The sequence below is a fragment of the Pyrus communis genome, chromosome 1 (assembly GCF_963583255.1).
Source record: "Pyrus communis chromosome 1, drPyrComm1.1, whole genome shotgun sequence".
Classification (NCBI taxonomy): Eukaryota; Viridiplantae; Streptophyta; class Magnoliopsida; order Rosales; family Rosaceae; genus Pyrus; species Pyrus communis.
The window spans coordinates 42,390,766-42,446,682 of NC_084803.1; the positions used below are offsets into that span (position 1 = coordinate 42,390,766).

Genomic DNA, 55,917 nt, shown 5'->3' on the forward strand with positions numbered 1-55,917 from the left:
ACTTTTACATCATGAATTATACTCGGAATTCTGCGGTTTCAAGCGACCACAGGTTTTTGTCGTTTGCGGCCTCAGATTACGGATTGACATGAGCACATGTGGCCTTGGTTCACCAGATCACGAAAAGAATGCAACAGAATGACTTCACAAGGACAAGAGATTTAAATGACTTCACAGGCTCTTGACCTCTTCATGCATATGGTGGTTATGCATAATTGTTCAGAAAGGTAAAATAGATAAGAAAAAAAATAAAAAATAACTGAAACTATCATCTGACTAATCACCGCTAAAATGGAAAGTCTGCTTATGTGGAAGAATGGCCAAAGTTTTAAATTTCTGTTCAGGATTTTTCCTAGAACATGCCGATGCCTTGTGTGTGTGTCGCCTAATTATAACTGTAGGAAGAATGGTCAAAGTTTTAATTTCCTTGACTTATCGTCAGCGTGGAAGATGGCAAGGAAACTGCTTCGCATATTGTGAAGTCGAGAAAAGAGGCCTTATCATAAGTTCATAACACGAGATGGATCAGAATTTGACATTTAATCTCTCAGCATCTCATCCTTTTTAGTAATCGAACGATCATGGATTCAACGACCAATGAAGGAGCCTCTTCCTCTTCGCCTTCTTGCACCCATTCATGGACATATGATGTCTTCCTCAGTTTTAGAGGAGAGGATACCCGCTTCAATTTTGTAGGTCATCTGTACAACAATTTGGTTCAGAAGGGAATCAAAACATTCATAGACGACGAGGCGCTTAAAAGAGGAGAGGAAATATCGTTGGGGCTTCTCAAAGCAATCGAGCAGTCGAGGATTTCTGTTGTTGTCTTCTCCGAAAACTACGCTTCCTCGCAGTGGTGCTTAGATGAACTCGTTCACATCTTTCACTGTAAAGAACAACAGCAGCAGATGGTTTTTCCAGTTTTTTACAAAGTGGATCCATCGGATGTGAGGAACCAAAGAAAGAGTTTCGGTAAGGCACTTGCCCACCATGAAGGCAAACTCAAGGATAACATGGACAAGGTGTTGAGATGGAGAGAAACTCTTACAAAAGCAGCAAATTTGTCTGGCTGGTCATTCCTGGCCAACGGGTATTTTTCTGACCTCTATGTACTAATAAGCTTCAATTCATAAGCATACTATGAAGGCTTTTTAGCCAAAATGGTTTTTCTGAGATGAGCATAACTCTTTACTTTGTTATTTAAGATTTAAAATCAATAGAAGTGGTTTTTGAGATTGTCCATCGTCAATCATTTTTTTGTTATTCCGTGAAAAAAAATCTCTGTTAAATTGAGTGTATTTTTTTGTCAAATCAATCACTCCACTTGAACTAGTGGTTTCTCTAGTTTAGCTGAGATTTCTTATAGAATAACCAAAGTGATTAACGGTGGATACTCTCAAGAACCGATTTTAAATTTCACCAAAATGAAGAGTTATAATAATTTCAACAACTATTTTATTTACAAAGACTAACATAAATATATAATATTTGAGAAATGTTAAGGAAACCCTCTCAAAGTGGAACTCTCTTCATGAACTCTCTCACGCCTCATAGTTTAATTTTAGTTCCCTTGCCAACATTATAAAATATTGTGGCAAAAAATAAGGTGGCAAAAAGTTCATAGAAAGTATCACTTTTGAGAAATTATCCTTAGCATTTTTCATAATATTTTGATATTATTCCCTCACAATATTATAGGAAAACTTGTTTAAGTTATTCATTATTGGTATGTGAAGCAAACACATATTGGAGAATATAATCCCACATCGGTCATATTATAAAATAATATACAACAAATATATGAGAGTTTGCACTCCTAATAGAGAATTTTTGTAGTAAAATCTAATACCGAGTAGTAGGAGATTAAATTAAGACACTGTTGGTAATCCTGATGGTAAATCATGTTTGGCCTATAAAATTTATCAACACATAGCTAAACGTCATTCATCTATACTTAATATATAATGCCAACAACCCATTTGGGGTCACGGACTTCACCAAAAAGAATGGAACACAAATGCACACCCCCCCCCCCCCCCCTCTTCCAAACAAAAAAGTTCAAAACCAGCCAAAACAAATGCATAAAATAGTGCAGAGGCAATTTTGTCATAAAAAGAATTTTTTTATTGTTTTTTTATGATTAGTATCTTATTATTACGTGGAATATCCAGGGGTTTCTTCTAGCATAGTCTAATATTAATCATTTAGTCCAAATGTTTGACCTTCTTTTTCTTAAGTAGAGTTATCTATCTGCACTTGAAATATTTATTACATGGAACATCCACGGATTTCTTCTGGTTTAATTATAATAATGTTCTTTTTTATGCTTTTAAACTTGTAGGCCTGAATATAAATTTATTCAAAAAATTGTTGAAGATATTTCGGTCCAAGTTTTTGATAGTGCCCATTTGAATGTGGCAAAGTATCCGTTTGGAATAGAGGCACAAGATTTCGGGCAGAAGGAACCTCAGATAAGCAGGAAGACGGGTTTCCAGAAGAAGTTTGAAATAGTTTGCAAATTCCTAGTCGCTTCGTATTCCATCATCTTCGTAGTATGTTGGGTCCGTATTGCCGTACGCCACGGTTTTTTTGACGTTTTATTTGAATAAATTGTAAGAGACTTCTTGTTGCATACTTAAATTAACACACATTATATCCTTGTTTTTTATGTTTTCAATATATTTCAATATTTCATCATATATATATCATTCTATATTATAGTTTATGATGAAATAATATATATTTTAAGTATAACCAGACATTTATTTAACGAAATATAATAGATTTACTTAAATCCGTCTAGTCTACCTAGGTGCCCCCTAGCCGCCTAGGCACTAGGTTCTAATTCACCGCCCGACTAGCGTCCATCGTTTTTTAGAACCTTGGTTGTAGTAGTAGTGGGTGTTAAAGAGGCGAATGCCTGCCCTATGGAGCTTGCAAAAAAAAAAAAAAAAAAAAAAAAAAAAAAAGATAATTTTTATTTTGTATTTCATTTTTTTAATAAAATGGAAGGGACTTTTGAATACTTCGATGAACATTTATTATATGGTTGCTCACTATGTTTTCAGTATGTTCTAATACTTTATAATTTATGTTATTTTAATTTGCAATGTATATATCTCAATACAATTATGTATTTTAAAACAAACCCCGTTATGCACTATTGGCTTGGCAATTTGAATCAAATCCACACCATCTCAATAAAATTCCAATCCATCCCATTACATTTGGGTCAAAAGTTGGAGTTGCAAAGCTACGAAAACTACGTAGCTTCTCGACTAAATCAATACTCAACTAAATCAAGTGATTCAAAAACGAAAATTATATTTCTTGATGAGATGAAGAGAATGGTACCTTTTTAAAAGGCTAACTCTCCGTGGTTTAGCCGGAAAACGGCTCGAAAGTGGCTAACTCGAGACCAAGACTGCCACTTTCGAGCCGTTTTCCGGCTAACCCACAGCGATTTAGCCATTTAAAAAGGTACCATTCTCTTCATCCCGTCGAGAAGTATGATTTTTGTTTTTTAATCACTTGATTTTGTTAAGTATTGAAAAAGTTATGAACGTTTAAATCTACGATCTCCAACGAGGAGGAATTGTACCGATACTTGTGGATGCAGTCCAGCTGTAGTGACTTGAAGTTCTATCTTAACTTCACATCTTGTTTGTTCCCTTGGCTTATGCATATGAGATTTTTTGCAATAGGTTCTTGAAACAAGGAAATATAACCGAAAACAGAAGTTTCAATCTTTTTCTGTCAACATAACTAGTTAAAGGAAATCGATTTGCCTCTATGTTAGGTGGTCTTAGAAATAGTGGCTTAAGAGGTATAAGATTTGTCTCTGTATTTCTCTCCACATCAAATCATTCTTTATATTTAAGATCCATTAAGTGTGGAATTATATCTTTTGAGGTGAAAATGTGGATGCCAATTAAGGTAGCTTATGCATACGAGATTCGTTAAACAAGGAAACATGACCGAAAGCAGAAATTGCCGTCTTTTTCTTTAAACACAGGTAATGAAAGGAAATTTTGACACTTTCCAGCTATCTTAGGTGGTCTTTACAAACACTTGCTTAGGAGGTATATGATTCATCTCTGTCTTTCTTTCTTTCCTTACAAAACCGTTCTTTGTATTAAAATCGATTACCATGATTCCATCTTGTGTCTCTACTTGGTACAAATTACATCTACTTCTTTTGAACAGTTTCAAAGACTTGCCAGTTATATCTACTTCTTTTGAATTGAAACTGTGGATGATGATAAAGGAGGCTGAATGTTAGTTTTCAGTTTGTGGATTTTTCAATGAATTGCTCCTGGTGCTTATTTACCAGTTCCCAATCAAGCTTTCAATTGTTCTTTTGTTATCAGAGGCTTGCCATGTTACCATAAATTTTTTTGGGCTGGGTTACCTACCATCTATGATAATTTTTTTGGCCGGCGGAGGCGCGTGCGCTGCATGCGCACCCATGCACGGCTGCGCACCGGCCGTGGAACTGGGTTTGTGGATTGGATCGGTTCTCAGTTTGGGTTTTGGGCTTTGGTTTAGGCCCAATGTATTAGGCCTGGGCTAATAGGTGAATGGGCCGGTTTTAGAATTAGGTTTGGGCCTGGATCTGTTTTGGGCTTGGCTATATAGGCCCAAGGTTTTGGGCTGTGTTTATAGTTGGGCCGAAGGGTCACGGGTCGGGTCGACCCGGTTCCAGGCCGTGGGTTCGGCCGCAATCTGGGCAGCCCTTCTCGAGCTCCGATCGAGCTCAATTTCAGACCATTTTCAATGATTCAACAACCAAAATAAAGATATGAAGATAAGGAACATGAATATACCAAGATGAGATCGAGTTCAGGTCGGGGTCGGCCGGAAAATAGCCAGGACGGTCGCCGGATCTACTTTTTGCTCAGTGAATGTACTGTGCAACGAGGGAGAGAGTCAGAGGGAGGTGAGGGAAGGAAGAAGAAGGTCCAGATGATGGTGTGATCGTGGTTGTAGTCTGTGTATGTGAGTGTGTGTGTTCGTCAGATGGGAGAGGGGAGGGTAGAGTGTGAGTGAGAGTTATAGAAAGGGAGAGGTCACGGGAGAGAAGAAGAAGAGATAGGGGGAGTGCCACGTCTCAGCCATGTAGAGGCTCAAAGTGGGGAGAAATTCTCCATATGCGAAATTACCAATTTGCCCTTGTAGTTTAAAAATTATGGAAGCTTCGTTTTAACTTTAAATTTGATTCCAATCGTGCCTACGTATTCGTATTGATAAGAATTGTGGGAATAAAATAAACAAGAAATTATAACGTATCCAAGGACCAAAGTCAACCTTCTCGTCAATAGGGGTATTTTCGAAATGGGTCGTTACATGCAAGGTTCTAAAGACGTTAGATGCTACTTAGGCAATGTATTGGAGCCTAGCGCCTAGATAGGGGCCTAAGTGGATTTAAGTAAACTTATTATATGTTTTTTATGTAAGTGTTTTTTTTTAACAAATGAGATTATCTACAGTAATTAAGGGAGTGGCTAAGCCTTACAATGGGCTAACAATAATATGGTTCAAATTCCTCTTTGGTAAGAATCGAACCTAAGACTCTTCACCAAAGGAGAATTTGAACCACATTATTGCTAGCTCATTGTAAAGCTAAACTCACCTCCCTCCCCTTAGTGTAATAATATCGTTTGTTAAAAAAAAAAAAATCAATAAATAAAAAATACATATTGTATAGGAATACATAAACTGAAAAATAGAATGATATATAGAGTCAAAAATATTACAACATATTGAAAACACAGAGAAGTAGAGTATAATGAGTGTTCATCCAAGTATTCAACAAGTGCCTTATAAAATAAAATGGAAAACAAAAACTATCTATTTTCTATCTAAGTAAGAGTCGCGATCTAAATGCGTGGTTATGCGGGTTTAGTCGGACTAAGTGGACGCCTAAGCATATATAAGCACCATTTCGTAATTTACAAACGCTTAGGGATTAATAGGAGTGGTGGCCAACCGTCTAGCGCCTAGACGGGTCCTAGGCGGGCCCTAGGCAGGTCCTAGACGACGCTAGGCTAGGATTTTCAAAATAATAATTTTCTAAAATAAAAATTGAGGTTTTAACCCCTTGGAGTTGGTTTAAAGAAATCTAATTGATGAATACATTGAATACCAATTGGCCAAGTCTCCCACAATCTAAACAAACAAGTGCTGTCCGCCCACGGGGACGCTTTTCATTCACTTGCAGAACCCCAATAACCCACGTCTCCGCTCTCTCTCTCTGTCCCTCCTCCCATCGAATATCCCTAAATTTATATCCTGTGTGCGACCGTATATCCAACGGCCATGGCACACACTGATTTTTCTTCCAAACCGGAGGAAGGCCACAATTTCTTCTTCTTCTATATAAACCCTAGAGGCATATAGCCAGCTCTCCTCGTTAGCTTTGATAAACCAGAAAACCAGTACAGAAAAGTAGGCCGCATATTTCAAGCATTCAAGTAGTTCCAAATTATGGCTGCAGTGGTAGAGTCGTGGATGAGCGAGCTGAATAAGCTGAAAGAGAAGTTAGGGGCTAAGAAGCGATTGGTGTTGTCATCGAAAGCTGAACAACAACAGCAAGAACAACGAGAGTTTAAGGAAGCAAGAAAGGAGAGGAGCTACAGGATGGTTCAGATCCAGAGGGACTTGGACTCTTCTTCGCTTTCAGAAGACACTGTGTGTTTGTTTATGGATCGCTTTGTGCCTTGGTGATACCTGATGATATGCGCGCGCGCACACACATATATGTATTCCTTAACATAGTTTTGTGTACTCTTGCATATAATAGTTCTTAATGACATGATAAAAACCAAATTGCGATAAGCCACACAATTGAATGCATAATGATGAGGAATCAAACTCGCCATCTATGGAAACTAAACTTGAGACTTCTCACTTACAAATAAAAAAGAATACTACTAGATCCTAATACTACATATTAGGACTACGTCAAAGTTTGTCTTTTTGAAAAACTAGCCAAATCAAAAATGAACTAGCCACCTATTTATAATTTCCTTGACTTTAGATCAACATGGAAGATGGCAAGGAAACTGCTTCCCCTATGTCAAGTCAAGAAAAGAGGCCTTAATATAACACGAGATAGATGATCGGTCTTTGACATGGATTCAACGACCAATGGAGAAGCCTCTTCCTAGCTCTTCGTCGTCTTCTGGCACCCATTCATGGACATATGATGTCTTCCTCAGTTTTAGAGGCGAGGATACTCGCAACAACTTTGTAGGTCATCTGTACAACAATTTGGTTCAGAAGGGAATCAAAACCTTCATAGACAACGAGGCGCTTAAAAGAGGAGAGGAAATATCATCAGCGCTTCTCAAAGCAATTGAGGAATCGAGGATTTCTGTTGTTGTCTTCTCCGAAAACTACGCTTCCTCAAAGTGGTGCTTAGATGAACTCGTTCACATCTTTCACTGTAAAGAACAACTGCAGCAGATGGTTTTTCCAGTTTTTTACAAGGTGGATCCATCGGATGTGAGGAACCAAAGAGAGAGTTTCGGTAAGGCACTTGCTGACCATGAACGCAAGTTCAAAGATAACATGGACAAGGTGTTGAGATGGAGAGAAACTCTTACAAAAGCAGCAAATTTGTCTGGGTGGTCATTCCTGGTGGACGGGTATTTTTCTGATTCCATATGCTTGAATAAGCTTAATATTTGCTTCAATTCACAAGCATATCAGGGTTTTTAGCCAAAATGATTTCTTCTGAGACTGACATAACTATTTACTTGTTCCTTGAGATTTAAAATCAATAGAAGTAATCTCTAATATTCTCTACTGTCAATCACTTTTTGTTCTTTTGTGAAAAATCTCTATTGAATTGATGGTATTTTTATCAAATCAATCCCTCCACTTGAACTGGTGGTTTTTTCAATTTAACGGATATTTCTCACGGAAGAACCAAATGATTCACGGTGGACAATCTCAATGACCACTTTTATCGATTTTAATTTTCAGTGACCAAAATGAAGAGTTATGACGATTTAAGGGACTATCTTGGTTAAAAATCTTAACATGAATATATAATATATGTGAAATGCTAAAGACTCTTTCAAAGTGGGACTCTCCACGAGCTCTCTGACACCTCACGGTAAATCGTTAATTCTTATACTAACATTTTAAAATATTATGTAAAAAATATGAGATGACAGATAGTCTATCGAGAATCCCACTTTTAAAAGATTGTCCTTAACATTTATAATATTTCAACATTATTCCCTCACATTTATTACAGGAACACTTGTTTCAGTTGTATTCATTATTAGAATGTGAATCAAACACATGTTGGAGAATAGGATTTCAAATCCATCGTAATCATATGACAAAATAATGTGCTATTAATATATGGAAGTTTCAACACCTAATATCAACGAGATTTTTGTAATAAAATCTAACACCTAGTAATATGAGATAAAATTGAGACAATATCATAATGTTGATGGTGGACTATGTTCGACCTATGAAGTTTATCAACACATAGCTAAATGTCATTTATCTAATTATAATAATTTTCTTTTTTATGCCTTTAAACTTGTAGGCATGAATCTAAATTTATTCAAAAGATTGTTGAAGAGATTTCGTTCCAAGTTTTAGATAGCTCCTGCCCGAATGTGGCGAAGTACCCGGTTGGAATAGAGTTACGTGTCAATCAATCCGGTTCGGTTTGTTTCGATTTTCGATCTGCTCGTGTCCTCACTTGCCCGCAATTAGCCCTCCAACGCCATCAAGAACAAACCGAGGATCAAACGGGCCACCAGCACCTTCCCCTCTTCAGTCTCTCCCACCCGTGTCGTTCCTCTGACGCCGCACCACCCGCAACCACCACCAATCCTGACCGAGACCGAGATAGAGACCGAGACCGAGACCGAGACCGAGATAGAGATAGAGACAGAGATCGAGATCGCAGTCCTTAATGGTGCTGCTTCCGCCCTCGCTTACTTAGCTGGAAGATTTGGTAGGAGTGGCTTCGATCACTGTCGCAGTCCTTCAATGGTTGCCATTGTGGCTGCCTTGATCCTTAAAAATTGTATTTTGATTTGAGTTTTGACTGTGGTTTCTGTGCACACATCTATTTATTTTAGGTGATGATAAAATTACAAAATGCATGTAATTTTATGTTAAAAGATTTTTTAAGGGTTTTAATTCCTCAGCACTAGATCAATTAAAAAAAACCGAACCAAAAAAAATCGAATCAAAGTCAAACCGAATAGAGAAAAGAAAACCGAAACAAACTGAACTAAATCGAAATGAATAGTAATATATCGGTTTGATTTTCATCTTGACAAAAAAACTGAATTGATTGAAATTGAGCTCATCACTAATGATTGGTTTAGTTCTGAAATTATAATTATCATAACAACAAGAGAGAAACATTTGTTAAATGCTAATTAAGTTAAGCTAATATAGAAGGTCAAGCAGTTAGATTGCCACGAATATCTTGACCTCTTTATCGTTTAGAATGACTTCACAAGGATTAGAGATTTAAATGACTTCATAAGCTCTTGACCTCTTTATGCATATGGTGGTTATGCATAATTTTTTTTTTTTTTTTTTAAGGAAGACAATTGGTGGCAAGTCACGGTTATCCATTTCTTTTGGGGGCTGGGGAGACTCACAGAAGCATTTCAGCCTCCCCTAACCACAAGTCTTCGAGTTTCGAACTTGAAACCTCCAGCTTTTAGTTTTTAAAAAAACCTTGTAATTCGTCATTTATCATTAAATCACCAGTTCGTGTTTGATTATGCATAATTGTTGAGAAAGGTGAAATCGATAAGAAAAATATAGAAAATAACTGAAACTATCATCTGACTAATCACCACTAAAATGAAAAGTCTGCTTATGTGGAAGAATGGTCAAAGTTTTAAATTTGAATTCAGGATTTTTCCTAATATATGCCAATGCCTTGTGTGTGTATCGCCTAATTATGATGGGCCTTCATTTTCAACTGTCTATTTTGTCTTGGGTTTAAATTTTTTCCCTTCCCGGTCCTTCCGGGTGCTAGTGTAATTAAGTTAAAATTGGTAATTCGCTTGTATTATTATCTTTCTATTTTTTTCTTTGAAAAAGAAGAAGAAAAAAAAGTACGATATTCATTGAGTAAATTAGAAAACATATAAACTGAAGATAGTGTGTACTATGGGCCTCAATAAAACTTTGCCGGGACTTTCAACCCGGTCAAAGGAAAAAGAGTGTCCCGCACAACAAGAAAACCTATCATCAAATGACAATACATAGCATCTTCGAACAAAATATCTCTAAGCAAATCAGGAGGTTCTTCAAGCCACATAAACTGTTGATTACTACCGATTCCCACTCAAGCAAGGCGATGTGCTGCCGAGTTACTTTCCCGCTGAACGAGGTTTAACAACGGTTGAGGCAAGGTTTTGAGCAAATAGCAAAGGTCGTTGATAATAGGACCAAAAGGTGAACAATCTTCATCCTGACCCTTCATGGCAGCGAATACCATAATTGAGTCTCCTTCGAATACTACACTCTTACCAACTGGGCAATAAGCCTGGGCCAACAAAACAGCTTGACGGGCAGCAAAGGGCTCAGCGTGGAAAGCAGAGCTTGTCCTTCCAATGGTACCACCACCAGCAGCAATGAACTCCCCCATGTGATCCCGAAGAACAACACCAAAGCCACCCGGTAAACCTTGTTGAATCCACGCCCCATCAAAGTTACATTTAACCCAATCTACATCAGGTTTTCTCCACTTCTGGTGGGTACGGTTTGACTTCCTCGCAACAGATTATGCCATTTTTGAAACTCCTGCAGTCAACGCTCTGATCGAAACACCACCTCCTACGACGACAAAAAAGACTCATTCCAAAGTGCATCATTTATATTCTTCCACAGCATCCATAAGGTCATCAAACAAAAGTCAAAGACGGAGGATGGAAAGTGCATAGCAATTTGTAATAACCATTGCATAAGTTGTTGAGTGTTGCCATTCTCAAGCTTGAGTCCCAAACCACCAAACCACCTTCGCCATTCTGTCGATTCGCCATGTGAACCACAAAAACCACATAAATTATCTACAGCCACTCACCTCTTTGTAAGGTTCGATTTTGTGGAAAGAGAGTCCAAACATGCACGCCAAACACGTATCTTGAACTTCCCGGAAACACATGCATTCCATAATTTCTTCTATAACATTTCCCTTCCATCATCAGAAGAAGAATAAAAAGAAGAAGCATTTGCGCCATCCCCGGCTGAGGGAATGACTCTACGTTCCACATGGTAGGCACTTCGGTCTGAGAACTTCCCATTGCGTTCATAATGCCAAATTCGACAATCCACAACCGAACACATATTGAATGGAAGGCTGACAATTAGTTCCATTTCCTCCTGAGAAAATAAATCATGCAGCAGCTCAAAATCCCATTGTCACGAGTCAGCAAGGAAGAGATTATCCACCGTTATTGCAACATCCCAGTACACCAACGGTGGACTCAAAATTCAAAAGTAGGAGTCTCTCGGCAACCAATTATCTTGCCAAATTCTGATATTCTTCCCATCACCTAGCTGCCATCGATGCCCTTTATGTATCACCGGCCGTGCAGCCGCAATACTCTTCTAAACATACGATCCATTAGTAATTTATGTTATCTTAATATGTAATACATGTATTTCAATACAATTATATATTTTTAAACATGCCTCGTTATGTACTATTTGCTTGATAATTTGAATCAAATCCACACCATCTCAAAAAAAATTCCAATCCATCTCAATAGATTTGGGTCAAAAGTTGGAGTTGCAAAGCACAGCAGACTACGATTTGAAAATTACTTTTCAGGTTTTATCTAAAAAAAAAAAAAAAAAGCACTTTTCAATTCTATAAAAAAAAAGCACCTAAACCGAATAAAAAAAAATTGAACCAAAATCAAACTTAACCTGAGAAAATTGAAATGAATACTACTTTCGGTTCGATTTTCCTTTTGATAAAAAACTGAACCGATTGAAACGGACCCACCCTTTACAAAAGGTTTGGTTATGGAAATAGAATTATCATAACAACAAGGTTAAGCTAATATACAAGGTCAAGGAGTTAAATTGTCATGAAGCTCTTGATCTCTTTATCAGTTGGAATGACTTTTCACGCGAACTAAAGACTTAAATGATGATTATGTATAATTAGCAAAATCGGTGGTACCCTATGCTCTAGGCCTTACATTAGCTTTGGTTATTTAGGTTCACATCTTTGAGAGATTTTTTAGTGTGACCAGCACACGGAATGATACATCACGTGTTACTATACAAATTGTGAGATATATATGTTAAAAAGTTAATAATTTAAAATATAAAATTTTTCAACATTTACATAAAAACACGTGGTGTACCCACCCATATTCTTATCACAATGAAAATTTTCTCCACATCTTTATGACTTTTAAGTGAAAAGGATTTGAAAATGATTCAATTTTGTCAGTGACCCTTTACCCTATACAAAAGTTTACTTTACTTCTACATGCTGTTATATCTTACCTTATCTCATATACTCGTTTCATTCGTGAAATCGATCGAAGGAGGATACTTTAGTTTTGCTGATGCAGCAGAGACTCTCTCTTTTCTTTTCTTTTTCGGCTCATTTTCAGATTTGGGACTCTAAAATAGCAAAAAAATCACATTGGCAAGAAAAACACACCAAAACCAACAGCTGCTAAAATTACCCAAAACTGCCTCTATTGTCATTAAACGCTAAAAAGACCAAAGAGTTCTTGTGACATCAACGAAACTAATATATCTCTCAACCCAGCTGACATAATAAAGTAAGTTGGGATATAAATAATACAAAAAGTAAAGTGAGACGTAATATAAGTAAGGATGACAACGGTTCGATTTGGGAACGAAAATGCTATATCCATCCTATAATCACGAAAATTAACCATATCCATAATTGCCAGTTAACCATTGGATATTATCCATAACCATACCCATTGGGTAACGGGTGTTAACTACATTGTAATGTTTTGGAATTGAAGAGAAAATCAAGAAGGAAGATGAAGAAGAATGAACACAGAGATCTTAGAGAGAGAGAGAGAGTTTAGAGAGAAAAATATGATTTGTATTAACTAACTAAATGAAGATTACACCAATGATTTTTATAAAAGAAATCCTAACTACTTTAACCAAATCCTAACAACCTTCTAACTATATTGCTAACTGTACTGTATTACATTTGTACCCTTATATTAACCAAATCGCTCTCTGAGATGAACTTTTAGTTAGTAATATAGTACATTTGTATCCTTATATTAACTGTATTGTATTACATTTGTACCCTTACAAATGTAATACAGTACAGTTAGTAATATAGTTAGAAGGTTGTTAGGATTTGGTTAAAATAGTTAGGATTTCTCTTATAAAAACTGTGGGTGTAATCTTCAAGTTATTTTTAAAGGTATAGTGAATAGTATAAAAAAATATAAATGTAATTTTTCGTTAACTTTTAACAGTAACGAAAGTTTTGTTAAATCTCCCTAAAAAAAAGTCCCCAAAATCGAATCGGTTCGGGTCCGACCGAGTGTTCCCAAAGAAAACGAATAAGCCGGTCCACGACAGAAGCGGCACACCTGGGAAGGTCGCTCGCTCACTCGCTGAGACTTCTATAAATATTAGAAACCGGAGGAGCTGCCATTTCGGACGATCGAATGCTTTAAAGAGAGAGAGAGATGGGGCGGCAAGAAAGCAAAGAGCCGTGCAAGAAAGAAGCCTGCAACATTCAAGCATGCCTCTCCAAGAACAACTTCCTTCCTCAAAAGTACGTCCGTCCGTCCATCCTCCCTTTCCTCCTCTCCTCTTTATTATTATGTATCACTTGTTTGGTTTCCGAGAAAATATTGTTTGGTTGCTAAGAAAATAGAGGAACATTTCTACCGTCTCCATTCTCTTTCCCAAGAGTGAAGCTTTAAAATTCATGGGTCGAATCGAATATCTTTCCATTCAAGAACAATTTTTGTTTATTTCTCCATCGTATTGTAATTTATATAAAATCCACTGTGATTTGATTTCTGGCTGGTGATTGGCTGCTTGCTTTACTCTTCCCTGAGCTTTTCAAAAAATATATAATCCGGCTCTTTTCAAAAACTATATAAGACGGTAAGGGTGTGTTTGTTTGGGGTGATTGGGGTGATTGGGTTGTATAGGGTAATTCCTAGATTCAAGGCATATCCAAGTTGAAGGTAGAGGATGGGTTGCTCATGAAGGAAAGTTGTCCGTTCATTAGAAGGGATAACTTTCCTTTGTGATTAACTTGGACAAATTTGGAAGTTATGATCCATTTTTTCCTTCAGTATGCCTTGATCTAGTGAGTTATGCTACCCAAGCTAATCCTCCCTAAAAATGCACCCTAACGGTTTCCACAAGCGGTTTTTTTTACAATACGTTCTTTTAGCACCGTGAAGGTAAATCTGTGATCTCCGGCGAGGGGGAATTGTACTGATACTTGTAGATACAATCCAGCTATAGTGATTAGGAGTTCTATCTTAACTTCACATTTTGTTTGTTTCCTTAGCTTATGGATATAAGATTGTTTGCGTTAGGTTCTTGAAACAAGGAAATATGACCGAAAACAGAAGTTTCCGTCTTTTTCTGTCACAAAACTAATTAAAGGAAATCGATTTGTCTCTATATTAGGTCATCTTAGAAACAGTGGCCTAAGAGGTATAATATTTCTCTCTGTATTTTTCTCCACATAAAATCATTCTTTATATTTAAAATCAAACTATAAGTCGCGAATTATATCTTTTGAGGTGAAACTGTGGATGACAATCAAGGAGTTGCGTCCCTATCTTAGCTTCACATCTTGGTGTTCCATTAGCTTACACATATGAGATTCGTTAAACAAGGAAACATGACCGAAAACAGAAATTGCCATCTTTTTTTTTCTTTTTAAACACAGGTAATGAAAAAAGATCTTAACACTTTCAGCTATCTTAGGTGGTCTTTAGAAACGTTGCATAGGAGGTATATTATTCATCTCTGTCTTTATTTCTCTCCTTACAAAACCATTCTTTGTATTAAAATCGATTACCATGATTCCATTTTGTGTCTCTACTTGGCACAAATTACATCCACTTCTTTTGATTAGTTTCAAAGACTTGCCCGTTATATCTACTTCTTTTGAAGTGAAACTGTGGATGATGATCAAGGAGGTTGAATGTTATTTTCAGTTTGTGGATTTTTCAATGAATTGCTCCTGGTGCTTATTTACCAGTTCCCGATCAAGCCTTCAATTGTACTTTTGTTATCAGAGGCTTGCCATGTTACTATAAATTTGAATTTGGGCTATGATGATGTGCTTCGTAATAGCTAGGTGATGAACCTGACCGGTATATTGAATCCACTTTTGAATTGCTGTCATGGGAACTGGGTGTGGTACGATGCATAATCTGAGGTCACATTCACTAGTTATGACCTTACTCAGAGCATTCTCTTCCAGCTGTCCTTTTTTGTTCTTCAGACATATTTCCTCCCATATGCATTATCTATAAAAGCGAACACCTCTGGTTGTTTATAGCCAAAGGTTCTGTAATTGATGCAACACCTGTCACTATTTCAGTGTCGAACCGACACAGAAGATTACATGGTTTTAAGGCCTCCCAGTTATATGTTATGCATTTCTGATGCTTCTAATGCACTATGTTCTTATATATGTTAATGTTTACTTTGTAACTAGTGCTTATACTTGGCAGGTGCTGGAAAGTCATTGAACAGCTGCAGGCGTGCTGCGAGAAATGCACTTACAACTCAACACACTGTGCTTCAGTCTCTGGTCTTTTGAAGCAAAAGCCCAAGTAACAACCACCGTCAAATTCACACCCAAATTGATCAAGTGTAGCTCTCCCTGCATCATCTTCATCTTCCAGGAAGATACCGCTGAGGCCAAATGCTTGATGTGGGTATGACTTACAACAAGATGCTAAAGCTTACGGTACATTAACTGCAATAAAAGGTGGGAGAGGGAAAGCAAAATGATTTACACAATAATGTTACCTGATAAACAATGCTAGAAATGTTCTATGTTGATGTCTTGATTCAGAAATAGTAATGTGCATGTAGTTTTATACGCATGCATATGATGTGGATCGAAAAGTCTCGATACAGGACTACCAATGTGCATACACACTATACATGGTATACTTTTACATCATGATTTATACTCGGAATTCTGCGGTTTCAAGCGACCACAGGTTACCGATTGACATGAACACTCGTGGTTTTGGTTCGCCACATCACGAAAAGAATGCAAAAGCAATGTTTTCACTTCTCCTAATGATTTGTCATGGACCAACTTTTTTACTTGTGTCAAAATGTGGATTTGTTTGTATGTGATTTAGTACTCCTTTGGGTTGCTCATTTAAATCTGCTTCTGCTTTTTCTAAAGGTTTTGACTTGCTAGGGCGTTTGGTAGATGTGCTTTTTTGAAAAAAACTGGTGCGTGAGAAGGCAATTCTAGGGTTTAGGCGTGCAAAGTAAACCCTAATAAGTTCACATCCAACCCCAAAACCTTAATGCACGAAAAGCAGGTCGCAAGTTGGAGTTGTCTACGACATGCAACTCGGTATTTTCATTTCCCGTGTTCCACTTTTTCTCAGAAAGTTTTCGTTTAGCAATACCATTACAAAGGACAAGGATCCTCTCCGGATCCTCTTTCTCTCTTTGTGGGGATTTGGAAATCAATCAATCGTGTTCATTTATCGTAAATCGAACGGTTAGAAATCATTTTAAATTTTAAATTTTAAATTGAATATAAATAATACCTAACTAAAACTGACTGCACGATATACGATGAACAGACATAATTAATTGATCCTCCGGATCCCCACAAAGAGAATCCGGAGAGGATCCTATGCCCATTACAAATTCATTTCGGAAGCATTACATTTCTGCCTGGTTTCAGGCCGTGCTTGCAACGGGTGTTTCAGAAGCTTTAAAATGAACCCCCCCCCCCCCCCCCAAAAAAAAAGCCATGGTTGACCCCTTGACTTGAGATGGTGCAACGTATCTCAGGAGGTCAACCATGGCTTTTTGTCCGTCTTTTTCTTTGGTCAGTGATCAAGTTCTAAAACAAGAGCTGTCCGAGCAAGATCACGCGATTTCAACCAACCAAAACAAAAAGGTTCACGCAGTGACCTCTGAACCCAAAAAAGGCACTACACAACCGCGAACACGGTTATCATCCAGGATATCCAACATCTAATGGGACGCAGTAACAAGTAGCACAAAGACAATAAACACAAAGTTCAAGAAGAAAAGGGGGTTGTGCCTTTCTTTAGAAATTCATTGAATGACAAATGTTAGCCAGGATATACTGCAAAACCAATTTGCGCAAAAATTACAATCGGCGAATGTCTTTCTCAAGTGGGCTGTAACTGTAAAGCCAATCTGAGAAACAAAAAAGGAGGAGACTCTTACCAATCTCTGAAACCATCCAAAAATATATGATTCGATAGGTGGCCCAGATACGACGCTCCATTAAATACAGTTTCACTTGGCAAGGTCCCGGAAAATAAGCAACCAAGCTTGTGGGACGGCAGATGTGAGCTATAAAGAGTTATCTTGCCATCTGAGAGGGATGCCTTCAGAACCATCGATTCCATCTTCATCTGCATGCTTAGATAGTCGCACGGAGGACACTGATGTTGGCAAACCTGTACAATTTGATAAAATAACCCATCCAAGGTTCAGAATCATAAAAAGAATTTAATTGTTTTCATGCAGTCCAAAAACCAGGCAGACAAATACCAGACACCCAACCACAGGTCTGTTGTTAACAATCTAAGATTGACGATAATCTGTCACTGATAAAAATATTTAAGGAAGCATACCATCAACCATATCCTTTGTTCTGTGAAGAAGAAAAGTTCCTCCAAGGATGGTCACAAACCCACACATTTCTGTCACAACCTGAGTTGGACTCTGTCTGTCCCAATCCTGAAAGCACAATAAGACACCATGATAAGTTGCAAATGGAAATTTACCGGTGTGAAATATTGCACCTCAGGTGAAAGAAAAAGAGAACCGGATTATTAGAGACAAAAAACACAGAAACCACTTGGGCTCATTTGATAAGGTTTTTGTTTTCATTTAAGAGATTGGGGGAGAGAATTGGAAACCGAAGAAGCCGAAATAAGTGAGAAAGTAAACAATTAGAATACATAAATTTTAAAAATTGAGAACTAAGACAATTATTAAATGGACCATTATTTATCTGTGTAATTTGACTTTAGCACGCACACAGATTAAAAAAAGACTTAGGTGCTAGCTTATAATTTAAATTATAGAGAGGACAGCAGCAATGGACACCTCTATGTAACTGAAGTGTTTCATAGACAGACAGATTCTAAATCAAAATAATCAGAAAACTATGACGACGCAACATACCAATACAAACTGTGAAGAAGAACATACCTTAAACATGATAACGCTAGCCAGAATGGTTAGTGATGTGAACATAACATAGTATATAGGAGATACCACAGCTGTGTTGAAAGTATCAAGTGCCTGCGATGGAAGGAAAACACTTATCAAAATAACAATTAGAACAATTAGAAAACAATAACAATCAAGCAATCATGTAAAAAAGATTCCAGCCTTTTAAAAAGAAAAACTAAGGAAACAGACGGTGACTACAATTTCAGAAGAAGGAAATATATAACAGGTGAAAACCTAAGAACTCTTTATTAAATGAGTTAACTAGCTTCTATAATGGGTAAAAGGAATGATCATCCGCTTTACCAAAGATTTACGGGCATCTTAAATGGAGACGTCAAATGATCAACACCAAAATTTTACTGGCCTACGTGCAATTTAGAGTCCAACATCCAGTTTCTCCTCCAACCAATGTTCGAATTATTATTCTCTTGGTATACCTACATTCTTGTATAATTTTTTTGGGCTGGGTTACCTACCATCTATGATAGTTATCTAGTTTGCTGGTCATTTTACCAATTCTGTGAATTCACTTTGTAATGTTGGATTGAAACATCAGGTTCCTATCCAAAAGAAACGGAACAGATATCAAGGAGTAATACTTGTTGAGTATGAAATTACAAAATCACTTGCTTACAAAGAAAACAATACCCACAACCACACAATGTGAACTATTGCAGTTTTGTCACAATAAAGTATATCCGCATATCGTAGGTGAAAATCTGGGACATACTGCATCTCTATGCTGGCTTTGAACTTAAATGAATGCACATGCGGAAGAACCAAGAAAGGGACAAAATTCATGATTGGACTTTTTCTTAATCTCAGGCCTTCCTCAATACAATCATTAGTTCCTTTTAAGATTGTTGGCATTATCACTAAGTTTTTTTCTCTTCCATTTTTCTGTCCTAAAATTTTTATTAGGTGAGAGGAAAAAGAGTCAACTAGAAGCATTTTTGTAAGACTAAGACTTGAGTTTGGCAGAAAGAAGTGATAGTAATTATAACTAATTTATTTGGGTAAGCACAAAAGTAATGATAACTAAAGTGTACACCTGAGTTTAGGAATAAACTACTTGGTTTTTGCTCGACAATATCAACTTCAAAGCAAGTCCGAGTGTTTATTTGGAAGATCAAAATAATAACAAACGAAAAAATAAAATAAAGAATGACGCAAGGACAGAAAAACGACTAATACTTACCTTATTCAAATAATTCATTTGGGTAAGCACACAAGAAATGACAACTAGAGTGAAGACCCAAGTCTGGGGATAAACTAGTTGATTCATGCCCGATAATGTCAACTTCAAAGCAATTCCAAGTGCTTTAACACTCATGACCTGTCAAAGGACACCTTCAGAAACACACTTGAAAAGAAGACAACATCACATAGATAGGGCAAGCAGATTTCAAATTAATGAAAGTATAAAGCAATACATACTGATAACGAGCCAACAAGGGAACAAACTCCAATGTAGACCATTATGTGTGTCTGGCCATATTGCGGGATAAAGTGGAATATAAGTATAAACACAGCAGTTATGACCAAAGCTGCATACAAGAGAAAACCTACAACAAACCAGTATGATTATCGAAAATTATCCTTTTTCCTCGTAATGTAGCCAAAGGAGTGTAAACCATAGAATAAAACATGAAATTAAGAATAAAATACAATAAAAGAACAATTAAATGGAGAAAATGAACCAATTACCTGGTTCCATGGCAAGATCCCAAACTTCTGTAACAGATTCAATCATACGTTCTTGAGGAGCATGTAAAACAATTGTTGTAGAACCCACAACACACAGAGCACAACCAAGAACCCCAAAAATATGTAGCCTCTCACGTAAAATAATATGCGCAAGTACAGCACTGCAAGACAATATTACAATCAGCACTAAACAATAAGAAGCAACCATATGGATGTGTGAATTTGTATCATGCCTGATAATTATGCTGAGAGCACCAAGAGGAGTTACTAGTATAGCTGGCGCAAAGGCATAAGCCGCAAAATTAGCAATTTCCCCAACAATCACTGTCAAAATGGCAATTCTGTCAGAATCTTCCTTTTCAAAAATAAGGTCATGACTATAAGACACATAAATAACTATTTGGTTCCTTAGACTATAAAATGCTTGTTTCTATGATCAGCTATAAATTAGCATGTAGATACCAGAGAACGATCGTCATTCCTATTTACTTTTTCTGAGAAAGAAACAACTTTATTGCAACAAGACAATGGAAAACCATGCTAAGTCACCCTGAAGCTTTGAAGGGATTCTAATCACATGAGGTTAATGAGTAGACCGCAGACATTAGTCTACAATTTGCATCCATCTTTAGTCTGTTGTTTCTGATGAGTAAGCAATGATCTTACTGTCAAGGCTCTCTGAAATGCTTGAATTTCGCTCACCAAGGTTAGCCAAAAATAGAAGTATCCTCAGAGTTATACATCGTGAAGTAATTTTCAATGACACGTATGCCAACTTATTCATGTCTAACGGTGCAAAAGGCTTTCCCTTAATTTCGATCTTGTAAAGTAAATTTTCCCTAACACCCATTCTTTCCCTGAAGTTTGAAGCTTGTCTACAAGTGTACCAGTTTTACTGTATCAAACATTTGTCCACTAGGATCCATATGTTTGTATGTTCAGTGTACACACAGGTCAGAAAATGTCATTTGTTTTCCTATACTATTCAAAATAACCACTTTCAGTAACATAAATAGAAAGAATAGTCTGCCAGAGAAACAAATAATTGATTTTCATTGATCACATAACTGAAAAAGAGAAATATATAACTCACTCGTTATCATGCCTACCCACCAAAGTGGCTCATATAGGTAAGAATATCCTCCGACTCCTGTCAAACATATAAAATGATTCAATAGCAATTATCCACTGAACGGAATACAGAAACATATAAAGCACAAAAGAATAGAAAAGAAGCATAGGCATGAATGAAAAGCTGAAATTATCTAGCGTATTCCAAAACCAAGTGCTGTCTACATGTTGTTCAGATACTGGTTTTTTTATGACAAAGTAAGGTGATTTATTAAAATACCACATAAGTTAACAAGAAAAATATTAGATGATCAGTAACATGCCATAAATAGAAGAAAAACCCATAAACTAATGATCACTGGACTTGAATTAAAAGAGTCAAATATCCAGACAATGTTCTATCATTACATTCTTCTACACAAGATCAAACAGCTACCAATCACTTAGAGACCATACTGCAATACTTGAATTGGTCAATGGTTTCAGGATGAAAGATATCTAAAATTTTCAATTCAAATCAACTGAATCATAGATGTGTAACACAAAAAATGTAAAACCAGAATGATTTAATTTCAAATGATACTTAATCTGGCAAAACAAAATCAATGCATAAAATGTAAATTTCAAATAAGAAACCAAACCCACAAATAAATAGCTGCCTTGATATAATGTATCTATGTCAGGGTTTTCAACCTTGGAAAGAAATCCATCTTTTCTTGAGAAACATGAATTTATTACAACTGGTAATAAGAACTATCAATTATTATGAAAGACAAGATGCAACACTGATAGATGGAACTATAAGAAACCTTGCAAAGGAAGTCTAGAGGACCAATAATGACACAGAAATGAGAAACTCTTTGGACGGACATCAATGCCATATGGAAAATAAAGAAATCTAAAATAGTCACTGATTGAAATAAAAAACATAAGAAACTTCACAAACTTATCCCTTGAATGTAGAATCTTTCACTTCTGAGCTTCTTTCATCTCAGGTGCCTCAAACACACCATGCGTGTGGCAGCTAATATAAGTTAACATATGACAATCATACATTGGCAAAAAACATTTGCAGTGACATGCGGTTAATGTCAACTGATACTTAGGACTAGGTTTAAATTAAGTTTTTATTTTTATTTTTTTCACACGGAGTAATATTCTGTAAGTCAGAACTGCACTAATAAGTCAAACAAAAGCAATTTACAACTGAAGAAAAATCTCTAAAATCAACAACTTTATGAACCAATCTTCATACATCCCATTTCCATTTCCGCGTTACATGAAAGAGATAGAAAGTTAAAACAACAAAGTCTAGAATCAGATCCAATTATTGAATATTATCAAATCCTGCATACGGTTAGAAATGAATGCACACTTACAGACACATGAATCGCATCATATCTTGACAAAGTGAGATTTAAGTTTACAGAGCTGCCCAATTAATATTGAGTGAAATTGGGGTTTTAAAAACAAAACAGAACATATCAGCAAGAACGTAGAGTCCATAACTTCAATCAACTAAATAGAACAGCTTTGCCCACCAATCTGGACTGATTCACATTCTAGCCCACATTCCATTTTCGCTAAATTCGCAGTAAATTTTGAAAATTGCAACAATTTGAAAATATACTCAAAAACCCAATTGCTCCATTGACAAGAATCTCACATCAGAATGATCAAAAGTGAAGAACCCAGATAAGCATTTAGAATTACGAACCTGCTCTGATGCCAGAAGCTCCAGCCTTTTTCAATCCCTTCTTCTTCACAATGAAACTAGCACCGATAAACAAACTTGAAGACAAAGCAAGAATCAAACCCTTGATGTTGTCAGAGGACATCCCCTTGTACGAGTCTCTCCAGCTCATCGGGGGGCTCTGACCCTCGGTCGCCATGGCCGAGAAAACCCCCAAAATTTAAAAACCCTAGCAACCCCCTTCTTCTTCTCCGCTCACACGCTTCGACTGTATCATTACTGTCGCAAAAGTGCAAAATAGCCCCCAAAAGAGAGGCCGATTTTTGACTCGGCCGGGACTCGGAGTGAGTTGGGAAAGCAGCCACGCTCGCTCGCTGGATCGTCGTTCACGGAATACAGAGATGTAGAAGGCGAAGTGATTGAAGATAATGTCGGCGCAGGGAGTTGGCGGTGGGTACTCAACCAATATACAGCTGGAGTAGATCGGAAGGCAGAGGAGAGAACAAGAAGGGAGAGGGAGAGAGAGGTGGTGTGTCGTTTGCGTTAATGGGAATCGAAGTTTTGGATTTTAATTAGTACTATTAAAGCTGGTTTACCCATCGTAAAGACTTTCACTCGGACCAAGGTTGATTACTGTTGTACTCCATCTTCTTTCTTTTCTTCTTTGTTGTGTAAATTTTCAAACAAAAAAACAAAAGAAATTAGAATCCCCGTCTCTTTTTCAACAATTTTTTTACTAAATATTTGTTTTTTTTTTATTTTTCCGAATTTGATTAAGACGCTTTGACAGCCACGTTAAAGCATCTCTAACAAAAATATCAAAAAATAAACGTCAAAAGTTAATTTGATTACTAATGTAGCGATGTCAAATTTAAAAAAAAAAATTAACTAAAATTAATTTTCATGATTTATAATTAGTGCATCAATGAAATACACACTACAAAATAATTAAAGAATTAATTGACATCATCTTTTTCAATGTCAAATTTGACACCAAAAGACTCATATGTCAATCCACGTAGGATGTCATGGATAGATTGACACATCGATTGGAGTTTAATTATACCTTCAAATTTTTTATTGCATGATATTCTACGTAAGATTTGATATATCCTTTAGAGACGATCTTAGCATTTTCAAATGTTATTTACTTACGTGTCATTTATGCTTTTTTAAACCAAAATGTCATATATTTATTTTTAAATTTGTCTCTTTAGTTGTTGGAGGAATTTGACCTGGCATTCGTGTCGTGTTTTCCGTATTCATGTCGTTTTTGTGTCATACTCGATATCTTAACGGGTCATGTCGTGTAACACCCGTTAAAATAAACAGGTAAAATGACCCGACCCGATAATATTAACAAGTAATATGACCCGACCCGTTAAGGAAAATATATTTTAAACCAATAAATAATCAAATAAAAAACATAATACTAAATAAGTATATACATACCATATTATCACATCCAAAACATAAAAATGCATTTTTCTTTTAAGTATATATTTACATACCCAAAATAAGAGCATAATAAAAAATAAAAAAACATTAGAACATTACAAAATATCAAATGTTCAAAAGATTTGCAAAATTAAGGACATTGGAACATTAGAACATTGGAACCTTGCACATTTTCTTTAATAGTTTTTTAATTAATGTAGAAGTGTAAAAAATATATAAAAGCTCATAATGACAAGCTTTACAACTTTCGTGAAGAGCTTAACTTCAAAATTCGCCACTATAATCATATAAATCATAAATCAAAATTTTACTATTGATTGTTGTTTGCATTGACGCTTCATTTTTCTCATCAAATTTTTTTTTTTCGGATTTTCTTTTCTGAAAACATGATCTATTAGAGGATGCAGGAAGATGAACGGTTTGGATCGTTGATATTATGTTCAAAGTTTTACAGTTAGTGAAAATATTGCTTGATTTTTATAAAATTTCTGCAAACTATATGACATCGACTCATATTTCATTTAACTGTAAATATTGCAATGTGATATCAAAGATCTGAATTGTTCATCTTCTTACATCCGCCATATGATCATGTTTTCAAAAAAAGAAAATTTAAAAAAATAAATTCAGTAAGAAGAATAAAGCGTAAATGGCAATCGACGGTTAAATATAAATTTAAGGTTTATGGATTATAGTGTTGGATTTCGAAGCTGACTCCTTCATGAAAGTTGTAAAGCTTGTCACTATGAGTGATTGTATTTTTTTTTTACATTTTTTACCGTTCTACAATATTTATTATTAATTTTATTAATTTTGCCCTCAAATAAAAAACATTATTCATGAGGGTTTGGAGTGTAACCATTATCTACTTGTAGAGGAATAATGATGAATCATGGGTGTTTATATATTCTTTCACATTTTTCATACTTGCATGTATGTCTTCTTAGTTCTTGCCCATACAAATACAATACTAGTTTATTTTAATTTTGGAGAACAACATGTTAAGTAAAATTTATCCTAGTAATGATGATAAGGAACTCTCATAATAAAAAAATAATAATAATTAAAACTTTTTTTTTTAACTTATATAGAATAATAATACAAAACTATATATTTAATATAGAATATACTGTATATATTAATATGCCTATTGTATTTTATAATAAACCTTTTAGTAATTAAACTTTAAAATTATCAAAATAATTTTTTTCTTAACGGGTTACTCACGTGTTACCCGCGTGTATACCCGTTAAGAACTTGTTATTAACGGGTTCTTAATGGGTCACCCGATAATGACCCGTTAGTTATCGTGTTGACCCGAAACTGTTATTTTCGTATTTTGTCATCATGTCGTGTCAGAAACTGTCGGGTCTATGAATTTATTCCTATTTTGGTGAGATATCAGTTACTACTTGTTAATTATCCTTTTTTGTAATATAAATTTTTTGTTTTTTATTCGAAAGTTAAATTTTTTTATTTTTTTTTCCAAAATGAGTCTTCAGGATGTTCTTCATTTTTAGGTCTTTGATTTTTTTTTTTTTTTTTTTTTTTTTTTTTTTTACTTTGGGTAGAATTAGTTTTTGACACAATAATATTAGTTTGTAGTACATTTAGGTTTTAAACATACCACAATATTTAGTACGTCCATGGTACATTTAGGTTTTAAACATACCACAATTGGAGTTTTGATTTATAACATTTATAAGATCATCTTGAAACCCTTCGGTTAAAATCTAAAATTTTTAACCTACAAAATTTAGGTTTTAACCCAAAAACGATTTTTCTCCTCTAATCATTTTGGGTTAAATTTTTAACCCAAGATTGTTAAAGAATGAATTTAGGATAATTTGTTCTTAAAGTAACTTAAAAAAAAAATATTATGTAGACTATCCTAATTTAGTTTTATGAGCATTTTGGCTTAAAAATATTTAGATTCCGATAAATATTGAAATCACTAAACTGACACCATGAAACTCATTGAACACATGAAAGAATATAAAACACATAAAATAATTTTTTTCTAATTGCTTTAGTGTAACATCCCGTTCCGGGATTTATTAAAACGTACGTGTGAATTTACGATTTTACCCCTAGATCGTTTTTGTCACGTTTTTGGTTGTTGGTGTGGTGTGGAATGTATTGGATTACACCCACACACACACACACTTTAACTTTCCCGGGATTTCCTCCCTCATTCCCTCACTCTGTCTCTCTCTTTTTCTTTCTCTTTCTCTTTCTCTCTCCCTCCCCGAGCTCCATTATTCCTCTTCTTCTTCTTCTCTTCTCAACACACGGACCATACACACAAAACCTACTCAAACCTACACCAATTAAGAAACCAAGACCACCATCGTGTTCGTGGAGCTGAGAGGAGTTCAAAGGTGCCATTTTCAGGTAAGAATATAGATGTTTTCACGTCGTTTCAACGAGGTCCGATTATTGCACTGTTCATGCAAACCTAATCTAGCTTGTTTTAGGAGATTCTAAGCTTGTAAATGTGTTTGTGAGGTCCCAAGGAGCCTCGGAGTAGTTCGTTGGGTGAATTTGGACGTCACGATCGTCCTGTGCAAAGTTGGCCGAGTTTTGACCTTGAAGACAGGTGAGATTCTTTAATTTTTAGGCCTTAAAACTAGTCTAACGTTGTTCTACTAGTCCTAGGCTTCATTTTGGTATAAAGAACGTGAAATTTGGTTGAAAAACGAAGGAGAAAACAAGGTTTGAAAATTACCCAGTTTTCCGGCGCCGTCGCCGGCGCCGGAGGTTCGCCGGAGAAGAAAGGGGAATATTCCGTTAAGTCTAACGGAATATTCCTAACGGCAGTGGACGGAATCTGGTTAGATTTGACGGAATATTCCGTCAGTTAACGGAATATTCCTGACGGCGTCTGTTGACACCGTCAGTGTGCAGGTCACGTGGCCGCGCGTGGGAGGCGCGTGGGTCCGTGCCTTGGCCGGCGCGTGGGGGCGCGTGCGTGGTCCAAAATTTTTTCTAAAAATATGTGTGTGATCCTGAGGTTGTGTAGGTCACGTTGGTATATTCAATTGTCCAATTTGAGCAATGTATGAGAAGTTATTACGAGAAGTTGCTTAGGTGCTTTTAAATTAACGTTTTCGTAACTTTGTCGCGTTTAGGTGATTCGTTTTCCGAGGACGAGCGTTCACACTTGAGGCAGGGGGGCTACGACCCTTCTAATTACCAGTGAGTGGGCTTTTGTTTTCCGTATATACCTATATACATATTAATTCCCAGAAATTAAATAGAAAAGGTTATATGTTTTATGCCATGCATCATTTGAATATTGTTTACGCATCATCGCATGTATTAGTATTGGCATACATATATATAAATGTGTATTTGGTGCTGTGGACGCACAGGTAAGTGCCAGGTAAGCGGTATTCATGTGGTTATGCATTCCTGTTTATTATGCAATAGTAGTTTGAAATGCTTAGAGAGCTCATAATCTGCACCCCCGGTGTTAGTGCTCCCGCCCAGGGCCAGGGCACAGCCTTCACGTGTATGTTCACCAGCACCGCATGCTCGCCTTGGATCCAAGATAGGTGCAAGCCTGTCGTACAGACCACAATAGGTGGTTCCGACTTGTAGGTGACCCGCGATTTATCGCACAACTTCACGTGATCGTAGCACTAGAGCATACATATATATAATACACCCAGCCTGTCGTACAGACCACGTTAGGTGGTTCCGACTTGTGTGCAGATTCAGTTATCGAGTTGAGAGTGGAGCTCTAGATGCAGCCGTACAGGTCACGTTAGGTGACTCCCGGCTGCTAGATTATATGTTGTTGATGTGATTTACGCTTGAGCATTTATATTTGATTATAAGACTCTGTTGTGGCATATTCTTGAGCATGAATGGCATATTGTGAGCATGAATGGCATATCATGGAGCATGATTGACATATCTATACATATGTATATATGTTCATTTTCTGGGAAGTATACAGGTTTTACGGCGAAGGGTTAGAATGTGTTTTGCTAAAGAGTTTTCAAAGAACTTTGTTTTTGCCCACTCACGCTTTTGTTTTTGCGCCCCTCCAGGTTCTAGTGGTCTAGCAAGTTCGGTGGTTTATCCCAGAGGGCGTCCCGGCATTTCTGACAGACACTCACCATTGTAGGGTCACCTTCGGGTGTAAATATGTCGTATCTTTTCCTTTTGGACTGTTGTAGACTTGCTCTGAATTGTGTCTCACATACACTAGTACTTTGTATGCTTTTAGGTTTTTAATTATTCGTACTTTTATATTACCTTTTTATTAGCTTCCGCACGCGCACATGGCTACGTCACCTTCGTGTGACGGCCAGCATGCCCTGATCTCGGTCGGGGTGTGTCATTTAGTCGTTGGATTTAAATTTGGACCGTTATATATTTTTATTTTTTTTACCGCTAAATTTGATCATATTGGAACATCTCCAAAGGAGATGTCAAAATGTCCACATAAGTTATAACAATAAAAAAAAAAGATCAAACTAATGTTCTCCAATCAAAATGTGGCGATGACATGGATGGGCAGTAAGAGAGTTGCTGTCAAATTTGACAGCAACTTCAAAATTAATTATTAATAGTTGTTTATTAATTTTTTATTGGTTTAATCATCATTGTAATTAATGTTGTTGTTGACGAATCCGGATCCTCTTTGTGAGGATCCTAGAGATCTGTGAATCGTGTCCGTTCATCGTACATCGTGCAGTTAGAAATCATTTTAAATATTTTTATTTAAATTTAAATACAAATAATACTTGACAAAAACTAATCGCATAATATACGATGAACAGACACGATTTACGGAGCCCTGTTGGGTTGTTGACCGGTTCCTGTTTGTTCAATCAAGCCCAGTGAACGGTCTCCTTTTGTTCAAGAAAAAGGTAAACGGTCCGGATTTAATGATATTAAATGCTTTTTATTAAAATTTTATTAGTTTAATCATTTATTTTATAATATAATAACCACAAATGTAATGCCCCAATAAATAATTGTTGAAACTCATCGATAGTGTATGCCATTAATTTTACCAAACACCCAGAAAAAATTAAAACAACTTTCTCTAAGTTTTTCCTATACTAGGAGACGATTTCAAACGTTTCACCACTTGGACATGTTTAAACACCAATTGGTGGATAACAGTGAAGTTGGGGAAGACTACGAGATATATGATGAAGGTGCAGGCGATGACATGTTTAATCAAGCCAATTTTATCGATTACTAACTCCGTGAAAGTTGGATGATGACACTCATATCGTTCCGGCATGTGCTGGTGTAGGTGCGAGGAATAAATTAGAACTTGTCCGACAAGTTCTAATTTATCATATCGTGAGACAAACCAATCCTTATCTACTTCATTGTTAGTGGGAACAATGCCTAGCCATCACGATTCTTGATGGAAGAGAGAGTGGTGTCGAATTTGTCGATGCATGTTGGGGTGGACTGAGGGAGAATGAACCGGCCGCCAGAGATGGGCGCCTTGCTATCCATTTTGGTGAAGCTCATGCTTTTCTCGATCTCACAGAAACCCTATAAAATTAGCCTACTAAATACTGGAGGTGTGACTTAACAGCCAATAGGTAAATGCTGTGGGTGAGCATCATCACTTGGCATCTAAGAAAATGACAGAATAAAAAACTTGTTAAAATCCATCGATAACATATCCCATTAAATTTACCAAACGTATCGAAAATAAATTAGAAGAATTGTCTCTCCAATAAATTAGTCCAACTGAAGATAGTAACACAATTACGAATGATCTGAAATAACACAAAAAAATTGTTAAAATCCATTGGCAACATATAATTATCCAATCCAAAAAGGCCTTGATATGCAGAACATAATAAAAAGGACTTATATATCTACAATACAAAGAATATCATTATTGAGACCTCAAATGACGTATATATCTAAATTATTAACTTGATTGTGAAAGAATGTTAATTATTACCGTATAAGTGTCTCACTTTCGAGTTACGTTCATCTTGTAAGCTACAATGGAAATTTGGTGAAGTTTTATTTTTTTAATTTCTAAAAATATAAATGAATATAAGTGTTTTCTTGAAGAAGAATCTTAAGCTTAATTGACCTTTCTTTTACGATTTGTATCAATTGTTTTTGTGAACTCGGATGACCATCATCACTTGTCATCTAAGAAATGACACAATAAAAAACTTGTAAAAATCCATCGATAACATATCCCATAAAATTTACCAAACGTACCGAAAAAAATCAAAAGAATTGTCTCTCCAATAACTCTATACAATTAGTCGAAAACTGTGAACTGGTTATGTCATTCGATCAACAGTAGCACCCCAGGATGGAACTTATCCTCTAGATTGTCTCTCACAAGGTTGTCCATTTGTTCTTGATGATGATCTCCTTTGCATCTACGATTTTCGAGCATTCTAACTCAAGCAAAGCATTCTTCACCCTATTGTGTTAATAAAGTTTCCATCAACTGAGAATTAAAATAGATAAAAAATGTACAAACTAAAACGACACATGTAAATGTAGGATATTGTAAAGTTGCAGAATACTGTAAAAAAAATTAACTGAGCAATTAACTGAGCAAGGAAGAAGTAGAAAGGCAAGGGAGCTGTTGAGATGGTTCTCTTCTCTCTTTTTAAAGTTTTAATGATGCTTCTGATTTTATTTTGGGTTGAAATTCAAATTCTACATAGGCTTATGACAAGTAATCTCTCATGACGGTTTGGAAATGATAATTTGTTCAAAAACTTTTTTTATTCTGGTTGGACAAAGTAGGTTGATTATCTGCAAATTTCATGAGGTTTTCAATAGGACTGTTTACCAACTCTTTTGCATGTAAATACACATCAAGTAGTTCTACATTTTCAATCCGCAGCATCGCGCATCGCGGAGGCAATGGTTGCTAGTTTCCACTAACATACATCTTGTAAAACCCCACTCCCATATTTAAAAATTGTTTTATGTAATTGGTTGGTGAGCTACGTGGGGCTCACCTCACGTGGCTCACCTTATTTTTGCGTCCCCCGGTCTCTCTCCTCTCTATTCTCTCCGAGTTCCCTCTCTCACCTCTCTTCTCTCTCTCCCTCTCTCACTCTCAAGATGTGTTTACGTATTCGTAATCAAAATGAAAATGTATAATTGAATTCTGATTACGGAGTACTACGGTATTTACTAAATATTGAGGAATCAAAAAAGCAGTGGGGCCCACACAAATTTTGGAATTCAATTCTTTGTATTGGTGGAATTGGATTCTCTAGATATAGGTGGTAATCCGATTCCTGATTGTTTGGGCAATCGGAATAACATTTTTGTTTTTTTATGTCCTCACTTACTTTTTTTTATTTCCAAGACTATCCTTTACAAACCCATTAAAGTATATAAAATATTTGATTTGAGACAATGACATTTTAGTAATTATACTTGTTTATATTCTGATTCTGCTGAATTAGTAAACAGCTTTATGGAATTCTATTCCGATTCCAAAACATTTAAGTAAACAGCTTCAACAAGAATCCGATTCTGACTTCTCGTCGTTCCAACTCCTCCTCGTTCAATTCTTCGTGTTTTCATTACCGTTACGTAAACGCGCTCTCAAACTCTCTCTCTCTCTCTCTCTCTCAGATTTCAGTCTCTCACTAAACCTCCCTATCACTTCCCCGTGAATCCACACCCATACACACACCCTCCTCGACGTCGACAACCCCGCCACCACCATCGAGGACTGTTCTTCTCTCTCTCTCTCCATCAACTCCGTGGGCTTCAGGACACCCAAAACCCTCTCAACGGACCCGTGGTTTTCGAGGTTTTTTCCGTTCACCTCACGACGGTTTGAAGGTACAAAAACTCTTCTCCTCACTGTCACTTACATTTTGGCACCTAGATTGGAGTCTAGGGTAGGGTTGTGCAGTCGGCCGGAGCTGGGGAAGCTCCGGCGTCTTCCCCGTCGAGACAGTCCCTTCAGGCCATGTTAAATAAACCAGAGCCTTGGGCCTTCACCCAAGCCCAAGCCCTTTTGAGACCCAAGCTTTAAACCCTTTAATTAAAGGCCTGCGGGCCGTTTAACACACGGGCCTTAAGCCCGTCAAACCTAAGCTCAAGCCCCTTTCTTTTTAGTTTTGTTTTATTTTTATTCCTATTTAATTCTAAAGACCCTTGGGCCGTAACGGTTGAGGCCCTAAGCCCAAATCCGAAACCCTTAAAACCCTAAGCCCTTTTTCCCCTAAAACTTGTCCACACAACATAATTACGTTGATTTTATTTGACTTTCTTGTCATTATAATGGAATTTGGATTCTATGAAATTCAAGGACAAAAAAATCCCAACCCTTGGTTTGTATGAATGAGAAATTAAAGCTCTTGTTTTGTATGAGGTGGGCCAATTGAAGAGTTAATATGGATCATTAGATGCAATTTGAATGTCCAAATTGTCTGGCCTCTACATCAGGACAAAATCCATAGAGGATTTTTGTCCATTATAAAGGGCACAATGTGTTTTTTTTTTTTCCAGAAGTTTTTCGATCAAAAAATCACACATCCTAAAAGTAAAAGTAGGGCTTACTTTTAGCTACACTTCCTGAAACTCAATTTTAATTTCACTTTACTCCTTGTTACTAAAAAGTCACTACTTTACTCTCTGAAACTCAAAGTTCGCTTTACTTGCTTCTAAAACTCGATTTTGATCCCATTTTGCTACTTGAAACCTGAAAATCATGTCTATAAAACTAAAAATTCGCTCTACATTAGCTTAAGTTTGTTAGTTTCTTATGTGGTTTAGATTTTGATGCGTCAGACTAATCAATTTCTTTTTTATTCATAATTTGATGGTAAAAAACAAAATATCAAGCTACAAGTTCACAAAGCAAAAACTTTTTTCTCAATGTAAAACTACTAAGCTATCAATTTATCCACTAAGGAAATTACTTAGAAGTTGAATTACCAGAATAATTACATCCAGAATCCAAGACTGTGTCAATTTCCTCACGTGCACTAACAGACTAACGAATTCCGATCCCCATCACCATGTGCAAGTGCAATTAACTCAAACCGTTCTGTTATATATGTAACCAATGAACCTAAACGTCCGCTCCTGCCAATTATATTTCTTCAAAACTTCTTTCTCTACATCCTTCCAATTCTTGCTTCTGTTTCAATGGCAGACGACATTCCGGCAACTTTTGTCGACGACGTAATGCAAGTTATCATCGTACCTCCGTCAAGGGTGATGGAAGCATGTGAGCTTTACCGAAATATTTTTAACCCTCGTCTGGTTCAATTTGTCAATTTTGAGATTTCGAAGAGTGCTTTTGCTGAGGTTCAACTAGGAGCCAGCGTGTTTGGCGTCATCGATCTTTCGTGAGTAGTTTTTGTTGTTTTGATTTGAACATATTCTTGCAAATTTTTTACTAAATTCTTGATTGATACATGCAGATTCAACATCAATTCCCAAGTTTTTCACCGCATCTATCAATCAGACGTGAATGCTTTCTTAAAAGAAATAATATTAAATTTGCACAAATAGATGTGTCTATCCGTCGGATGTTGAATTTATTTGTTTTAGGAAAGCATTCACGTTCGACGGATAGACGCTTTGAAAAACTTGGGAATTGATGTTGAATCTGCATGAATCAATCAAGAATTTAGTCAAAAATTTGCAAGAATATGTTTCAAAACAACAAAAACTACTCACGGAAAATCGGTGACGCCAAACACGTTGGCTCCAAGTTGAACCTTAGCGAAAACAGTCTTCGGAATCTTGAAATTGACAAATCGAACCAGACGAGCGTTAAAAATATTTTGGTAAAGCTCACATGCTTCCATGACCCTTGACGGAGGTACGATGCGGACTTGCATTACGTCGTCGACGAAAGTTGTCGGAAGGTCGTCCGCCATTGAAACAGAAGCAAGAATTGGAAGGATGCAGAGAGAGAAGTTTTGAACAAATATAATTGGTAGGAGCGAACGTTTTGGTTCATTGGTTACATATATAACAGAACGGTTTGAGTTAGTTGCACATGGGGATGGGAATTCATTAATCTGTTAATGCAAGTGGGGAAATCGACAATCTTGGATTCTGGATGTAATTATTCCGGTAATTCAACTTCTTAGTAATTTTCTTAGTGGATAAATTGATAGCTTAGTAGTTTTACATTGAGAAAAAAGTTTTGCTTGTATCAATGATAAAGTTATAACACTACGTTTTCAAAATATAAAAATTCGTTGTGAACTTGATATTTTGTTTTTTACCATCAAATTATGAATAAAAAAGAAATTGATTAGTCTGACGCACCAAAAACACGATTTCATTGTAGTTTGTCATATTGAAACGATATAATGAGAAAAATAGAGTTTTTTTTTTTTTCCCCAAACGAAAAAAAATAGTATGGTAATGGTATTTTCGAGAGTATATTTTTCTTCAAAAACAAGTTTTGCACGCTCGTTTACTCACTCTGCAGCATTCTTTTTAGGTTTAATTTTTTTTTTTTTTTTGAACAAATGATATTACTAATATACTAAGGGACGAGTGAGCAAAGCCTAATAATAAAAAAAAAACAATTTAAAAGACATAAATAAACAAAAATGTAACGGAGGGGGGAGGAAAAATTGGTTCAAGCGGAAGTCACTTCCCATTCTCTTTTATTAAACCAAACCAACTACACCAAAGAATAAAGCAGCCCACCGGTCCAACGTGTCCATGAATAGGCCCAATAGAGAACCCGTTTTTCTTTGTTCGCAAAACCGACCCGGCTTCGTTCCCTCACCCCCTCACTTCCACAGCTCCCTCTCTCCCTCTCTGTAACGTCAGATATTCAAACTTTCCTCCTCTTTCTTCTTCCAGGCTCTTTTTATCCGACTCCGCCTGACATGCCGACGCCAAATTAACTTGAACTTATCCCTGCACGTCCAGTGGAATGCTTTTCTCCTTTCAACCTCAGTTCGACCACCGGCTGCTTGATTAAATGCCTCAACGAAGCTGGCCACTTCAATGTCTTTGGTTACTTGCTCCTCAAGTTAGGAGTTGAGTGGTAAATGTTTTTGTGGTTAAGATTCTTTTCTGTGAAGAAATTCATCCATCATTGACAACTTCGGTTTCCCTTTCTGCTCTATATGTTCTCGGAATCCTCAGCTTCGAGCTTGTTCAAATGCCGGGCCGGTTTCTATGTTCTTTTGGGTTTTCTTCGTTGGCCAAGTGGAGTTTACAAGATGTTTTAGGATTACCAGGGAGACTTGCAGTTAAAGGAACCTGCTTTTCAACTGTGGTGGGAACAATCTTGGTCCAGGCCAGGCTCGAGATCCAACTAAATTAACTGGGGACATACAGAATGCAATTGATGAGCATAGACTAAATGATGCATGGAAGTTGCATGAGGAGCACGTGCAGACGAAAAATTTTCCTATGAAATATGTTATGAATGAGCTCCTGACGAGTCTTGTCAAAAGCTTTCGTGTTCAGTGGCTAGCTTGAGAAGGCTTATGGGCTGTAGAGCATGCTATTGCAAAAACAAAACAGAACTTGTTAGAGAAGGAGACGCTGATTTAACTGTCTTTTCGTCTTGCCAAAGCCGGATTACATATTCCTGCATGCCACTGTTTTGAGAAAAAATGGTAGAAAATGGAATAGTTTCCCCCTATTGCTGCCTGGTCTGCAATATTGGCCTACATGTCTCGAACAGCCCAAAAGGCTACTGATCGTGATGAACTATTTACAGCTGAGAAAGGTTATGACGGTGATGTTGGTCAAGTCCGTCGGCTTGAGGTAGCTTTTAATTAATGGTACACAAAACCATACATTTTGTTACACATGGATCATGGATGTATGCAAAGTTTGATTCTAAAAACAGTCACACAATAGGCTTAATCCCTGTTATGTTGTGTTTGGTACAAGTATAACCTTGTAGCATTTTTTGAATTGTGACATTATTTGAACATGCTAGGATTTGCTGTTATTCTAACATCTGTATTTTTTCCCTCCTCTACAAGTTCTAGCTTCTGGGGTAGAATTTCTTAATTTCACTAGATTAGGATACCTCTTTGGTTGTGACGGACTTAAGTGATTTTTTTGTCCTTCATTTGTACTTTACGCTGTCCATGCTTGTTTCCTTTTTCTGTTTGCAGCATATTTATAAACACTCTCTTCTTGATTCAGGGATATTGTGCTGTCTCTTTCATATTCTCAATACCCTTCTGGATCCTGATGAAGCCAATCAAAAGCAAAAGGCTACTGACTGTGATGAACTATTTACAACTGACAAAGATTATGACGGTGATGCAGGTCAAGTCAGTCGGCTTGAGGTAGCTTTTACTTAATGGTACACAAAACCACACATGTTTGTTACACATGGACATATGCAAAGTTTGATTTTGAAAACACTGTAGGCTTAATAGCTGTTACGTTGTGTTTGGTACAACCGTACAAGTAGAACCTGTTGAAAATCAATGTCAAAGTTAGGCAAGGAAAGTTAGTCAATGTTAGGTATGGTTGAATAAAAATTATTAGGTGCAATTAATGTGTTTTGTGTGGTAATAAATAATCTTAGTTTAATCATTTGGTTTGCTATAAATACCTAAGTTCTCAAGCATTGTAAATCATCCAAGGAAAAACAAAGTCTAGAGCTAAATAAGAAAAGCTTTGCTAATTAGTTTGTTTTGTGAGTTTTCTTTAAGAGTGTGCTCTATTTTCTTCTTCTTGGGATCATTAGAGTTATCTTGGATACTCTTCTTATTCAACAATTGGTATCAGAGCCAAGTCGGTCAGGGATCGTTCTTGGTAGAGCATTGGTTGTAAAGTCTCTTGAAATTCCGAGTATGCTCTGTGGTTGCAGTTTTGACTGATCTTCCACATCAGAAAAGATTTCTTGAGATTATTGCTGGGGTTATCACAAACCTTGAAAGGGAGCTTCTTTGTGTCGAGAGTAGTGTATTACTTTGCACGGTAGTCACTCAAGCTTGTTCGGTGTAGTCAAAGTCTTGCCGATACGATGGGTGATCTTCAAATTGTTGGAGGAATCAAGAAGCTCAACAACCAAAACTATAACACGTGGGCAACGTGTATAGAGTCTTACCTTCAAGGTCAAGACTTGTGGGAGGTTGTCGGTGGTAGTGAAGTTACACAACCGGCAGCGGAAGATGCTAACGGCGTCTTGCGGAAGTGGAAAATTAAAGCAGGCAAATCAATGTTTGCCTTAAAAACCACAATAGAAGAAGAAATGTTGGAGCACATTCGGGATGCTAAAACGCCAAAGGAAGCATGGGACATTTTTGTTACACTCTTTTCGAAGAGGAACGATACAAAATTGCAACTTCTCGAGAATGAGCTGCTATCGATGGTACAACGCGACATGACGATTGCCCAGTACTTTCACAAGGTGAAGTCGATATGCCGCGAAATTTCAGAATTAGATCCAACAGCTCCTATTGGGGAAACCAGGATGAAGAGAATAATTATCCATGGTTTGAGACTCGAATATCGAGGGTTCATTGCCGCTATACAAGGATGGCCAACACAACCGTCGCTTGTTGAGTTTGAAAATTTGCTTGCAAGTCAAGAAGCTATGGCCAAGCAAATGGGAGGAGTCTCACTGAAGAGTGAAGAGGAAGCGCTCTACACCAACAAAAGCAAAGGCACCTTCAAGCGGTACGCTGGTGGTGGATCTAAAAGAAATGGTGACAAGGAAAAAGGTCATCAAGGAGGAGGGAGTTCTCGGCCAGGGGGAGCTCCGAAGTATCACGGCAACCGTGGTCAGTCCCAGAATAATAAAAGATTTGAGGGCAAGTGTTACAATTGTGGAAAGAATGGCCACATGGCGAAGGATTGCTGGTTCAAAAGGCCTGCAGAAAGTAACGTCGCCAACTCAGAGAAGAAAATTGAAGATGATTGGGATGTCGTTGCGTCTCTAGCTGTGGAGGAAGAATGGGACGCAGAAGCATCATCTTGTTGGTGCTTAGAAAATGAGGCATCACTTAACCCAAAAGAGTTTGAAGATACGTTACAAGGGAAACTAGGAGACCAAGCTGCCCAAATCCAATCAAGTCCAGATGAGCCTGAAGATTTGATTGTTGGAGACGATGTCGAGCAAGAAGTACCTAAGAGTCCTTGGCAAACAGGTGTGTACCAACAACCACAAGAAGTTAGACCTAGTAGAGTAGAAGTATCAACTCCACAATCACAACTAAGAAGGTCAACAAGAGTACGAAAGCCAAGTCCTAAATATGCTAATGCTGCCATAATTGATGGAGCACCAAAAGAACCTGAGGTGTTTGAAGAAGCATCACAGAGTTCTAAATGGATAAGAGCTATGGAAGAAGAAATCACTGCGCTTAAGCAGAATCAGACTTGGGATTTGGTGCCAAAGCCAAGGGATGTGAAACCCATATCCTGCAAATGGGTGTACAAGATAAAGCGTCGTCCTGATGGTTCAGTTGAAAGGTACAAGGCTCGGTTGGTGGCTCGAGGCTTCTCTCAGCAATATGGACTAGACTATGATGAAACGTTTAGTCCAGTAGCAAAGCTTACAACAGTACGAGTCTTACTTGCACTTACAGCCAACAAAGACTGGAATCTGTGGCAGATGGATGTAAAGAATGCTTTTCTTCATGGAGAGCTGGATCGGGAGATCTACATGATCCAACCAATGGGATTTCAGAACCAAGATCATCCTGAATATGTGTGTAAACTGCGGAAAGCACTCTACGGATTAAAACAAGCACCCAGGGCGTGGTATGGTAAGATTGCTGAATTTCTAACACAAAGTGGTTATTCAGTAACACCTGCAGATTCCAGCTTGTTTGTCAAAGCCAATGAAGGAAAGCTAGCTATTGTGCTAGTGTATGTGGATGACTTGATCATAACCGGTGATGATGAGGCAGAAATTCTTCGGACGAATGAGAATTTATCAGTCCGTTTCCAGATGAAGGAACTTGGCCAACTCAAGCACTTCCTTGGTCTAGAGGTTGATCGCACACAAGAAGGAATATTTCTCTGTCAACAGAAGTATTCCAAAGATTTATTGAAGAGGTTCGGAATGCTCGAATGCAAGCTGATCTCTACGCCGATGGAGCCAAATGTCAAAATGAGTGCACATGAAGGAAAAGATTTGGAAGATGCGACGATGTATCGACAATTGGTAGGCAGTCTGATCTACTTAACCTTGACTCGACCTGACATTTCTTATGCAGTTGGTGTGATGAGTCGGTACATGCAAAATCCAAAGAAGCCTCACTTGGAAGCAGTTCGACGAATACTGAGATATGTGAAGAGTACAATTGACTATGGTCTTTTGTACAAGAAAGCTGAAGACTGCAAGTTAGTTGGTTACTGTGATGCTGACTATGCGGGAGATCAAGAAACCAGGAGATCAACAACTGGGTATGTGTTTAAGCTTGGTTCTGGAACCATCTCTTGGTGTAGCAAGAGACAGCCGACAGTATCATTGTCAACCACTGAAGCAGAGTATAGAGCAGCAGCAATGGCAGCTCAAGAGAATGCATGGCTGGTACAGTTGATGAGTGATCTACATCAACCGGTAGATTATCCAGTACCATTGTACTGTGATAACCAATCGGCCATTCGCTTGGCGGAAAATCCAGTCTTTCATGCAAGAACTAAACATGAGGAAGTGCACTACCACTTTATCAGAGAAAATGTTCTACAAGAAGAGATTAAGATGAGACAAGTCAAGACGAATGCTCAAGTTGCGGACTTGTTCACAAAAAGTTTAAGTACAGGCAAGCTCGAAAATTTTCGCTGTCTGCTCAGCACAGTGCAAAGAATGAGAGCTGACATTGAGGGGGAGTGTTGAAAATCAATGTCAAAGTTAGGCAAGGAAAGTTAGTCAATGTTAGGTATGGTTGAATAAAAATTATTAGGTGCAATTAATGTGTTTTGTGTGGTAATAAATAATCTTAGTTTAATCATTTGGTTTGCTATAAATACCTAAGTTCTCAAGCATTGTAAATCATCCAAGGAAAAACAAAGTCTAGAGCTAAATAAGAAAAGCTTTGCTAATTAGTTTGTTTTGTGAGTTTTCTTTAAGAGTGTGCTCTATTTTCTTCTTCTTGGGATCATTAGAGTTATCTTGGATACTCTTCTTATTCAACAGAACCTTATAGCATTTTGAAGCGTGACATTTTTTTTGACATGCCAGGTTTTCCCTGTTTGAGGTGTATATTTAACATATTGGAATTACAGCCAGTAGTAGCGCGTGACATTTTTTTCATACTGAACTTAAATCTTTGCTTGTATGTTACTGTGCTCTTGTATTTATTAGGTTATCGGTTCATGGTATGTTTTTAACCTTCTTTTTGTTTCTAACCTATAATTATGCAGGTACAGGGGATTGCTGTGCATATTATGAAAGCAATGGCAAACCATCCTTTGGCAGCACAAAGTTTGAGTGAGGATGAGTCTCTTCAGTTGCTCGTTCAGATGGTGCGAATGGCTCTTTGACAGTCTTCTCTCGACATAAGGAGGGCCTGGTTCTGCTGCACAGCATTCAGCTTCATAGGCATGCCATGCAGGTAGATACATTGCACGTATTGGTAGCACAAAGTTTGAGTGAGGATGATTCTCTTCAGTTGCTCGTTCGGATGGTGCGAATGGCTCTTTGACTCTTAGTTTACAATTTTCTCTGTGATTTTGTTGTTTATTGGTGAGAATCATTTTTTTTTTCTAATAAAAAAATATTGTAATTCATAGAGTTATGGAAAGATATTTTAAAAGAAAATCACAAACCAATTGTCATCTTTAATATCAAAAGACAGATCAACTGGTGGTGCTCCAAAACGTAATTGTGAGGAAATCAACTTGTCAGAAATTCCCACATACCCCCGGTTACGAATTCCAATTTTGGATTATAATCCTAATGTTCGAGTTCAGTGTAATCCTAATGTTCGAGTTCAGTGTAATCCTAATGTTCGAGTTCAGGTACGTAGAACATACTTACAAAACAGTCATTGCCAATCTAAATATCATACATTTCCTCGAACAAATTTTTGTGATACATTAAGAAGGTTCAATAGTGCTTGGTTTGGCAAATTTAAATTGACCCTCCTTCAAGGTTATTCTGGCTACGCCATTGCAAGAGGTCGCCCTTGGTTGATTCCACAACCACAAGATATGCATGGCAGGCAAGCTTTGCATAAAACAGACACAGATAAGTTACATGTGACTATCTTCTGCGACCGTGAAAGGTCATATGAGACATAACCAGTCCCTAGTCTCGACTAACTGTATAGAGTTGTCTTTTGTAAAATATAACATCAGAATATAAAAGATCAGGACCACGGAGGCAGTGCAAACGTTTTGGTAGCGGATCGTCAGATAAGACCTTTGGGACATAATATTCATACTGCCTCATGATGAGTGAGACGCAAGGGAGGGGAGATGAATGGGCAGTTGGTTTCCGAAAGCGTGGACGACCATGGTGGTTGATTTTCTCTACGCTAGCCAACCAACCGTGGCTAGAGCCACAACACCTCTTATGAAAAGGCACTTGTAACCGAACGTTGGTGTAGGCTTTGCCTTCTGCAATGTTGTACGGTACTGGTTCTCGGTCGGTCGTGATTAGGTTGCGGCAATCATCGACGTTACAACCGTAAGTGCACGTTCAGACGAAAAAGAGGTTAGGGTTTCGAAGAAGTATTTTGAGGTTTGGCCTCCATAGGAACATATTTAATAAGCGGGAATCCACGTAGGTTTGAAATTATGAGATTTGTCCACTGTCACTACAAAAATCTGGCCATGAATGCCAGATTTAACGGAAGCGATATTTTCAATACGTTAGGTATTTTTTTTTGAAATGTTCGAAAAGGTTAAAACTAATTTGAAATCCCACAACAAGTTGGGGTTTTAGTTATTTAATCCTTTTTTTTTCTAATATTATATGGGTTTTTTTTAATAAAAAATATTATCTACACTAAAATAATGCCGGAGTAGCTTCATTAGACCATAGTACTAAATGTCAACATTATATGTGTTAAAACAAATTAATCAAATCAAATCCTATAAAGAAAAGGATACTGACGACCAAGTCCAAGCCTAAAACCCTGGGCACTACAAATTGGGAGGGGACGTAAGTTAGGGTCTCTTTCTTCATCCACACTCCACCGGTTTCCTCCCTCTCCGTGTATCCCAAGCTCGTGGTCGTCGTCTTCTTGTCGTGCTTCTAACTCAACGCCTTCAATATAGTCTCCTCTCCAGTGCCGCTGATATCTTCCACAATGGAGGAAGAGCCAGATTTGATGACGAAAAAGAAAAAGGAAGCGAAGGTTCGTTCTTTCTTTCTCAGATCCTTTTTTTTTTATTTTAATTTTGGCTGAGATTTTTATACTTGAAATTTGGTAAAGTGTTGTTTGCGGAACAAGTAATTGTATTTTCTTTTTGTGTTGTTTTTTGGACAGGCAAAAGAGAAAGAATTGAAGAAGAACAAAGCTTTGGAGAAAGCTATCAAGCTTCAGGTAATGGAGATTCTTGTGATTTTCGTATGGCTTTTTACACTCTCAACAACGTTCTTTTTTTTTTTTTTTTTTAATTTTATTATCATTCACTGCTGGAAATTAAAAAAGAAGCTATGGAAAAGAAAGGAAAAAAAAAACCTCTGGTTCGTGTCGTTCTTTGGCCAGAAATTAATTGTTGCTCGGTGTAATTGCAAAGGGGAAGCAATTTGGGTAGAGGTTTCGGTACAAAAATCTGTTGTTCTAAAAGCAGAGGTCGGGAGTTGTAGTCGCCTTTGGACCTAACGGAATGGAGTGTGACTACCGAGGTTCTAAAAAACGTTAGGCGCTAGTCAGGCGGCAGACTGGAACCTAGCACCTAGGCGGCTATGGGGGCCTAGGTGGGGGCCTAGGCAGATTTAAGTAAATTTATTATATATTGTATAAATAAGTACCTATTTATACTTAAAAAAACACACATAATTGTATTAGGATACATAAATTACGACATAAAATGACATATAAATTATAAAGTATTAGAACATATTGAAAACATGGGGAACAAACATATAATAAGTGAAAGATTTCTTACATTTTACATTTTATTGAAAAATCAAAATGCAAAATCAAAGTTATCGATTTTCTGTCTAAGTGAAAGTCGCAACCTAGGTGCCTAGGCGGATTTAGGCAGGCTAGGCGGATGCCTAAGTGGGTCTAAGCATACTTCCTTAATTTTCAAACGCTTAGAGACTAATGGGGGCGGTGACCCAATGCCTAGGTGGGGCCTAGACAGCACTAGGCGGGAATTTTTAAAACAGTGATGACTACAAATTTGGTCCTGGTGGTTGGAACTATACATAATTGAAATGTGTAAAGGACATGCTAAACAAATTTGGGCACGAGGCCGGGTCTGTATACGCAAACTGGTTTTAGATGCAATTTTTTTTTTACATAAACAGAGAATAACAATGCAATGATGAACTGCTAAGGGTGTATATATTTATTTTAAAAATAAAATCATCCAGGAGCAAGAAGCATGTGCTTCTACTTCGAAGACGAGTAAAAAGAAGAATGTAAGGCTTTGGGATGATGAAGATGAAAATGCAAAGGATCCAGGGACTCCATTTGGCGAGAAGAAAAGGATGGCTAGTCAAATGACGACAGGGTACTATCCGAAGGCTGTAGAGAAGTCGTGAGTGTACTCATATTTTCACTATTCATTCTCCCATAAATTGTACTTGTAGTTTCTTCATATTTCTTATACTGGTTGATACAGGTGGTATGAGTGGTGGGAGAAAATGGGGTTCTTCTCAGCGGAATCTAACAGCTCCAAACCTCCATTTGTGATTGTGAGTGTCATACTGCTCCAAACTAACTTGTTAATGAGTTTGCATTGATATAAAGTGAAAAAAAGAGTGAGAAAATTAATCAGGTTTCACATAAATTGCAGGTTTTGCCGCCACCCAATGTAACTGGTACCCTTCACATAGGCCATGCGCTCACCGCTGCTATTGAGGTCATTCTTTGCTTAAATTCCTGACTTGTGCTCTTCATCGGTAAGGGTGTTCATTGAAAATTGGATGTGATTTTGTCATATGCAGGACACTATCATTCGTTGGCAGAGAATGTCTGGTTACAATGCCATGTGGCTGCCTGGAATGGACCATGCCGGGATAGCAACACAGGTTTTGTTCCTTTTCTCTTAACTGGCAAATGGTTACATTTTTTATCACAATAACATTATTTGCATCGCTTTCATTCCAGCATTGTGCCGAATTTTATTGTGCCACAAATATGAATCTGCTGTATATTTGGCCTTTTTTGGGTGTAGGGGATATGTCCTTTCTTATTAGACAGTTCCTTATAGCCATGAGCGATGAATTATTAACCTAATCATATCTTGGCCATATCTATATGCATGTAATCTTTGTTTTCATTGATCTGGATTTATCTTCATTACGTATGTATTCGTTTGCTGGCCATAACTTCCAAGTGCATATTATAGGTTGTTGTTGAAAAGAAGCTTATGAGTGAGAAAAAATTAACCAGACATGATATAGGTCGTGATGCATTTGTGGCTGAGGTAAGCTTGAATTGAAACTAGCTGGACATAGATCCCTTAAATAATTTTGTTCTAAAATTTTCTGAATACATTCATACCTATTCATGTTGTGGTTCGGTAACTTGGTTGTGAAAGGTTTGGGATTGGAAAAAAAAAGCATGGGAGCACCATCTTACAGCAGCTACGTCATTTGGGAGCTTCTTTGGATTGGTCCCGCGAGGTAAAAGATTTGAGTTTGAAGCTTGGTTTGATTTTTGGATTGAAACAAAGTATTGGCAGTCTCAATAAACGAAGATCTCTCTCTGTTCTTGACTTAGCTTTTCTTTTTCCTACACTTTAGTGCTTCACGATGGATGAGAAAAGATCAAATGCTGTGGCAGAGGCTTTTGTAAGGCTTCATAAACAAGGGCTTCTCTACAGGTATGCTAGGCATAGAAGAATATTAGGGGAGCACTTCTTTGTTTACTATGTGTTTTCCAGCTCAGAGCTCTATGCTAATCTGAATCTAAACTTTCTTGATAAATACAATGTAAGGGATATGCCGTTAGGAAAGTTTTGCTAATTGCAGAGGAGAACGTACCACTGGTTTGCTGATTAGGTCTAACATTAATGTGACGGTGGATGCTAGTACTTATTTAGTCAGTTGGGATAAGGATTGAAACTTGACAACAGTGTACACAGATTGACTTATATAATCATCCACATCTATAAGTAGATAAATTACCTTCTTGTCTTTGAATTCTTCTTCACTTCGGCTGCTAAGCTTTCTGGATTTTGTCGGTATGTTTTGTTTGCAGGGATAATCGCATAGTAAATTGGGATTGTGGGTTGCTTACCGCAATATCTGACATTGAGGTCAGCCTTCTTCTTTTACCTGCATATTTTTCCTTATTTTTGCAGCATATATTTATGGATTTTTGAGTCTGTATAGGTGGATTATATAGATATTCGAGAAAGGACATAACTGAGGGTTCCTGGATATGAGAACCCTGTTGAATTTGGCGTGTTAACTTCATTTGCTTACCCTCTGGAGGAAGAACTTGGTGAGATTGTGGTGGCCACCACTAAAGTGGAAACTATCCTTGGTGATACTGCTATCGCTGTACATCCTAATGATGAGAGGTATAGACACCTTCATGGAAAACATGCCATCCATCCTTTCAATGGAAGAAGAATTCCTATAATATGTGATGAAATTCTCGTTGATTCAGAGTTCGGTACTGGTTCTGTGAAGGTAAGGTTTAACATATAAGTTCCAAGTGATTGCATTAAATTTCTTTTTCTGGTTTATGTTTCAGGGATGTAAAGATCTTCATGCTCTCTCTCTTTGCCTCCTGCAGATTACCCCAGCCCATGATCCTAATGACTTTAATGTCGGGAAGCGCCATAATCTTGAATTCATTAACATCTTTACTGATGATGGAAAAATAAACCAGGAGGGTGGAGAATTTGCAGGAATGCCACGTTTCAAAGCCCGAGAGGCAGTGACTGAAGCACTAAAGAAGAAGGTATATATTTTACATTACTACAGTCCTTCGAAACTTATATTGATTATCAATATCAACATACCATATCATAGTATCTACGTGACTGATACATGCTTAACGAAAATGTATTGGTTATTGGTGGCGACCTCCTAAGCTAGATTGTTGCTGCTAGAAGTAACGTCTGTGACACTGACTGAAACTTTCCTTTTATTGTTTTGCACTATTTTCCACTTGATGCTCTTTCTAACAATCAGTTCGAAATTGAAATTGTTTGCATTTCCGTCATCCTAGACACTTCACAGAAATTAACTTAATTTACTTGTAATTGCATCACTTATCAACATCACCAGTTTGTTGTTGTACACTCATCCTAGTTGATGGAGGATACTGTCTATTTGCGATTTTGTGTCATTTTCTCTATGGTGTTATGGATGTTTCGGTGACTGTTTTTTCATGGCATTTAGGGCCTCTTTAAAGAAGCAAAGAACAATGAGATGCGCCTTGGTATTTGCTCTAGAAGCAAGGATGTTGTGGAACCCAAGATAAAACCTCAATGGTATGTCAAATGCAGTGGTATGGGAAACCAAGCCCTTGATGCTGCCATAGATAGTGAAAATAGGAAGCTTGAGACCATCCCAAGACAATATACTGCTGAATGGTTAAAATACTTGCGACTGGTTTTTGCTCCTTGCTGGTCCTTTGTTGTCAGTATTCTAAATATCACACTGATTTCGCCTAAATATTGGTGGATATATTGGAAAAATCAGCTTGGGGAGCGAAGATTTTCACCCTGATTCAGATAAAAATCAGAGTTTAAGCATAATAACACCGATATTGCCAAAATCCTTTCCAAAAATATAGAGTACCCAGATCAATACTACATAGATTGTGAAGAAATATCTTCTGGAATTCCTTGTAATTGAGGAAGCAGAGTAAACTCCCCAACACCCAAACCTAATTAGAGCTGCAAGTTGATGAACAAAAGGTCCAAAATGTCAGTGGGAGATAGGTGCATACCTCACAAGGAAGAAGAAGGCTAGACCCTTTAGGCAAACTGTACCATGACCTTGTTCACATTTAGTGAAAAAACGATGGATGTCAGAACAAATAAAGCTCAGCATACATTACTGATAACAGTCAAAGGATTAGTTTATATTCTACTTGCCATCAGGTGTATTATATTAGATATAAAATTTATATATCTACCACCTATATTATTGTCGTGTTTAACATTTCCTAAAGTTTCATTTCAATTTTCCAGTGTTTATAAACTTTCCATTATTTCCGTTGACGTGTCATTAATACTGAAACACCCGTCAAATTGGCTACCAATGTTTCTGTCAGCGCTGATGACCATGGTGGCTGTTTTAGCTGTTATTTTGATATTTTCCCAGTGTTTTTATAGATCCCTTTGTTTGAGAGTTCTTTGCTAATGTGGATAGCTGGTTCACTTAATCACTGTGTGTTCCTTATTTTTCTGTATATTATCAGTTTCGTATGAAAGGAAAAGAAATAGAAGTTTTCACTTAGTTTTGGTCTAACCATCACAGATGGCTTGAAAACATTCGTGATTGGTGCATCTTGAGGCAGCTGTGGTGGGGTCACCGTGTTCCTGCGTGGTATGTTGTTTATGAGAGTGATAAGGCGGAGGATTTTGGAGTACTTGATGATCGATGGGTGGTTGCGAGGAATGTGGAAGAGGCTCAAGCACAGGCTAGTGGTAGATATGAGGGGAACTTTCAATTGATTCAGGATCCTGATGTCCTTGACACTTGGTTTTCTTCTGCTCTCTTCCCATTGTCTGTGTTGGGCTGGCCAGAGGACACAGAAGATCTAAAGGCTTTTTATCTGACTTCACTTCTTGAAACTGGTCATGATATCCTCTTTTTCTGGGTTGCTCGTATGGTAATGCTTGGAATGACATTGGCGGCAATGTACCTTTTACAAAGGTGGGTAGCATTTTTTTCATTATAGATGTAGAGACATGCTATAAATAGCTCTACTTTGTGTTGCATATTGCAAAAGTTATAAGTTACTAGTTACTCAAGTGACAAGTGTACTGTTTCTCGGTCTGCAAGTATATTTGCACCCTATGATTCGTGATGCACATGGGCGTAAAATGTCTAAATCCTTGGGGAATGTCATTGATCCACTTGATGTGATAAATGGTGTTGAACTTGAAGATCTGCAGAAGAAGCTTTTAGAGGGAAATTTGGATGCCAAGGAAGTAGCTGTCTCGGAAGAAGGGCTAAAGAAGGACTTTCCTAAAGAGATTAAGGAATGTGGCACAGATGCTCTCCGCTTTGCTCTAGTGTCTTACACTGCTCAAGGTTTAGACTTCTGTCTTGCTTACTATTTTCTTCAGGTAATTGTTGTCTTGCATGGACAGTGGATCTAATCATCTGTTTCGTTTTCTTGTCTTGTCAGAATGATAAGATAAATCTGGATATCAAAAGGGTGGACGGCTACAAAAGCTGGTGTAATAAATTGTGGAATGTAGCAAGGTTTTCTCTGAGCATACTTGGGAATGACTATGTTCCGCCCTAACTGTAAATCCACATGTGTTCCCATTTAGTTGCCAATGGATACTCTCGGTACTGAGCAAAGCCATATCCAAAACTGTTTTGTCACTGGAATCATACGAATTATCAGATGCAGCCGCTGCAGTGCATGCTTGGTGGCAGTACCAGTTGTGTGATGTTTTCGTTGAAGCTATCAAGCCCTGTTTTTCTGGTAACGATCCAAAGTTTGCATCTGAAAGGGGTTGTGCAGGAGACAGTCTATGGTTATGTCTTGACAATGGGCTACGGTTGCTCCATCCGTTTATGCCATTTGTCACAGAAGAACTGTGGCAGCGTCTTCCATCTTCAGGGGATCACAAGACAGAAACATCAATCATGATATGCGAATATCCATCCATTACAGAGGTTAGTTTAGTCATAATTGACTTTGTTTTCTCAAGTTTTTTCTTGCGTCCTTTTGTTTTAAATTCAACAATGTTGGTGATCCTCACTATCCTAAAATAGAGGCAAAGGGTTGCAAAGCGTTCAGTTGTTTCATCGCTCTTCTTAGATATCGCTTGCTTCATCAACTATAATACTACACATAGAAATGGTGTTTTTCTTTGTTTGTTGATGAGAAATTAGCATGCGTAGTAACTACCTTTGTATCGTGTTATTCATCCAGTGCTGGACAAACGAAAAGGCAGAATCTGAGATGAACCTTACAGAGTCTATTGTGCAATCTCTCCGTTCACTCGCAAAAGAAAGTCATGGTCTTTCCTGTCTCTTAATAACTCTGAACTTTTGATATGTCACGTCAAAAGCTGGATATGACTAGTTACGCATCCTCTTTCCGTGTTTCTTTCAGGCGATCAGCTATTGTGATTTGTAGAACAATTTCGGATTGGAAGATAATCTGCAGCCATCAACGGGAGATTGAAACTCTCGCCCATTTGTCATCGTTGACGGTAAGTATTTCTTTGGAGGAAATCGAGTGTGCATATTGATCATATTTATTGCGGAGGCTTGTCTGCAAAACAAGTGTTTGATGATACTTTAGTAGTAAACACGGTTTTCCATTCGTTGATTTAGGTTTTATCTACGATAAACATTTTGATCCCTACAGGTAGTCAGTGAGGAAGATGGCTTTCCCACCCCTACCAACTCCGATGGATACGTGATGTCTACTGTAAATAAAAACATTTCGGTTTTTCTGAACGTTCCAAGGGTAAAGGCAGACCCTGAATCGATCCGCGTGATGGAAAGACTCACACTGTAAGCACATTATTCAAAGATCTTACTTGTGTTTCAAGTTTGCTTCATTTTTGATCGTATAAAGCACCGTAAAGCATACGTACAAGTGATTAATTTAATTTTATTATACTTAATACAGGGGACGGGAAAAGCTGTGGTTGATGATAAATTCTTCAGGTTACAAGGAAAAGACTAATGAGAAGATTCAACAAGCTAATGCTGACAAGCTTCAATCCTTGGACGGGGAGATCATGTCTTTGGAAAGGGATGGAAATAATCTCCTTGAAGACTAGAACAATGTGTGTTCCCGACCGCGTTCTGAGGCTTGAGAGAAGTTTTTGGTATGAGTTGAGTGCGTTTGGAGTGAGAGACAACTCTTCCAGTTTAACTGAAACACGTCGTTTCCCGATACACCCTTTTTAACTTCTCACTCTTATTATTTATGGCCATCGGATGGAATAAATCAAGCAGAATCACCGATCATGTACATTTTTCAAGCTCATTTCAAGGTTATATTCCAAATTAAATAGGAATTTGCAGACCAAACATATTCCATTTGACGCACGAAAACCAGTCGGTGACTGATACTAGAGGTGATTAAATTCACAATCAGAAACCAAGTAACTTGCACTATACAGCCATGAATCAATAAGAACATCGGAAATTTGATGGTCGCTCCCGCAAAGATTTCAATGGACACAGAAATAACACAAGGAGCTCTCAGTGCTTATATCCAATTCAAGCTTTGCTCCACCTATTGCATCACAGTTATTAACTGTACATGTTTATACCATTTGTAAAGAATTGAAGAGTACATATCTATCCATACAAGGTGCGAGTTGTGGAAGAAAATGCAGCAGCAACATCATCTCGTGTACCTCTTTGTTTCGACTCAAAAATGTCACAGTAGTTGAACTGCTGCAATGGATGGGATTTTCTCCCTCAATTTCTGCGTTACTGCCACCCTAACCGTCATTACCCCGGCAGCTGGACCTGTGATACGGACCTTCACTATAGGCTCCTCGATTGTCACAAGCTCAAGAGATCCACCTGCTGCCCCTACTAAGTAGGGTCTAATTTCTTCAAGTACCTGGAGCAAATTGTACATACAAATACATAAGAGGACATCCCTGAAATCAAGCATCCAACTTCCTCAATTTTTCGGCTATATTTGGAACTCATCTAAACATGAAATTATTATCTTTCGTTCTATCACAATTCATCTGACGTGCAGTCCGCACTTTATGCAGTAAAGACATTTGATTTCTTCCTAGTATCAACATATCAGTCAACCGAAAGGAAAGAGTTATATTTAACCAAAAAAATAACAAGAATGAACATACGTACCGAAAAAAAATACACAATTCTAGAACATTAGAAGGCTGATCAGGGTTTTAAACTTCTCACGGTCATTGTAGAGCATGACAGTAAGTCACAGGAGTAAGTATCCTAGGTTTTAGTCAAACACTCAAGGCTGACTTAAAGTGGTTTAACAATGACATCTCCACTCAAAATTTAAGTTAGTACGGAATATTGACCCGAACACAATCCCTTAATACTTCAATGCGGGTAAAGACTTATGAATTATAATTATTATAATCATAATTTTCTTATTTTAATTTCTTGAGCTTATTTGAGCTAGTGCATGACACACAGTGGATATCATCACTATCCTAATAACCAGGCCAAGAAGCACGGTAAATTACTAATAGCCCACTGCAAAAGCACTTGACCACCAATGGCGAGGACGAAAAATAATGTAGGGAGAAGGCATTGGTTATACTCTAGGTAAGCTAAACAGCAGTATAATAATCCAACTAAGCAAACATTGCAAGTTTTATTGGATAGTGATAAACGGAAACGGCTTTTAGAATCCCCAGAAATTATGAGCCAAGTGAAACAAACACCACTAAACAATTTTCTTATATATCGTATTGGTTCAATTTTCTATATCAAATTCAAATAAACTCAGAATACTTTTTCTTAAACCTAAATCCTAAGCAGCAGCAGTGTAAAATCCCATTCAGATTTATGCATGAAGCAGGAACTCATGAAAAAGTATATCCAATTTTATTATAAAAGGGGTCTTAGGACTTCAAAAGAAATATTACCTTCTCTATATTTTCTTCATTCAGTTCAAGTCCTGTTTCTTTGTCAGCTATTGCTTCCACTGCAACTATTTCAGGGATCTTTTCCATTAAACGACGCTCAATACCCATTTTCATTGTCATAACAGAGCTTGGACAGGAGCCACATGCTCCCTCAAGCTTCAAACGCACCATATTTCCATCAATCTCATGTAACGACACATTTCCTCCGTCGGAAATGAGATATGGTCGGATTTCATCCAATACACTTTCAACATTCTCTGCAGTCAGTGGCAATTCAACCGCTGAATCTGGAGTAGCAACCGCCTTAACAACTGTACAACAATAAAATATAGATAACCATAAGCATCCAACTAGGTAAAACTAAAACGAGACAGAATGGCGACCTGCTACATAGATGATCTTAGCATCTTTACAGAAAAAAGAAAATCAATCACACACAAACACAAATATTTTGATTTGTGTTTCTATACACCTTTAAAGTGAAAAGAATATTATAAACTCTACTGGCTTTTCTTAATGCAGACATACTTCTGGGATGTAACGAAGTTTTAAACTGGGTGCTAATAAGGCCCGGAACTATCTGTGTCAAATTATGAAACAGTGACTAGGGCAAAGGTGGAGTGCATGTCCTTATTGAACCTACATATGGGCTTTGATTATTTATTTTATCCAGAAGAATAAGTTGTCAACGTTGCAAATTAAAGAGCAACCGTGGACATCCCATAATGTCTTCTTATTCATAAGGCTCCACAAGGGTTCCATTTCCTAAAATGTCCAACAAACACCTCCATCTTCAGATTCTCGTACTGACTAATAATCAGATTTCTCACTTGCATTACCTTCAAACAAACGCTCGATTTGGGAATATTCATGCGACATTACTGGATTGACTCACACTAGCATCCGCAGAAGCAGGGCAAGAAAAGCATGGCAACGATTAACAACAAATATTCGTGTTGCAACAAGGTACACAGAATTACATCATTATATATTTTCAACATCAACAAGTGCGTAGCACATCAATGTTCTAAAGTTGAGTCAGTCGATTTGCGTAGTTAATTGGGTTCAATCAAACATTACATAATTGAGTTCAATCAAACATTACAGAAACCTTGAATTCGATAACAGCCGAGAAAAGCTGAAACTGAAATAACTAATACTACTATCTGAAATTGTATCCTATACGAAAATAAACAAATAAATAAAATCAATGTTGGAGCACTCTGAAACTAATTATACCAGATTGAAAAATACAGCCGATGCTTACAAATCAACCAAACATTCAATTGATTGATTATATATATATATATATATATATATATATATATATATTTATGTATAAAGCATAAAAATCATTGATTTCGAAATAAAAAGAAACTGACCTAGGCTGCGTGAAGGTGAAGGTAACCTAACCCGTGAGCTAGGCCGCACCAGATTGCTCCCTCTACTGAGAGATACATAGGAGCCCGAGCCTCCAAATAATAAACTACAACTCTGCAGAAAAAAGGGTAAAAATTCAAAATTAAAAGGGAAAAATATAAGAAGAAGCAATTGATTTGTTTATGAAAGTGAAGAGAAATCGAAGAAAACCGTGGAAAGTGGTCGTTGGAGTCTGCAGTACGGCGGAGAATTGAGAAGCATCGCTCTCATCTCGAATGAAAAGTATGGCGGAGATTTCTTCTCTGTTCTTTTCGTTTCCTTTCTTCTTGGATTTTCTCAGGAACCAAACAGGTACGTCGCAGAAGAAGAAGCTCGAAGTACCGCCGTTGATTTTCCTTTCTTGTACTTTCCTTTCGTTTCAGGGGTAAAATGGGAAACTACTTTTAGGAGGAAGCACCTCCTACTCCTTGGTGCTTCTTAGAAAATGTTTACTAGTTCTACTTCTAACTAAAAGCATTTTTATAGCGCATTTACTAATATGTAATTAAATTGAGATGAGGTGGAATTTGATTGAGGAGAAATTGAAATAAGGTGGAATTAGAATCAGATCCCTGTTGAAGTTGTTTGCTAAAACTGTCCGGAATTGGAATACAATTCCATAAAGTTGTTTACTAATACAGCATAATCGGAATATAAACCAGTATAATTACTAAAATGTCCTTGTCTCAAATCAAATATTTTATATACTTTTTTTTAATAAAATTTGATATAGTATATAATAGTAAGAAAAAATTAAATTGTTTTTTTTATTTCATAGACATACTAAAATGATTTTGTTTATTTTTTTATAAATTTAAGTATTGACTTTAATATATAAATTTTATCGCACAAGTTGTAGTTTTTTCTCTTCGGCGTATATAAGGAGTTGTGCATAATGTGAATGAGTATAGAATTATGCTTAATGAGCTAGAAGGATATGGAAAGAAATTGTTAGAAGCATTTTCAAAAAAATAAGTTTAGGGTTAAAAGGAACCTCACTATGTTGAGGGTTTAAGTTGCCTAAGCAACAAGAGGGAGATGGGAATCTAACCCAGCTAGACCTTTTCCCCCTTGGAAATAATGAAAGTAAGTGAGGGCATAAAGGAAAAAAAATTATCATTGCTTGGGCAATCCGGAATCCAAATACCTTATATATGTTGGGAATCCAAATCCTCCAATTTCAGGAATTGGATTCCTTTTTTTGTGTGGGCCCCACGCACTTTTGATTCCTCCCAATTTTAGTAAACACAGGTATAATTCATAATCGGAATCGGATTCCTTATTCTCATTCCGATTACGGGTTAGTAAACGCATTATTAAAATATTTGCCAAACGACCATTTTTTTAAGGAAAAACTAATGAAAAGGGCTTCAAAATTTTGAGTTTTAACGATAAGAACAAAATAAAGGGTAAAGTGAATAGTACCAGGATTGACTTTTTAGTGTAAAAATGTGGTTTTTCGTTAAAGTAAACAATACCGAGAGATTTTCGTTAAAATTCCCTTTTTTAAAACTAAAATGCTTTTACTCATTAGAAAGCGCTTTTGACTCTTTCAAAAACATAACCAAACGAGCCCTAAATCAACGGTGATAAGCTAGATCAAGTGGTCCAAATCTTTGTTAACAAAACTAAACTAAAAAAAGTGATCCAAATCTCAAAATTTTGTTACATGATTTTAAATTTCACAATATCTCATTAGGTAAAAAAAGACATTACTAGTGTTTTTCAACCGAAATGTCAATTCCTATATAATATGACATAGAAAGGCAGCAGAGGAAGTTGCTGTCAAATTTGACTGCAGCTTCAAATCTACTTTTAGTAATTAATAAAGGCTTTTCATAATTTTTATATTTATTTTTTGTTTTAAAATACTAATTACAACTATAAAAAGTACATAATGTAATAATAATAGTTTAAATTCGACATATTGGTTAGAAAACAAAAATTAAAAAACGATCAATGTGCTACATGAGCCTTCAAATTTAAATTTTATGTTTAAAATTTGATATCTCCTTTGGAGATGGTCTTAGAGCATCTTCAAAGGATATGTCCAAAATTTATTTAATGTCTAATGTGACAAATTGAATACAAGAGCTAAATTCTTTTCTTTTCCAATAGATGTATCAAATATTTATTTTATTATTTTATTGGGCCTAAAGTTACATTAACTATTAAAAAATATCAAAATTAATTGTAGTTTTTATTCTATTAGTTGTTAATGAGACCCATGTATTAAAAATTTCAGTTAAATATATTTGATTCTT

General features: G+C 37.0%; 6 protein-coding genes and 1 pseudogene across 6 annotated transcripts; 5 read left to right on the top strand and 2 right to left on the bottom strand.

Annotated features, from left to right (window-relative positions):
- Positions 1-504: 504 nt before the first annotated feature.
- LOC137717763 (disease resistance protein RPV1-like) lies at positions 505-1,148 on the top strand. Its single transcript, XM_068457237.1, has one exon. The coding sequence runs from the start codon at positions 582-584 to the stop codon at positions 1,131-1,133; it is 552 nt and encodes a 183-aa protein (XP_068313338.1). The 5' UTR covers positions 505-581; the 3' UTR covers positions 1,134-1,148.
- Positions 1,149-6,093: 4,945 nt separating this feature from the next.
- On the top strand, positions 6,094-6,738 carry LOC137717552 (uncharacterized). The gene has a single exon (XM_068456952.1). The coding sequence runs from the start codon at positions 6,487-6,489 to the stop codon at positions 6,724-6,726; it is 240 nt and encodes a 79-aa protein (XP_068313053.1). The 5' UTR covers positions 6,094-6,486; the 3' UTR covers positions 6,727-6,738.
- A 369-nt stretch (positions 6,739-7,107) lies between these two features.
- LOC137717542 (toll/interleukin-1 receptor-like protein) lies at positions 7,108-9,188 on the top strand. Its single transcript, XM_068456942.1, has 2 exons — positions 7,108-7,649; positions 8,570-9,188. The coding sequence occupies exons 1-2, from the start codon at positions 7,150-7,152 to the stop codon at positions 8,943-8,945; spliced, it is 876 nt and encodes a 291-aa protein (XP_068313043.1). The 5' UTR covers positions 7,108-7,149; the 3' UTR covers positions 8,946-9,188.
- Positions 9,189-13,583: 4,395 nt separating this feature from the next.
- LOC137715289 (uncharacterized) lies at positions 13,584-16,044 on the top strand. The gene is made up of 2 exons (XM_068454564.1): positions 13,584-13,798; positions 15,732-16,044. Exons 1-2 carry the CDS (start codon positions 13,710-13,712, stop codon positions 15,835-15,837), a joined length of 195 nt encoding a protein of 64 aa, XP_068310665.1. The 5' UTR covers positions 13,584-13,709; the 3' UTR covers positions 15,838-16,044.
- Positions 16,045-17,281: 1,237 nt separating this feature from the next.
- LOC137712833 (probable magnesium transporter NIPA4) lies at positions 17,282-23,550 on the bottom strand. Its single transcript, XM_068452007.1, has 9 exons — positions 22,970-23,550; positions 21,275-21,331; positions 20,415-20,505; positions 20,182-20,342; positions 19,912-20,039; positions 19,673-19,810; positions 18,451-18,543; positions 17,868-17,973; positions 17,282-17,690 (listed from the first exon to the last, which is right to left on the bottom strand). The coding sequence occupies exons 1-9, from the start codon at positions 23,142-23,144 to the stop codon at positions 17,584-17,586; spliced, it is 1,056 nt and encodes a 351-aa protein (XP_068308108.1). The 5' UTR covers positions 23,145-23,550; the 3' UTR covers positions 17,282-17,583.
- A 19,056-nt stretch (positions 23,551-42,606) lies between these two features.
- LOC137740444 (valine--tRNA ligase, mitochondrial 1-like) lies at positions 42,607-50,609 on the top strand (annotated as a pseudogene).
- Positions 50,610-50,784: 175 nt separating this feature from the next.
- On the bottom strand, positions 50,785-53,989 carry LOC137740452 (nifU-like protein 2, chloroplastic). Its single transcript, XM_068480320.1, has 4 exons — positions 53,825-53,989; positions 53,617-53,728; positions 52,235-52,545; positions 50,785-51,213 (listed from the first exon to the last, which is right to left on the bottom strand). Exons 1-4 carry the CDS (start codon positions 53,882-53,884, stop codon positions 51,025-51,027), a joined length of 672 nt encoding a protein of 223 aa, XP_068336421.1. The 5' UTR covers positions 53,885-53,989; the 3' UTR covers positions 50,785-51,024.
- Between the last annotated feature and the right edge of the window lie 1,928 nt (positions 53,990-55,917).

What these genes read in the sequence shown, in the direction of transcription:
- LOC137717763 (XM_068457237.1), top strand. Translation starts at nt 582, where the DNA reads ATGGATTCAACGACCAATGAAGGAGCCTCTTCCTCTTCGCCTTCTTGC.
- LOC137717552 (XM_068456952.1), top strand. Translation starts at nt 6,487, where the DNA reads ATGGCTGCAGTGGTAGAGTCGTGGATGAGCGAGCTGAATAAGCTGAAA.
- LOC137717542 (XM_068456942.1), top strand. Translation starts at nt 7,150, where the DNA reads ATGGAGAAGCCTCTTCCTAGCTCTTCGTCGTCTTCTGGCACCCATTCA. An exon ending in TGGTCATTCCTGGTGGACGG is followed by an intron (nt 7,650 to 8,569) that starts GTATTTTTCTGA and finishes TTAAACTTGTAG; the next exon opens with GCATGAATCTAAATTTATTC.
- LOC137715289 (XM_068454564.1), top strand. Translation starts at nt 13,710, where the DNA reads ATGGGGCGGCAAGAAAGCAAAGAGCCGTGCAAGAAAGAAGCCTGCAAC. An exon ending in AACAACTTCCTTCCTCAAAA is followed by an intron (nt 13,799 to 15,731) that starts GTACGTCCGTCC and finishes TATACTTGGCAG; the next exon opens with GTGCTGGAAAGTCATTGAAC.
- LOC137712833 (XM_068452007.1), bottom strand. Translation starts at nt 23,144, where the DNA reads ATGGCGACCGAGGGTCAGAGCCCCCCGATGAGCTGGAGAGACTCGTAC. An exon ending in AGCTTCTGGCATCAGAGCAG is followed by an intron (nt 21,332 to 22,969) that starts GTTCGTAATTCT and finishes TATGTTTGACAG; the next exon opens with GAGTCGGAGGATATTCTTAC. An exon ending in AAATGAATTATTTGAATAAG is followed by an intron (nt 18,544 to 19,672) that starts GTAAGTATTAGT and finishes CTTCCATCGCAG; the next exon opens with GCACTTGATACTTTCAACAC.
- LOC137740452 (XM_068480320.1), bottom strand. Translation starts at nt 53,884, where the DNA reads ATGAGAGCGATGCTTCTCAATTCTCCGCCGTACTGCAGACTCCAACGA. An exon ending in TCCAACGACCACTTTCCACG is followed by an intron (nt 53,729 to 53,824) that starts GTTTTCTTCGAT and finishes TTTTTTCTGCAG; the next exon opens with AGTTGTAGTTTATTATTTGG. An exon ending in TTCACCTTCACGCAGCCTAG is followed by an intron (nt 52,546 to 53,616) that starts GTCAGTTTCTTT and finishes ATTGTTGTACAG; the next exon opens with TTGTTAAGGCGGTTGCTACT.